Here is a 72,089-nt window from a genome sequence, read left to right as displayed (position 1 = left end):
GATTTGGAAAGGCACACACCTGTCTATATAAGGTCCCACTGTTAACAATGCACGTCAGAGCACAAACCAAGCCATGAAGTCCAAGGAATTGTCTGTAGACTTCCGAGACAGGATTGTATTGTGGCACAGATCTGGGGAAGGGTACAGAAACATTTCTGCAGCATTGAAGGTCCCAATGAGCACAGTGGCCTCCATCATCTGTAAATGGAAGAAGTCTGGAACCAGCAGGACTCTTCCTAGAGCTGGCCGCTCGGCCAAACTGAGCGATCGGGGGAGAAGGGCCTTAGGCAGGGAGGTGACCAAAAACCCAATGGTCACTCTGACAGAGCTCAGCGTGTCTCTGTGGAGAGAGGAGAAACTTCCAGAAGAACAACCATCTCTGCAGAACTCCATCAATCAGGCGCTTGTAATCCGGGCAGAATGTGGTTTGGCGTTGTCCTGCTCTGGATCGCAGCATGTGTTCCTCCAAAATGTGTACATATCTTTCTGCATTAATGATGCTCTCACAGATGTGCAAGTTACCCATGCCATGAGCACTGACACACCTCCATACCATGACAGACGCTGGCTTTTGGACCTGATGCTGATAACAGCTTGGATGGTCCTTTTCCTCTTTGGCCCGGAGAACACGACGGCTGTTTTGTCCAAAAACTATTTGAAATGTTGACTCGTTGGACCACAAAACACGATTCCACTGTGCTACTGTCCATCTCAGATGAGACTGAGCCCAGAGAAGTGGGCGGTGCTTCTGGACAGTGTTGATGTATGATTTCTGCTTTGCATAGTAAAGCCTTAACTTGCATCTGTGGATGCAGAGGCGAATGGTGTTGACTGACAAAGGTTTACCAAAGTATTCCCGAGCCATGTCAGGATCTCCATTACAGACTCATGACGGTTTTTAAGACAGTGGCGTCTGAGGGATCGGAGATCACTCCAATTCAGAAGTGGTTTTCGGCCTTGCCCTTTACGCACCGAGATTTGACCGGATTCCTTGAATCTTTTAATTATATTGTGCACTGTAGAAGGTGAAATTCCCAAAATCCTACCGATTTGTCTTTGGGGAATGTCGTTCTCAAAGTGTTGGATTATTCGCTGACGCATCTGTTGGCAGATTGGCGAGCCTCGACCCATCCTTGCTCTTGAAGGACTAGGCCTTTTTTGGAGGCTCCTTATATACTATGATTAGACGATTGCCTCACCTGTTTCACATCACCTTCTTATTTCAACTATTAGTGCTATTAGTCCTAAATTGCCCCTGTCCCAACTTTTCTGCAACATGTTGCATGCATCAATTTAAAAATACATGTTTACCTTCAAAAAACTATGCAGTTGATTAGGTTAAACATCAAATACCTTGTCTTTGTACGTTTCTTGTTTAAATACAAGTCAAAGTACATTTACAAATCACTCCTCTTTGTTTCTATTAGCATTTTCCATACTGTCCCAACTTTTTTCAGAATTGGGGTTGTACTACATTAGTAATAAATATTAATCATAAATTAATTTCTATAGTTGTAATGAATTGTTATACCCTGTGTACACCATTTCTGTTTTGTAATGCAGCTGGATCCACATTTCTACTACAGACGGCCTGTGAAAGGACTGCTCAGGCGAATAACAATATTTTAATGACTATAAATCTGACCATTTTTAGCTAAACCAACCAAATCTGTACATATACAGTGGTGGTCTAGCTGGGAGTGATGGTTTAAACAGTGGGCACAAAAACTGACAAAGATGCATTATCAATCCCCATGATCATGGTATGGTCATTCTCCTACATTATTGACGATAACAGGAATGGGTTATTAAATTATAACAGCAACATATATAACAGTATACTGTATATGTATTAGGCAATGCCAGACTAAATCCTTGGAGCAGAATAAAAAGTATTCTGTCAAGCTGAAAACGGACATCATGGTCACTTTATATGCTTTCTGTAGGCGGCACTTGCTTAGGAAACATTGTACAAAGCATCTCATAATAGCCACAAAATTATAATATGGTGAACTGTTATTACAGCCTGGTGCAGTAGAGATTTAGCACCATAGAATGTTTTCACTGGCGATTGGTGCCCAGCAGAGGGCAGTAGAATACTTTGTGTCAGTGCATAAACAGTTCTGAGCTTCTTGAAACATTCACAATAATACAGTATATTGTGTGTGTGTGTGTGTGTGTGTGTGTGTGTGTGTATTATACATACAGTGTTGTGAAAAAGTATTTGCTGATTTCTTCTGTTTTTGTGTATCTCATACTAATTTTTTTCAGAAATTAAAACAAGATCTAAGATAAAACAAAGGCAACCTGAGTAAACACAAAATACAGTTTTTAAATGATAATGTTATTTATGGAAGCATAAAAGTTATTCAATACCAACTGGGGTCTGTGTGAAAATGTATTTGCCCCCGTAGTTACTAATTTGTGAAATCTAGGAAACTGCATTCATAATGGAGTTCAGCTGGACTAGACAGAACCAGGCCTGATTACTGAAAACCCTGTTCAATCAAATCAGCACTTATATAGAACTTTTTCAACAGCAGAAAGTTGGTTAAAAGGTTTTATGCAGTAGCTCAGGAAGAAGGTGATTGAAATACATCAGTCTGGAAAGGGTTACAAAGCTATTCTAAAGTCTCTGGAACTCCAAAGAACCACAGTGAGAGCCATTATCTCCAAATGGAAAAAACTTGGCACAGTAGTGAACCTTCCCAGAAGTGGCCAACTTTCCAAATTTCCTCCAATCACTCATCCAGGAAGTCACAAAAAGCCAAGAACAACATCAGGGGACCTACAGGTCTCCTGTATGGCAAAATGGCATCCATGGAAGCGTGGAGTGATGAAAATTACTGCTAACCCAGAAGAACATTTAAGGCTACTCTGAATTTTTCCAAAACACACCTTGATGATCCTCAAACCTTTTGGGAGAATGTTCTGTGGATTAATGAGTTGAAAGTGGAACTGTTGATGACAGGGATCCCGTTACATCTGGCGTAAAGCAATCACCGAATTCCACAAAAAGGACATCATACCTACGATCAAGCATGGTGGTGGAAGTGTGATGGTGTGGGGATGATTTACTGCTTCAGCACCTGGGTAACTTGCAATAACTAAGAGAAACATGAATTCTACTCTCTACCAGAAAATCCTAAAAGAGAAGATCCGGCATTCAGTCCGGTCTTAAGTTGAAACTCGAGCACAACTGGATTATGCAGCAAGACAATGATCCAAAGCATAGGAGTAAGTCCTAGTCCTAGAAGTAAGTGAAAGACTGATCTCCTGTTATTGGAAGTGTTTGGTTGCAGTTATTGCTGCTAAAGGTGGCACAACCAGATTTAAACTTTAAGGGGGCAATAATTTTTTCACATTGGTGATAGGTGTTGGATAACTTTCTTTTGCTTCAATAAAAAAAATAATAAATAAAAACTGTATGGTGTGTTTACTCATGTTGCCTTTGTTTTATGATGTATTTCATTTGAAGATCTAAAACTAATTAGTATGAGAGATGCACAAGACCAGAAGAACTCAGGATGGGGCAAATACTTTTTGTATACATATATATGTGTGTGTGTGTGTGTGTGTGTGTGTGTGTGTGTGTGTGTGTGTGTATATATACATGTATATGTATATATGTGTATATATATATGCAGTGAGGGAAAAAAGTATTTGATCCCCTGCTGATTTTGTACGTTTGCCCACTTTCAAAGAAATGATCAGTCTATAATTTTAATGGTAGATTTATTTGAACAGTGAGAGACAGAATAACAACAAGAAAATCCAGAAAAACGCATGTCAAAAATGTTATAAATTGATTTGCATTTTAATGAGGGGAAATAAGTATTTGACCCCCTCTCAATCAGAAAGATTTCTGGCTCCCAGGTGTCTTTTATACAGGTAACGAGCTGAGATTAGGAGCACACTCTTAAAGGGAGTGCTCCTAATCTCAGCTTGTTACCTGTATAAAAGACACCTGTCCACAGAAGCAATCAATCAATCAGATTCCAAACTCTCCACCATGGCCAAGACCAAAGAGCTCTCCAAGGATGTCAGGGACAAGATTGTAGACCTACACAAATCTGGAATGGGCTACAAGACCATTGCCAAGCAGCTTGGTGAGAAGGTGACAACAGTTGGTGCGATTATTTGCAAATGGAAGAAACACAAAAGAACTGTCAATCTCCCTCGGCCTGGGGCTCCATGCAAGATCTCACCTCGTGGAGTTGCAATGATCATGAGAACAGTGAGGAATCAGCCCAGAACTACATGGGAGGATCTTGTCAATGATCTCAAGGCAGCTGGGACCATAGTCACCAAGAAAACAATTGGTAACACACTATGCCGTGAAGGACTGAAATCCTGCAGCGCCTGCAAGGTCCCCCTGCTCAAGAAAGCACATATACATGCCCGTCTGAAGTTTGCCAGTGAACATCTGAATGATTCACAGGACAACTGGGTGAAAGTGTTGTGGTCAGATGAGACCAAAATGGAGCTCTTTGGCATCAACTCAACTCGCCGTGTTTGGAGGAGGAGGAATGCTGCCTATGGCCCCAAGAACACCATCCCCACCGTCAAACATGGAGGTGGAAACATTATGCTTTGGGGGTGTTTTTCTGCTAAGGGGACAGGACAACTTCACCGCATCAAAGGGACGATACACGGGGCCATGTACCGTCAAATCTTGGGTGAGAACCTCCTTCCCTCATCCAGGGCATTGAAAATGGGTCATGGATGGGTATTCCAGCATGACAATGACCCAAAACACATGGCCAAGGCAACAAAGGAGTGGCTCAAGAAGAAGCACATTAAGGTCCTGGAGTGGCCTAGCCAGTCTCCAGACCTTAATCCCATAGAAAATCTGTGGAGGGAGCTGAAGGTTCGAGTTGCCAAACGTCAGCCTCGAAACCTTAATGACTTGGAGAAGATCTGCAAAGAGGAGTGGGACAAAATCCCTCCTGAGATGTGTGCAAACCTGGTGGCCAACTACAAGAAACGTCTGACCTGTGTGATTGCCAACAAGGGTTTTGCCACCAAGTACTAAGTCATGTTTTGCAGAGGGGTCAAATACATATTTCCCTCATTAAAATGCAAATCAATTTATAACATTTTTGACATGCGTTTTTCTGATTTTTTTTGTTGTTATTTTGTCTCTCACTGTTCAAATAAATCTACCATTAAAATTATAGAATGATCATTTCTTTGTCAGTGGGCAAACGTACAAAATCAGCAGGGGATCAAATAGTTTTTTCCCTCACTGTGTATATATATATATATATATATATATATATATATATATATATATATATATATATATATATATATATATATATATATATTTCACATAAAACACCTACATAAAACATCAGTATATGGTCATAAGTTTGTGCAAGGTGCATACCCATAAGAAAGTTATCACACAATCTCCTTGTCAGTGACCAAATTCAGACCCCCCACACTGCACAACACTTGATCTCTCTACCAAACACATATTCCAGTCACCTGATCTCACTTCTTTCTATTACTTTTGGGCTTAGCAGGGTGCCAATAGTTCACTGGCATGGTCTCCCGCTTTCACCCCAACCCCCATTTTGCCCTACATTATTCCCAGTGGAGCCCCACCAGATACCAGGTTTAGGACAAAAGGCACCACTGTGTACTCCTGGAGCCAAAATGTTAGGCCCCTGTGAGGTCCAGTAAAGGTAGCTGGGGAGTTTAGACACTGTTTCTGCACAGGATGTTAGAAATGTTTTAGCCGCTCCATAAAAAAAATTATGCATAAATACTTGTATATAATATAAACTTATATATTTATGTGTATATGCATGTATAACAGTTGTATTAATGTTAAGTTTTATACTGATGTTTATATTTGTAACACTCAGTTTGTGAATTTATTTATTTATTTTTTTATGAAAAAATGGTATTGAAAGTTTGTCCCCCCGATTAATCAATTATGAAAATAATCGTTAGTTGCGGCCCTACTATCCAGTAACTACTAAACTATGATGCGTCAGCATGCTGCTTGTGCAGCTCTGTTGAGCGAGTGGTCGAGCAAGCTGTCCATGGGGCTCAGTTTGTCTTTGAGGTTGATGATTGTGAGCTATCTGGCTCAAAGACAGTTGAAGGGGAACGTTTTTTTCTCTTATATTTGCTACACCTCTGTGTTATACCAGAAACTTGGGAATGTATCTTTGGCTGTACTACTTTCAGGCATGATGATGTATGAATATCTGAGCTAATGTTTAACTTGTGTATTTAAAATTTCCCACTAATTTGAACCCGGCAGCTCTGACTCGGAGTTAGTATTACAGCATTTTCATGGTGATGTCTAGCAGTTCAGGCATATCATGTGAGTCAATAAAGAAAAGAGCTTTAATGTAGATTTATTATTCAAATTATTATATTCAGATTATTTTTAAGATACTTATTATGATCATTTTTATTAATCGTTTTTGTTATTACGTGTTATTTGGTGTAATTTGTGATTTGCTTTGTGATTCTGGTACATAGAGTTCCCTCTGTACGTACTGGAATGGCAAGGAGAGTTGTTTCTATCCAAGAGTAATGTTCAGAGCTATTAATTCTTTAAACAATCAATTTAACAGGGCACACCTGGGCAACAAGAAACACCTATCAGTCATGTGTTCCAATATTTTTGATAACTTGAAAAAATGGGTGGGTTCAACCAAAAGGTGCAATGTTTTAAGTTGTTCAACACATCTAGATGTAAATATGAGGAAATGAAAGCTGATTTTGTGGTCAGTAAAGCATTTTTGTGTTGATTTTGATGTATGTTTTGGATCATTGTCTTGCTGGAAGATCCAACCACGGCTCATTTTAAACTTTCTGGCAGATGAAGTTGGCTTTTCATTTAATATCTATTGATGATGTCCATGATGGCATGTGTCCTAACAAAATGTCCAGGTCCTCTGGCAGAAAAACATCTCCAAAACACTAAAGAGCCACCACCATATTTAACCATGGGCACGAGGTACTTCTCCATATGGCTACCTCTCTGTGTGACAAAACCACCTCTGGTGTTATTGTCAAAAAGCTCTATTTGGGTTTCATCTAGAAGATGAAGAGAACCCGATCCCATTTGAAGTTCCAGTAGTGTCTGGCAAACTGAATATGCTTGAGTTTGTTTTTGGATGAGAGTAGAGGCTTTTTTTTTTCTTGAAACCCTTCCAAACAACTCGTGGTGATGTAGGTGACTTCAGATTGTAGTTTTGGAGACTTTCTGACCCCAAGACGCACCTAACTTCTGCAATTCTCCAGCTGTGATCCTTGGACATTGGGGGTTTTCCTGGGTTCGCCAGTTTCCTCCCCCAGTCCATAGACATGCATTGTAGGCTGATTGGCATTTACAAATTGTCCATGGTGTGTATGAATGGGTGTGTGAATGTGTGTGTGATTCTGCCCTGCGATGGGCTGGCTTGTGCCTCGAGTCTCCTGGGATAGGCTCCAGGCTTCCCACGACCCTGTGTAGGATAAGCGATACAGAAAATGGAAGGATATGTGTACCATAATGATGTACTGTATATACATAGTGAATGGGATTGTGACAGTTAGAAACCAAACACTAATACAGTGTTTCTCAATCCTGGTAGTAGTGAAAATCTTAAACCGTCATACATATTTCTCTGTATGATAGCTTGGAAAATATTAAGTAATTATAATAGATCATTGGATGTAAATCACACACAAGCAGAGCAGCATGCACAGAACAATCACTCATTTGACTTTTAATAGTCAGAAAGGCTCTGAAGTACGATTTAGTATAATTATAAGAGGTGCTACAACTGTACAGCAGGTCACACCCAAGCTTTCTCACAATCTTAAACAGAAACTCAGAACGCTATGCTAACAGTTAGTTTAGATCTAAGTGTACAAAACTGCACAGATTTTAGTTTCTTTACATGTAAACAAAAAATAATATTCGGAGCATGCGTCCGGTTTCAGGGTTTCTTTATTATTATTTATTTCCTGGCACAAAATGGGTTTTTTTCACAGACGTCTCCAGCAAGAGTGTCTGAATCCCACTATTTCTTTTCCAGATAGACATGAAGAAGTGACACACTATATATGCGCGTTTAGAGTAAGCAAGTGTGTTGCGATTCTGTCCTGCCCTCCTGTAACTCACCCAGTTCAACCCAGTTCGGGCTTGTTCATTAGTTGATGAATTAGGAGCAGAAATTGGGAAACATGAAAATGTACAGGACCAGGATTAAAGAAATACTCTACTAATACATTTTCTGCAGTGTGTACACATGTGCACATATGTACACTCAATGGGTGTCCTCAGGTGCTTGTTAAGGCCCAAGGCTGTAATGATATTCTGGGCAAAATGGAACTTCAGTAAAAGAAGCGGAGTATCTGCTCCGCTGTGGCTTTGTGTGACCTCACATGGTGAATAGTGGATAATGAGCAAAAATAGCCACCCTGTCAGACACGTTTGAAGTGCAAATTGTTGGCAGACAGCTTCTCTTTGAACCTTCGAAGTCACCTCACCAATTCTTTAATGGTTAGTACATACACGCTCGAAAACAACCCAAGGGCTTCATTTTGCTGTTAATATTTTATATGTTGGCTTCATGGTAATTATCATTTAATGATCTCTCTAATAACGATGCAGATGAAAGCTGGATGAAAGCAGTGTTGATTGAGGCAACCCGATTTTTTTATGATATATTTGAAGTCTTCCCTGTATTAACTTTATGGCCTAAAATGTCAGGTAAGGTAATGTTTTTTTTTTTTCCCTTTTTTTTTTTTTTTTTTTTTTGGGTGGAGCAGGTAAATCTGGCACGTCTTATGGGATTTAAAAAATCTGCTTGCAGATCTGTTCTGGTTGCTTTAAAAGATATGCAAACCCGGTGCAGGACTGTCTGGGATCTGTCATGCCCATTTGCAGGCCTGCACAGTTGTCCGTTCTGCTGTGTCTGAAAGAACACTGTTGTTTACTCTGCCTCTACTCGGCGTTTGCAGCTCTCTGTGGCACCCTGTCGTAGTCACTGTAGTGATCTGCTGTTTGAAGTTTCTCATTTCATCCTCTTCTCAGGACAGAGCTGCACAAACAAACACACACCTGTCTCGGTGGATCCGCACCAAATAACGCTGCTAAAAAAATAAAAAAAAAAGAGTATTTCTTACATCAGTCTTGAGCCAAATCGTGTGATGTGTCACACACCACTACTGAGGCAAGATGTATCGTTATAAAAAGGTTTTCTTGTCCAAATGTCATCAAAAGTCAGCTCTTCTCTTAGACGTGAATGAACTGGATAAAATGATTATATATTTATAATTAGTCCTTACCTTCTGGAGCATCGGTTTTCATTTATTTCTACCTGCAATGCTTTTAACCTAACATGTAAATTCAAACTGAGAGGTTTGACAAAGGGCGAGTGAATCAAGGAGGCTCTGTGCAGCAAATGGTGGATGGTGTCTGGAGTGTTTCAGACAGGCCTTGGGTCATTAATGTCCTTAGCCACGTTAAGCCCACTCTTTGGTTTGTGGTCTGAGTTCAGCCGCAGGTCGTGGAAACCAGGTGCCATTGGTTCATTTATACCTTCGCTGCATTGTTAAAGCCTTATGGCACGTCGTAGAGGCACTGCTAATCAGGCCACCAAATCAAAGGCATCAGCAGACACAACAATGAGCTCCCTAAAACAAGCGCTCTGTTTTACAGCTGCTACAGCAGATATGACTGAATGCAAATAACCAGCGAAGGAAACAATGACATCCTGGTTGAACGTTATTCAAATGGCTTTTCCATTACACTGAGCGGCTCATGTTGCAAATTCACTTTCCCAGCATGTTAATTAATGACAGAATTTGTTCATAGGCCTGCAAATAGCTTGGATTCCACTGGACTGACTTTGGAACTTTTAGTATAAGTTTAGATGTGAGTCATAGGCCTTGACTCTGTCATGCACTACATCTGTGTCCCATCCAATTCGGCTGTGTAGCCACATCATGACTGTGGCCTTATTCCCAAAAGAAAAAAGAAATGTCAAGAGGTCATTCTTCAGTGTCGCTGACCTCTGGCCTGGCAGGCTCCAACTGCAAGCATGAAAAGCCCAGGGCAAACTCCTAAAATAAACAGTTAAATTAAAAGTAAGGGTAAGATGCAGGGATTGTGTTCCTCATTGCCCCCTGCTTAACCTGAATTAGACCAAAGAGTAGCAGTGGCAGGGCCCTGATAAGTCTTTCAGGTCTCATTTGGAACTAGCAGCACTGGAGCTTTTTAATTAGTCCTGCCTTCTGTAAAAACACTATCAGATTGTAGAGCAGCAAAGTAATAGCCATAACAAAAATGGAAAAAATCAATGAAAAACAAATTTGTTTCCTTTTAGATAAAGGAGCCAAAGGTTGTTGCTTGAAATGATATTTATAAGGTCAATTCTAAGGGATGCCTTAATCAGTGTCTGATACAAGAAACTGACCTGATTCTGATGTCCTAACAGTAATTAAACCGACTCACTCTGCAAGTTATGCGCAACATCACATCACAAACTTTAGTGTCTTTTAATATCTTGCAATATCTTCGTTGTATCAGTAAACAAGCATTAAAATTTTTACCTGTCAGCGGTTCGGATTAAAAACTATGCCAAACCCAATCTGATATTCAATCTGTACAGGATTTCGTAGAATTTTTTTTTATTGTTGTGGCCAAAAATGTTTATTTTTGCTGTGGCTTTTTTAAAAAAATTGTAGAGTATTTTGTGCTTTATTTTTGCAGAAAACTACTTGAATTAACGAAATTGCAATTGCACGGAATTGTCTTTCACAGTGATGTTTGTTGGAAATGGAGACCTTTTAGCTGTACTCATGTTTGACGCATGTGAATTGAAAAAGGGCTTTGGCTGAATGCGCATTGTGATGACGTCACATAAGTTTTTAGAAATACACCACCGTAATATAACACTAGACTGGTATCCAGTCCCTCCAGGATTTTGCGATTACATGAACACAAAATCAAGCACACTCTGCAATATTCAGAAAATTAAGTGTGCTTGATTTTGTGTTCATGTAATCGCAAAATCCTGGAGGGACTGGATACCAGTCTAGTGTTATATTACGGTGGTGTATTTCTAAAAACTTTTGTGCAACCCTCTTTTACTTACCATGTTTATTAAAGATTTTTGATCATCTTGTATGTTGAAGCCTTAAAAATTCACCGATTCCCTCACAAATGTCTTTCCTGTAATTCCTGATTTTTAGGAGCAGTGACAGAGTCACCTCTCAACCCATTGACTGGGGTTAAAGGTTGCTCCCATACCGTTCACTCTCCAAGGCCATAACCCAGAGAGGAAATGACAGCATGATGCATACGGTTGTGGATCTGAGCATTCTTGCATAATGGCAGTGTTTGTTGATTTACCTTTTTTTTTTGTCAGATTAATTATAATAACTAATTAGTGAACTGTGTTTAACTTGCATTGTCATGATATAGGAAGAAACATGAAGGTACGAAGCGGAAAGCTCCATTTGTCCTCGTTCACGATCCTACCACAGTGCAGAATGAGGTGTCCTTCACCGCACGTACACATTACAGTCACAGACACTATCCTGACTGTGGCTAGACTAGTGCCAGCAAGTCTCAGAAGAGTTCCCTCAACCAAGGTCAGAGGTTTTTCACATTATCTAACTGTGTATGGCTCTCTGATTTTACATGAAGCAGAAGAAAACTGAACTAGCTCAAATAACAGGAGACTCATTGGGGGTTATAGTTTATATAAACTCAATTTGTTATTATTGAAATTTCTAACCCCATGGTTCACAAAGTGGGGTCCATGCCACATTGCCAAGGGGGTCTGTGTTTTTTAAAGGTAGAAATCACAATCTATAATTTTTTAAAAGTCAAAATTATATTCATTATTGAATTTTTATAGTTATTAGCTTGTTTGGTTGCTTGAAATTATAATGATCCAAATCTCAGGAAATGAGTAGGCCTATAAATTACTTGAAACTAATGACATGCATGGAAAATTCAGAGATAAAATGCTCTACGCCTCCAATAAATTTTCTATTTCTATCATTGTAAACATGTAAATAATGGGCCTAAGGTTTGAATAGGTGAATTAGGTTCATAAAAATAAATCTTTGCCAAGGAGGTCTGTGAAATTTTATAGTTAAAAGGGTCCCTTGTGACAAAAAGTTTGAGTACTCTGGTTCTAAGCCACTTTTCTTTTGGCTAATTTGCTTGGCCACATTGTAGTGAGTCTGTACAATATTTTCGAGGTTTTTTTTCATTGCTGCGGCCAAAAATGCTTGATTTTGCCATGGCTTTTTTTAAAAATTGCGATGTAATTTACTGAGTTATTTCTGCTTTTTCTTTTTCTTTTTCTTTTTTTTGCAATTGTACAAAATTGTCTTTCGCAGTGATGTTTGTTGGAAAATGTTGGAAACCTTTTAGCTGTACTCATGTTCGACGCACATGAATCAAAGAATGCGCATTGTGATAATGTCACATGACGCGTCTTGGCCCAAATCTGCGGAAAATCTGCAGTAATTGTTAAAAAATTGCAAGCTCCTCTGAATATTGCGGCGTTTGCTTGATTTTGCGTTCATTTCCGTGATCACAAAATCACGGCTTCCTGGAGGGACAGGGTAATATTTTCAAAGCTACTTTTCATTTTAGCGCCTCCATGGTATACTTATTTCCTAAGCAGGGTTATTAGCAAACCCTGTTTGTTGAATGGGATAGTGAAATTCCAGCGTTTGAATTAGCTTTGAGATCATTTTCATGTTGAGTGTCTGTGAAAATTACCAGCTGAAAAATTCATTCTTGTACAAATACTTAAACTACACAATGATTAACCAACATTCCATTGAACTCAAATCCCCATGTTCGTGTTCATTTCCACATAGCACTTTACAGCGAGTATCCATGTCGACATGCTCCAATTTAAAATTCGTGCATTAGTTAAATAAAAAAAAAAAAAGTGAAGTGAGGCAGCTTTTGTTTCTCAAAAAACCTCCTTCTCCTTCTGGCCTTAGTGATGAGGGGGAGCTACAGAGCTTTTGGAGTTGTGCATTTGGTTATGGCATCAGAAACCTGAGCAAGCATGTCTAATCTCTGTCCTGCAGCCCAGTCTGGCCTGATCGCCGCTTTTGAATTTTAAAAATAGGTTAAACTGTAAAGGCTGCAATATAGGACTATAATCTCATTCACATGCATCATTACTCTTTCAAATGTGTCTGATTTAATTATTTTTCCTGTTAATATGATTTAACATAGTGTTCACATTGATTCTGGACACACATTTACTGTGAACATAATATGTGTAGACGGTTGTGAGTGCTGATGAAGTGATTGCAGTATACCACTGCATAAAACCCAGACAGCAGCAGCAATGAAGAATTACATTTTGGAACGCCCCCCAAACCAGTGGAAAGAGCATCTGTTTCTCTCTCTCTTTCTCTCTCTCTCTCTGTGTGTGTGTGTGAGGAATGCTCAAGGCACTGTAAGACAGTAATCACTCAAAAGTGAGGCATGGTATGCTGAAGTGAACTTTCTATCCATTTCAAAGTTTGACCTTGTGTTTGTACTGTATATGCAGGTACATGCAAGTATTCCTGAGTGTTTCAGGAGCAGCATGTGTTCAAGTTTTGATAAATGTGTCTGTCTTCGAGCTCTTTAAATCACTCTGCTTGTGCTGAACTGAACATTTTTGTTTTTGTTTTCGATGTCAAAATATGTGGATACCTGATCATCACATCCATATGTGGGCCTTCCACACACTGTTTCCACAAAGTTGTAAACATACAATTGTATAGAATGTCTTTATATGCTGTAGATTTAATATTTCCCTTCACTGGAACTAAGAGGCCCAAACCTGTTCCAGCATGACGATGCCCCTGTGCACAAAGTGAGGTCCATGATGACATGGTTTGCCAAGGTTGGAGTGGAAGAACTCAAGTGTCCTACACAGAGCCCTGACCTCAACCCCACTGAAGACCCTGGGGACAAACTGGAATGCAGACTGTGTGCCAGACCTCCTCATCCAACATCACTACCTGAACACACTAATGCTCTTGTGGCTGAATGAACACTAATCCCCACAGCCACATTCCAAAATCTAGTGGAAAGCCTTCCCAGAAGAGTGGAGGTTATTATAACACCAAAGGGGGGACTTAATTTAGAACGAGACGTTCAACAAGCACACACGAGTGTTATCATCAGGTGTCCATAAACTTTTGACCGTATAGTCCCTAATATAAAATTTGAGTAAAGTTATTTCCATATTCGATAGTCAATGCCTGTTCACACTTCTGATACTAACAGAAAGCCTATGAGAGCTTTTCTCTACATAAACTTTAAAAAAACAAACAAACAAACACCATGTTCAGTGAAAGCTTCTTAGTTTAATGCTCACAAAGCATAGCATACATACACACAGGAAATATTGATAAAGAATGATAAAATGTCAATTGAAACAATTACTCTCTGTTACGTAGGTTCGGGTGATACAAGAACTAAAGACTATTCTGCCAGATAATAAGAAAAAGAGCAGAGAGAGATAAGGAGAAGGGCGGGGGCGATTAGGTGCTCGCAAAACATCACGTTCCAAGAACAGAAAACAATTCTATCTGTTCTGTACATCGTGACAAAAAACTAGAGACCTCAGGAATTGAGACCCCGAGATCATGCTATAAAAATGTATCAGTTATGCTTTGATGAACAAATTGTCGTTGTAGCTATTGAGAACAACTTGCACATGCACAAACCTCACTGAAGTATTGTTAGCTCCCGCTTCTTTGCATGAGACATCATAAAGGAAAAACACTGGCTGTTATGAAGTAGGGGACATTTCCTTGTCCCCAGTACATTTTGGCCTTTACAGACATGAAATCGTAACCTAACGGAACATCTGTGGGAGATTTTGAACGGATGGTCAGACAGCGCTCTTGACCACAGACATCAAAACACAAGTTGAGCGAATATCCTTTGGAAGAATGCTGTTCATCAAATTCTGTACTCGTAGAATCTATGCCATTGCACGCTGAAGCTCTTCTGGCAGCTCTTGGTTGTTTTTCCCCCAATTAATTTGCACTCGGGTAATTTAATCAACTGAAAAAGAAACCCAAAATGTAGTGCCTCAACTTGATTCATTGCAGTGTTCTTCCATTTTCATCACATGTAATACAATCACTCTTTCAAAGTCTTATACTTGACTACGTTTATTTGGCTAAAGTAAGAAGAGGTATACTTGTGTGGTATTAAGAGAGCTGCCTCATCTTTCAGTCTAGCAGCGTCACCCTGCAGTTTGGCAATAATTTGAACCTTTCTTTTGAAGAAGCAATAAAAGTACCAGCAAACAGACGTCGTTCTGTTCCCCTGCCTCCACACAGCCTGGCTTGCTAGCCTGCTAATTAAGCAACACATCAAAGTAGGCAGAAAATGCCCTAGGAGTTTAGGAAAACATGTAGACATGCACCTAGATTTGCTGCAGAACCACTAAAAAGTGAAAGGCTTGCTGATCATCTGTTTACAGCATCATTTCTGGCATGCTAAAACACGGATGTGCTTTTTATAAACAAGGAGACATGGTCTTACTCGCCCACACCATACTGTAAGCAGTGTAGTGGTATTTTCAAACCAAAATTGTACTGCTATTACCACCTAATGTGAGCCACTCTTAGCACAGTCGCCAGTGCAAAACAATATAAAATCTCTGGCCTTTGTGTTGTGAATTACGTTATCCAGCTGGTTATTTCTCAAATAAAAATGCAACGTGAAATCTAATTGTATATCATTACGAACATGGCAGTGCACTTAGCTTCCAGCTCAGAGCTATTCAGACTGTAGAAATGCAGGGTGGGGGGTGGGGGATGAGATGGAAAATACCAAAAAAATAACTATTGAAATGGATAGTGTGGATGTTCCTCTTTCGGATAGCCTAAAGATTGCAATTGCTAAGAACAGTTCACACTCAAGTCTCAATCATTGAACAGTTGAGAACGTCAGTTTGACATGATAAAGTTAAAACTCTAATGATGCTCACACTTAAGTTCCTTTTCACACAATTAGCATTGCTCGTACTTAATAGTGTACAGTTATAGAAGAGAAATGATTTCTAATCAGTCCGTGCAGGATTTTTTATTTTTTTTTTTATTGTTGCTGCCAAAAATGCTTGATTTTGCTTTGGCTTGTTTCAAAATTTGCAATGTAATTTGCAGCTTTTCTTGGGAAAACTTCTTAAATTGGCAAAATTGTAATTGCACAAAATTGTTTTACACGGTCTTTTTCAGTGATGTTTGTTGGCAAACTTTTATCAGTACTTATGTTCGTCACAGATGAACCGAAGCGGGCTTTGGCTGAATGCATGTTGTGATGATGTCACATGACGCATCTCAGCCCAAATCTGCAGAAAAACTGCGGTAATTTTGAAAAATTGTAAGCTCCTCCGAATATTGCGGAGTTTGCTTGATTTTGCATTCATTTCTACGATTGCAGAATCCTGAAGGGACTGATAATCGCACTATCCAGTATCACCCAAAAGAGGATGGGTTCCCTTTTGAGTCCCCTCAAGGATTCTTCCTCTTATTCTTGTTCTCCTTGCCACGGTCACCTCTGGCTTGCACATTAAGTGATGCATTTAAATTTTATATCCAGATTTCCATAAAACTGCTTTGTGACAATGTCCATTGTTATAAGTGCTATATAAATACCTGAGAGCCTTTTATGCATTTTGTGTAGAAGCTCCGCATTATAACATTGGAGTATGCTGGAACAAATTATCACTCAAAAATACACCAAAAGGGCATAGTGTCAGAAATCTTAGCTCAGGATTGAACCAGGGAGCTGTGAGGAATTTATACTACCCACTCGTGTTTCTACCTAAAAGTGCAAAATACAGAGTAGAGTCGATGCAAACAGATTAATGTCATACCCACGGTGTCATTAAATAGTCATGATTTCAGAAACAATGATGGTGTGCACAAATGATCATGACTAAAGGGCAGGTATTAAATTTGCACAAGCTTTTTTCTGTGAGCTGAATATAAAATACATTTTTAAAAAATAATAATAATTTTTATGCATGTGTGCCAAGTTTCAGTTTTTCTTTTCGTTGAAATCCAAACTCACTATAGGTAATGACAAAAATAAGAACATGCAAAACTTTATTAACATATTGCTTCCTCACCATACTTTGCACATGACATCATTGTAATTTTGTAAATTAGGGTGGTGGTAGTTCAGTGGTTAAGACGTTGGGCTACTGATTGGAAGGTCGTGAGATCAAGCCACCACCATTGGGCCCTTGAGCAAAGCCCTTAACCCTCAACTGCTCAGATGTATAAATGAAATAAATGTAAGTTGCTCTGGATAAGGGCACCTGCCAAATGCCATAAATGTAAATGTGATTTAGATTGTCATGTTGAATGGAAAATCATTGATGAAAGTGAACTTTTTTTCATGCTGATCTGTGTGTAAGTGTGTGTGAAGGGTAATGCCTTTTCTTGTGGAAATGCCAGATTTAGACTGCTGCCTTATTAGTCACAGTGCGAGTTGTTCACTGAGAAGGAGAATGATATCCACACACTGCACACCAGCTGGCTAGATAAAGCAGGAATCAATCAGGGTTTTACCTTGAGTACCATTCAGGCCCTGCAATCACACTGCAGAAAATGTGACAAAACCCTCTGTGTACAAAAAAATTCATTGTAACATTTGTTTTTAACCTTTGGTGGTTCGTGGAAACATTAACAGTTCTGCTGTGTTTATTTATAAAGACATGAAAGACTGAAGCTTTGAGAGCACAATATTTTAGAGTCTAGCTCTTTCCCTAACTACCACTGCCTCGATTAATAGCTCTCTTGCATTAGACTGAAGTTAGGTCATGCTCTTATCCTGACATGTTTTTCACAATTTAATTATCTGAAGGTGGTTTCAATATTCTCTTGGAATGCCTGCCTGAAATTGTGCTCTGTTCTGCATTTCAGAGTTGAAAAGATGAATTGCTTCTTCGAGTTTACACAAATCTTTTTCTCCTGCCTTCTCACACTCTGTGTAGGAAGAGAAAGACCACCCAGCTCCTGCTTTAGTGAATCTCAAGATGAATCCTCACATCCTTCAGTATCGGCTGCTAAGGTTTTTTTTTTTTTTTTTTTTTTTAACATTTACAGACTATTCCCACACTCATGTAGAACTTAATCTTGAACTGCAATCTATTTGAGGTGTTTTGGTATGTTAAACTTAAAGATGTTATGATATGTTAAGATTAGTTAATTAAAAAATTAATTGTGGCCTGAATATTTCATTACATTTTACATTTATGGCATTTGGCAGATGCCCTTATTCAGACCTACAGAAGAGCTTTGTAGTCTCCATCAATAAATACATCCTTAAGGCCCTTTCACACTGAGCGCGACGCAATAAAGCAAAGTGAATCACTGATGAGCGGTGCTTTCACATCGAACGCGAAACAATTGATCGCCTTCAGCTATTTCACACTTGTACCATTGGTGGCGCTGACTGAGAATGCATTTTTAAAATATAAAAGTATAAAATATAAGATGTATATACAGTGAAGGAAATACGTATTGGATGCGTCAACATTTTTTTCAGTAAATATATTTCCAATGAGGTTATTCACATGAAATTTTCACCAGACATCAGTATTAACTCAAGAAATCTGGAAATATAAAGAATTCACAACATTAAAATTCACAAATAAAGTTGTGTTATAAAGTGAAATGACACAGGAAAAAAGTATTGAACGCCATAAGATAAAGCAGTTCTCCAAGGCAAGGTAAAGCAAGGAACCAGCTGAAATCCGTAATTATACCCCCTATCTGTGCAAATTAATATCAGCTGGGTTAGTAAATTGATGGTCTATAAAAAGGCTTTTCATTACCAAGGTGTCACACAAGAAACATCTCATGATGGGTAAAAGCAAAGAGCTCTCCCAAGATATTCGCAACCTTATTGTTGTGAAACATATTGATGGAATCGGATACAGACGTATTTCAAAACTTCTGAATCTTCCAGTAAGCACCATTGGGGTCATTATCCGCAAGTGGAAGCAACATCACTCCGTCATCAACCGACCACACACATGAGCTCCTCGCAAGTTTTCTGACCAGGGAGTCAGAAGAGTAGCGCAAGAACCAAGGACCACTCGGAAAGAGCTCCAGAAACACTTGGAGGCAGCAGGTACCATCATCACAGAGAAAACAATAGGCAATGCACTCCACTGCTCATGCTCACCCTGCAAGACTCCATTACTAAAGAAAAGGCATGTCGAAGCTCGTTTAAAGATTGCTACAACTCATTTGGACAAGCCTATGAAATACTGGGAGAGTGTAGTCTGGTCAGATGAGAGCAAAATTGAACTTTTTGGCAGTCATACAACACAACATGTTTGGAGAAGAAATGTCACTGCACATCACCCTAAAAACACTATACCAACAGTGAAGTTTGGAGGTGGAAGCATCATGGTGTGGGGCTGTTTTTCATCACATGGTGCTGGCAGACTTCATATAATTGAAGGAACGATGAATGGAGCCCTTTACTGGGAGATTCTTGAGAAGAATCTGCTGCCATCCACCAGGATGAAGATGAGACGTGGGTGGACCTTCCAGCAGGACAGCAATTCAAAGCATACAGCAAAGGAAACTCTCAGTTGGTTTCAGAGAAAAAAATATAGTAAGAACAGCACACTTTTTTAAGTGCTAATTTAAGTACTTCAGGAAGAGGTATTTCATCTGTACGTGCATCCTTTTGTATCTATTCTTTGATATTTGAGTTCGAAGACCTTGTGTCTCATAACCTAGACTTCTGTTATTCCCTACAGAGTCTGGAATGTTTCATCAGCTACCATGGACAACAACCACCTACTTTCATAGAAAGAGGCCATTTAATTGCAGTTACAGAAGCCTGTGTAGCCTCTCAGCATTCCCAAGACGAACATGTTTACTAACCACTATCGGCTTCATGCAGAACCCTTTAATAACTTTTAAAGGGGTCATAACATGAGAAATCAAAGTTTTCTTGATCTTTTGACATATAAGAGGTCACTGTACCATTAAATGTCCTGCAAGTTTCATAGCTTAGTACGTCCTCCTCAGTACAAAAAGAGCATTTATTTAACCAAGCTCCAAAAACGGCTCGTTTGGATGTGGCGGGATTTGTGACATCACACAGACAAATACATTTGCATATCACTTGCCCTACAGCAAGACATTGACACCTGTTTTTACATCATCGCACCGTTGGCCCCGCCCTCTGGCGTTCAGTCTCTGAAAACAGTTCTGCACGTTTTATGGCAGGGGGTGTTGATAATTAACTCATAGGCAGAGATGTTAGCCAATCATAGCAGTGGATGGTTACATTGAAGTCTTAAAGCTAAAGGACACAAAAACCAATCTGTTCAGTCAGAGGCTGAGAGACAGGGTGGGAAAAGGTCATAAATTACAAAAAAAAATTATGTTTTTTGTGCAAAACAATTTACTAATATTATAATTACACCTCAGGGAAGATAATAAAATAAAATAAAAATAAACCATGGCATGACCCCTTTAAAGACAGCCCTGAACTTTTCAGTTCAGTGAAATATAAATATATATATATATATATATATATATATATATATATATATATATATATATATATATATATATCTTGCTCTGAGAAACCTCATACTGTCCTGATGTTTGTGTTCTTGTTAGAAACCGTCAACAGTCTGAAGCCTGTGAACAGAAAAGTGTACAAAATATATTAGACACTGTGTGGCCTGTGGGGGATTAGTGAGATCCTAAACAATGACTGCTAATTAGCATATTGTGTGTGCAGGTAAATTGTGTGTGCAGTTAATGGTCATGTTGTTGGTATTTAGTTATAATTAGGTGAGTGATGTCACATGCAAAGAAGGCGTTGGAAACAATATTTAAATGAGTTGTTGTTTGTTCTCAATAGTTATGATGAGTTATATACATATGCAAAGTCACAAGTCAAAAAATGTTTTAAATAAGCTGTGTGTAGACATGAGTGTGTTTTCCTGAAAGAAAACTTTTTACCAGATCCCTTTTTCAATGCTGTTGGCATCAGAGGTGTGAAGATGCAGTGAAGATCTAATATGAAACTAACTTTACACCATAGATTTAAATAAATATATTTTTTGAGATACTGAGACATAATATCAAGAAACACTAATAAGGTAATGAATTTATTTTGACTTCAGAAGGAACAAGCTTATGCAAATTTAATACCGGCCCTTCGGTTATATTAATCTGTGCATCACCGTTCCTCAATTCAGTTTCAGGTTTAGTGTATCCCACTGCAGACACCACACTCATCTTTGATTAAATTAATCTGGGCATTAAGACAAACAGGAAAAACTGTGATTTTGGTTCTTTAAAAGGTGCGGTTCTTTGTAGGTCCTATTAGTAAAGCTTGGACGATTTTGTGGGTGTTTTCAAGTCTTTTGTGCTCTGATGCTTTTGGAAAACAAAGCATTTGCTGGCTGTGTCGGAGTGAGTAACAGGATGAGATGGCTGTGTCGTAGTGAGTAACAGGATGAGATGACAGGGTTCACAGTGGAACAGCGAGAGGAGATGAAGATAGAGTGTCCTGGACAGCATGCAGAAGTGCATAAGGCTAATGCCATCGCGAACAAAGCTCTGGAGATGAAAAGGTAGCCGTTTTTGGCATTACACTGATTTGCTGGCAAAGAGTAGAGCCTTTATGAGAAATTGCCTTATCTTTGTGGAGAAGTGTCACATCATATCAGTTGTGTATATTATATATGATAGATATATGATATATGATATGATAGTGTCTGTAAATGCTCTCAACTATCTACTAGAAGTATTTTCAAAAAACAACAAAACAGAATGGCATCAAAATGGTTTTAAGCTAGTAATTAATTAAATAAATTAAATAAAGTATCTCATGCCCACGGTTAAATATGGTGGTGGCTCTTTAATGTTTTGGGATTGTTTTTCTGCCAGAGGACCTGGACAATTTGTTAAGATACATGGCATCATGGACTCTATCAAATATCAACAGATATTAAATGAAAACCTGACTGCCTCTGCCAGAAAGATTAAAATGGGCCGTGGCTGGATCTTCCAGCAGGACAATGATCCAAAACATACATCAATATCAACACAAAAATGGTTTACTGACCACAATATCAAGGTCCTGTCATGGCCATCCCAGTCCCCAACTTGAAACCCATAGAAAACCTGTGTGGTGAACTGAAGAGGAGAGTCCACGAGCGTGGACATCGAAATTTGAAGGATCTGGAGAGATTCTGTATGGAGGAATGATCTCAGATCCCTTACCATGTATTCTCCAACCTCATCAAGCATTATAGGAGAAGACTAAAAGGGTGCCAATAATTGTTGCACACCTATATTTAACATAATATTTTGGGGGGGATAAACCTCTGTTGTGTTTGCAATTGTTTGATATCCATGAGAGCAGAGTATTTCTGTGAATTGTTTGAACAAAAGATCAAAAGGTTGAACAATGAAGATAATTTTTCACAGCCTTCTTTGCTCATATTTACCAACGGTGCCAATATTAGTGGAGGGCACTGTATATTTGTATTCTGTGTCAGTAGTAGTCTGTAGTGAATGAGTGTGCTATCTGCTTTCCTCTGTGTGCATGTGTGTTTACTAATCTCAGGAGAGAGTCCTGATTGTAGGATGTGTGTGTCTTTCCTGCCCTAATAAAGATATGGATAATCTTAGATCACTGGGCAAACACAAACACAGGCACTACTCTTACATGAAATCTGTTCTTGGTTTTCTTAGACTCTCTGATTTGTTTTTTTCTTACATTTAGTATCACTGGATACTAAAATGGATCATTTTAATATGAAATCTTATTTGAAAGTTTGGTTTAGTAGAATATTCTGTTGATGATGGCTGGGAACAATTACCCATACTTTATTCATCATTTCAATCAGCCTAGACAAAATACATCCACTTACCCTATTATACTCTATTGAGAACTCTGTGTTTCAGCCTCAGTGATTAAGTACCTCTTAATATTCCCTAATGTGTACCAGCCCTCAAATAATTATCCCCACTTCCGTGATTACTCTGGACCCCTGCTTGCTTGGGCATTTGTTTGTACAGAACTGCCCTCCTCTGTGCAGTATTTTACAGACCAATCCCCTCCAACTCTTCCCCCAAAATTTGGGCCACATAGGGAGCTTTGCGTGTTCCAGTGGAACTCCTCATCGCAGATCCCAGCTTGTGTGGCCATGAGTTATCAGCTCTGGAGATCAGGTCTCGCTAGGTCTAGGTTTGGGAGTAGAAACGATGCATAACCCTGCCACACAAGAGCAGGGACATTAGTTTCCTGTTTGCTTAAGTAACAGTGGTAGGCTTTTAGCCTTTAGAGCAACTCACATTAAGATAAAACCTGAATATCACTGTTATCACCAAACAGACCACGCTGCTTCTTGATGAACTGTATGTCAATCACAGTTTTGATGCCAATAGGATGGCAAGGGAAATCATTCGAAATTGTGCTGATTGTTCATCGCCTTAAGCACGTTAAGACTTTCGAACAGCTTTGAAGTGCTAAGACGAGTTTATTTGGATGACGCAACATAACATGTAGGCCAGGAAAGAGAAAATGCAATCAGTATAAGCGGGGGAGCTTGTCCAAAAGGGATTAATTATGAAAACACGCAAACATAATCAGTTCTGACTGATCATTCGAAATATTTGCAGTCCACATTCCATTGTCTTGCACTACAAGTGTTACTTTGACATCTTGCAACCATTTTCCACATCTAAATAATAGCAAGCTGTCTTCACATCCCAGTGAGAGTAAGGAACACTGTTTATTCCAAGTGGAAGTGCATGGATGCTAGTATAATCACGTGTAATAGTTTTGATCTGCAACAGATAAATTCCCAGATATGTTTCTATGTTTCAGCATGACCTGGCAGAGAATAAAAAAAAAATGTGTCCTCTGTTTTGTACTGTTTTCCTGCTTCATTCCATCCACGTGTTTATTCTTTCTGTTTGAGAAGTATTTACACTATACTGGAACAGTCTGAAACTGTTAGTTCTGGGACATGAGTAGAGCTGTAACTGTTGTAGCTGGAGGCTCTTAGGAGAGTCCTCTAATTTAGTCTCACGTTATAATTCTCGCAGGGTGGGACACTGCTGTTGCTTCTCTTAGCATGATGAAAAGATGATGTGCAGACAAACTAAGCCGAGTCAAGGCTTCATTTTCCAAAATATCATTTCTCAGGCTTTTCGAGCAGTTTATTTGTTTCTAAAAGAACATTCTCTACCCAGTCTTCTTCTGTATTTATTCTCTCCCTGTCTGCAGGCTGAGCTGGGGAGTTCACCTTCCAGCCCTTTGTGATTAAACTAGGCCTTTCATGTTGGCCTCATTCTATCACGGTTCTGTATATTATCTGTGTATCTAAACAAATCTCCCAAATTCCATTCTTCCTGTGGTTAGCTAATGGGTCGCAGTCGTTCTGTCTTTCCTCTCTTCCTTTCTTCTCTTTCACTCGCATCTCAGAACGGCCTATTCTTCTGTCCCTCTGCGTACATTATTGTTCACTTTGTTCAACTCCGTTCTGCTCATTCCACCTCTGCCAATTATATGCAAGTAAATTCAATTTTGTTCCAAAGTACTTTGTCTTAGGTTTAATATTTCTAAAAGAATTTAATAGCCATTTTATGAGGAACCCCTGCTTATTTATGTATTTATCCAATCAACCGTTCATGTGGCAGCAGAATAATGCATAAAATCATGCAGATACAGCTCAAGAGCTTCAGTTAAAATTCACATCCAACAACAGAATGGGGAAATATGTGATCTCGGTTACTTTGTTGTTGGTGCCATCTCTCGAGTTTACACAGAATGGTGCAAAAAAAAAAACATAAAATGTCCAGTGAGAGGCAGTTCTGTGGATGGAAACACCTTGTTGATGAGAGAGATTAGAATGAGAGATGAGTGTTATCTCTGTTATAACTGTGATGAGCAGGAAAGCATCTCAGAACGCACAATACGTCCAACCTTGAGGTGGATGAGATACAACAGCAGAACACCACATCTGGTTTCACGCCTGTCAGAGAAGAACAGGAATCTGAGGTTACAGTGGGCACAGGGTCACAGACACTGGACAGATTGGAAAAAGACCAGGCGATGTTTGTGAAAATCTCAGGAGATCTTTTTAATTTTCTCCGTCGTCCACCAACAACCAGGCCAAAGTCACAGAGATCCCCCCCTCACCCCCCTCCTCCCATTCTGATGTTTGTTGTGAACATTATCTGAAGCTTATGACCTGTATCTGCATGATTATTTGCATTGTGCTGCCGCCACATGATTGGCTGATTGGATTGAAAGAATGAACACGGGTACAAGTGTTCCTATTAAAGTGACCCATAAGACCCATAAGTAGTAAGTCAAATACGTGCTTTGAAGATGTCTTTTCAAATATTCCTCAGTGTGTCCCCATGACGTCTTACAAACAAGTTGTTAGTGTCAGTATAATAATTTATTAATAACAATTTATTAAATTTGTGAGTGTAATGCAAAACCTAAGACACAAGGTGAATGCTGAATAAATTCTGAGGAGGAAATGTGACCACTATTAAGTCTTGTAATAATTCGGTATGTGCTAAAAGTTCACCAATATTTGGCTTTCCACACTGGCAATTTGACGATGTTGATCATTTGAACTAAAGACTTATTTCCCTAGATATCTTGATCAAAGAACATAGCTAATGTTAATCTCTCTTCTTAATCTCAGTTATTTAGGCAGGACTGTGAGACCTTTGGCCTTGTTGTTAAGATGCTAATTGCTAAAAGCAGGACAGCTTCATGCCGCACTAAAAGAAAACCTGATTGAGATTAAGAAGTTACGTCTGGACGACTTCTGGCATTTTAGATCTGAGGTGAATATAGAGTTTAAATCTGACCAAACATATTAATCTGGTCAAGTTTGGACAAAAAACTTTACCCTCCTTTCAAATAGTCAAGCTGAATAGTGCTGGGTTTTTATGCAACAGTTTACTAGTTTGGTTTTCCTTCGTTGTATTATTGCACTCTGAAAAAGATTTCTATATATAGTTTACAATGATGGATATAGCTGTGATGGAAGTACCTTTGTTAAACATTCCTCATGTGTCTAAAATCTTTTATCTTGTTTAAACTTAAATTAATTTTTTTGTTTTTGTTTCACAGACCAGTTCATGATTTTGCATTTTAAAACATTTCATATGATAAACATTTGTAATAAACATTCTGCATTTAAGAATGTGTTTTTGTTTCTAAATGAGTAGCATGTAAAAGAAACTTGCATTTGCTTTTATTGCCAAGCTCGTGTTTCACTGATTTCTTTACAACGGCCCATAAAAAAAAATCAAACCAATGGCGCACCACATAAAACAGAACGTAGGACGTCTTTTTCATTAGTTTGTTTTAATAAAAAGAAGCATGTGTACATGTGACCCTGAGATAACAAGGGTCTAACTGCATTGCATTTGGTGACATTTTTTATTTAAAATAAAAAAACAAAAAAACAACAACAACTAATTAACAAAAGTGAAGCTGCTGCAAATCACGTCAACTACTGCTATGTCAACTACCATAGTACTTTTGTCTTTGTTAAAAATTAAGGGATATAAAAATATCTGCTTTAAATCAGGACAGTTTTTTTGGGGTTTTTTTTTTTACAATATATACACACACACTTATATTTGCACAGTTAAATATTCACTCAATTATATATGGTACTTTTATAAATATAATCTTTCATTGTGTCAATGACCAAGTGACCAGTTATTTAATAAACAGAGCAGTTTGGTTTGGGGTTTTTTTTTTTTTTTTTTTTTTTGCACAATACATGGAATATTACTGAATTGCAAGACAACAATGTCTTTTCAAGAATGTGCCAGTCTTGTTCATCAAAAATACTGCAGAAATGTTTTGAGCTAGGGTCAATTTTGGCCTTTGGATGAAGGCAGATAAAATGCAGGAGCTAACTATTGTATTGCAACATATTGGTGACTAGTTTTGAATCTATAAAGTCTATGAAATTATACAATTTTTCCCCTTATGTCCTCGCTTCTTTTTGGAATTTTTCCTTGTGCCATAATGTGGGGATACTTGATTGGGGAGTTTGTCAGCATAATACTGATACCTAGGCTGCCTGGGTTGTGGGATCGGTTGACCCAAGAAGAAACCTTCTTCCTCCGATTCAGAGGAAGAAGATGAGCATGTAGAGCACCAATCGTCATCGTCTCCATAAAGACGATAGAATCTCTCAGCAGCCTGGTTCTGCAAGCCGTAATCAGAGTTCGCATGCGCGTGGGAGTGCTGTACATACTGAGATGCAGTTATAGGACCACGCTGGAGATAGTCCTCTCTGAAGCACATACGTGCTTGTTCTTTGGGTACAATGTGCAGCGCGTTGTCTGACCGAGACTTTCGGCTCCTTCGTCTGTGGTTACGATGATGCCGACGGTGTCGCTCGTCCTGTTCATCAAAATGGTACACCCTTCTCCGCGTGCGTTCACTCATTGGAGGTTGTCGCACCTCTACATCTTCGTAGTGCCCATTGTCCACAACATCATCTGAGAACTTGACCTGATGAGGCCTTGACTGAGATCTGGACCTCCGGAGAACAGGAGGAATGGGTCGTTCCTCTGGGAGGGGGATCACCTCTTCTGGTTCTTCCTCCTCTACCACTTCTACATGCTCCAGCTCAGACGTAAGGCTCTTGAGGGAGTTGGCACTCCTGTGCAGCATTGAAGAGTTGAGAGTTCCCATGTTGCTTGTTTTTTCGCAATCCTGATTCTCCAGCTTGAAGTTTTGTAATGAAAAGGGAATATGCTTGTCTTTAAAATCCCCATCCACTGACGCACCTGGAATAAAAAGGATTAGATCAGATCTCAGTAAGGATCATGTTTCATTCATGAACTGTATTTTCCAAACAAATTTCATCTTCATCTGTTTCTTTATTGGTTCATATACTCACCTGTGATATTAGATAGTGCTAGAGAGTCCATGGAGTCTCGAACACTCTGCTCTTGCTGTTTAAGTCCATCCGTGATGCATTCCAGTGAGTCATTATACCACTGCTTTTCCTCATGTTTAAAGTTGGCACCATGTTCCAGATCAAGCTCCTGGATTTTCCTGCTGCTTGCAGGTCCAGGGTGACTACCATATGCAGAGTCTCCCAGTCCATCTTGGGAATGTGTCCAGTACATGTCTGTCTTGTACTTTTTACTGGCCAGACTGCTACTGCCACCACTGCCTGAAATCTTTGACTCCGTCTTATTTTTTATCTCAGATTCCGTCATCCAAGGATCAGTTGGTCTGTTGTCCTCCGGTTGCTGGAAGATTCCATGCTCTCCAAACTTAAGAAGCAGCTGGGTCATATAATCTTCATGCTCAGCCCATTCTTCATGGTCCTCTGGTACTTCCTGTTCCTCCCTGTTCCTCCAGAAATGATCGTCGGTTAAGTTCAAATGGGACAGCTTGTTTGACAAAGTGTCTTCCGCATTGCCCGACAAACCAGGGAACTTGTAATTTCCAGCAGGTGTGAAGAGCAGAGACTGGCGACACTGGTCTGCAGAACGACTGCTCTTTCCTGTTCTGACACTGCGACGGGATTCGCGAGATCTGCCAGACTGAAAGGCAGAATCTGACGAGTCTGAGGCATGGACATCCTCCCCAAGACTACAAGCTTTGGAACAATAGATGCGGCCTTGTCTCGGCAGGAACGGGCAACCAAGCAAGGAGGTTTTACACTGGGCACAGCTGAAGCACTCATCTGTGGCATGCCAATGGAGACCATCATATGTCATCTGAGCATGGTCAACCCCTAAATGAAAGTAACCAGAATTAGATATGTGTAGATTTTTACCACAAAAGTAGAAGTTGATGTAAATCAGAAGAATCAAATAGGGTTTGATGATGATACCCGTGCAACCTTGATGGTAGGATGACATGGGTGATGAATATATTTACCCAAGAATGATGAAGATATGTTTATTTATTTATTTGCAAATTCGTGAATTATCCATTTTGTTTGGCAAATATGAGATAGAATTTGAAAATAAGTCGCATTGGCTTAACTTCTCACTGATCACCAATTACGCAATCAGTCTAATCACTGTATAATTCACCTATTTTTGAAATGTTCAAGAATGTTAATTTGGACTTGTGTAAGACAGGGAGATTTCAGATTTAATTTTGTAGTCACAGGAATATTGCCAATTGAAATTATGTAATGACCCTTATTCATGGGGAAAGTGTTTGCTTCAATAATAAACCATGGCTATTAACTATGAGTCAGCATGATCAAATTTTGTGCAAAAACACACTAAAGTTACTGCGTTTAATTTACAGCCCAAAGGACATGAAGGCACAAGATTGACTTTGGCTTACCAATGTGTTCTCCACAGGCCTCACAGTATTCAGCATACAGGGACTCGAAGCACCCACAACAGTAGGGCCGACCATCTTTCATGATGTACCGCTGACCACCCAAAATGATTTCACATTCAAAGCAGGAAAAGTGCTTCATGTGCCAGTGACGGCCCTCGGCCTCTGTGCACTCATCGTCGAAGATGATCTGAGAAACATACAGTGTTTTATCTCATTTTGTGAAAGCTGCAAACATCCAGATGTTGAATCAATTGATTATGAACTGATTGAATAAACCGATTACCTCATGTTTCATACATTTAAAATATAGTGTTTATATACTGTATGTTTGCACTTACCTCATCACAGGCTGAACAGCGAGGCTTTAGCAATTCGGCATGATGTCTCCCGCAGTGAATCTTCCCCTCATGATAGAAATAAATGAGATCCACTAGAAGCTCATTACATGTTGAGCATGCAAAACATGCTGGGTGCCAACACAGTTCAGGCCCTGCTCTTGAGGCGAACACTGCCATCTCTCCTCCACCAATGTTCTCCCCACACTGAAGTTTAAAACAAAACAAGTCAGTTACATTTGTGTGACTGCATTGTTTCTAAGAATAGTAATAATTGTGATTTGAAAAACTTACATGTTCACAGATCGCATGAAGCATAGCCCTAGGCAGTAACTTTAGAGTTCCGCGCCCCAGTGCCTCCTTTTTTCTCTGCACACTAAACATGTGTAGCTCCTTCTTTTCTTCCTCGCCAAGGGACTGACAGTAGCGCACCTAAGACAGGAATTGATAGCTGTTGTTAAACGATTTTATGATTGGGTTTGTCCAGTTCTCTTTAAACCATTCAGCGACCTCTGCTTCTTTAGGTTGGGTGTGAACTATCAGAGTGATTTTGTTTAACAACACTTAATGAAAAGGAGGGAAATATTCAGAGAAAGGAGTCAGACATCTGCAACAAACCTGAGACAAAGCATGCAACGCGATAGTACTCCAGAGCGATAATTGTGGTACACACAACATGCATCAGAGCAGTGTCCTTACACACTCCGGCCTCTGCTAGTAAACCACAGCAATGTGAGGAATCTCTGTGCCACATGTTGTGTCGAGTCCCCCAGCAACATCATAAAATCACCAGCTCAAATGTCTCATTGTACCGTCACCCACAGACGAACAAGGAAACAAAGATGTCCTCTGTGATGGCATGAGGAATCCAGTGTATGACACTAGGTATGAAAACGCATGAGGTTAACCAGCTCCCACACTGGTTCATCCTTATAAAGCAATTTGAGTGGGGACTGAAATGTGATGCAGAAGCACAGTTTCATTCAACAATGAGTAAAATAATAGAAGCTTTATTTTTTTTCGGATCCTGCTGGAGGTGGTGGTGCCCCTGTGGGTTATGGCTTCAAACCAGAGAACCAGAGTTGGAGGTTTCCTGGCTCTAGAGACAGCATGTTGACTTAGATCTGGTATCTGGGGACTAGAAGTCCTAACATCCTTCCTTTGATCAAAGCCATTATTGCCTTGAGCAAGGCACTTAACCCCAAACTGCTATAGGGCTCCTGCTACAAAGTAACTCTGTGCACCCTCTTCTAGCTTAGCTATAGGAACACTTGAAGTGTAATCATTTTCTACAAGTTTTAACCAGCTTTTAGATGAACAAGTTCCCTAGAAATTTACAATACGTATATGGAGTATGCAAAGCAGACAGGGTGTCAACACAGTCCAGATAAACACTGCCTTCCTTCTTGCACTGATGCTCTCCTTGTGTTGATGTTAAGGTTTTTTGGATAGCATGTTCATTAGTCTTAGTCAGTCTTACCTTCAGCAAAAAAAATAAAAAAAAAATAAAAATACAACAACAACTGATACCTTCTCTTGAGCACATACTAAGGTATATATTATGTTCTGTAAAAGACTTTTTTTTACTATTATTATTATTTTTATTAATACTCCATCACAGTATATAATATATCCATTAGTATTTTTTTATTCAGTTTAGCTTACCTCATTGTCATGGGGAGGCAGTTGATACAAGAGTTGTTTGATGCGGTATTTCTCTCCTGGGCTGTTAACATAGGGAACCTTATCCTCTGGCAAACATGAGAAGTACAGCTGGACCTGCAAAGCCGATAGGGAACGTTGAAACGTTACAAATGAACCACTGAACTCAGACAAAACTTTTGGAAGTACTTACACCAAGGTGAACCCCATTTTTGAAGGCTGGTAGCAAATCTAACTGAATACGGATACAGTAGGTTTCTATTACATCAGCTGTCTTTAACCATTGGAGACTGGCATTTTTGCTTGCTAACATAATTACTGTTGTAAAAATGTGTCTCATCACACCTTTAAAGCTAAAAATTTCCTACCAGGTCTTCGTCATCAACTCGGTAAATGTGAGGCAGTGAATCTGCCCTAAATGAACACCTATCATCCCACTCTCTCTTAATGTAGTTGGATTGACTGATTTATAAAATGCATGTGTCATGGAAATATTAGTCGGTCAGGCTGTCCTATTCTCAAGGTGAACAAGCTTGTCTTGGAATGACGTATTTCACTGGCCTGGACATGCTGTTCAGACATCATTGACTGGAAACGAATGAAGAGCACACCTGCAGATACGCAGATGTGTATATATACACCGTGCTTCAATCAAATAGTGAACTGATTACAGGATTGTGAAATGCTGTGTCATAAGTTAAGGCATACTCCGAGCCTTACACTCAACCAGGTGATAAAAACCTGGCGTGGATGGATTCAAACTCCAATTTGCTCATTTCAGTAGAAGACGTTTGTGATCTGGAACTGAGCAGTTTTTGCTTTCAGTTCCTATGCTTTGATGTTGTGGATTAGAGCTGGCCAAATATGGCCTGAGATATCTTCTAGGCTACAGCAAGTGCGACAGCAAGTAGCCATAGAACGTCTTGTGCCATGGAATGTAATAGATATTTTAGTGAATCAATTAAATTCCTCCATATTCGAGATAATCACAGAACATTAAATGAATTAAACACACGATATCTCATCTTGCTGCTTGCTGGTTATTACATCTAGGTAAAGATCCCTGTACAACACATTCGATGAGCTGCAGTCTGCTTAAAATATTGCAGTTTAGAAGACAATCACATTAAATAATGCTGCAGTGACATTGTTAAGCAAACAACAAGAACATTTTCTCAAAATCACTTGTTAGGAAAAAAAAAATCCCTTTTATCAGTAGATATTAATAATGCAATTTTCTGAAAGGTCTTGTCATCCTTTTTAACATCTTGGAAGTACATCTTAAAATATTTGCAGCATATAGTAACATTTTAATACTATTTTAAATTCACACTTTTTAGTCAAGACAGGTACACAGTCACGCACATAACACGTATATATTTTACTAAGTAATTGCCTCCAAACTATAACCTTTTGTAAATATTTTTTTTACTCTCATTATATAATGGCACCCTGCTATTTATTTTTGACAAACGACAATCTAACGTCTCTCATCAGAACAACTGGAGTTTACATCAGGTTTAAATGGATATTACATATCCATTAGATCATCATCTATGAACAGAAGTGCCTGCCACTTATCTATGATAAATTTATTACTGTTCCTGACATGCTGTGAGGGGTCTATCTATGCTACTATTTTTCGTTTTGTGCAAGCCAAAAATGCTTTCTTTACTGCGTTTTCCCCTCTAGCTGGTGACCTCGGTATGGGGCATCAGTTTATGAGTGCTGGTCGTAACATTCAGCAGATAAAGAGGATTGGGCTTGTCTCCTCCTGCTCAAGCAGCATCCTGCTGTTATTCAGGCTGCCATTTAAACCTGACAATGAGCAGTAACATAAATCATGCTCATTTCATGCTAATATTACCACCCACTCCTCTGCCTTGGGCAACTAGTTAACAGTGTTTTTGAGTATCTGTGTACTTCCCCGCAATGATCACCTATAACGTTTTCGGGGTAATTTACGGAACGGCAGCTGTAAAGACATTACAGTTGCTCCTTGCATTTAACACAAAGGCAGTGTTTGGATTTTAGTCTTATATTGCTTTAGACCCTTTTCTCGCCCCTCACCCCTGATTGCAGTCATATGTGCTTCTCAGACGAGTAGGGGGATTAGAAAGCCTCTGAGATAACCGTTAAGGCCTTCCCTGTTGACTTGGAAAAGCGCCACATCATCACATTTTCAGTCACGAGAAGCCTGCCTTTGCAGACAGGCTAGTACAGAAAACAGCCGTTGCCGCGAGTGTTCCTCATACTGTTCGCTTAGCTGGCAGTTAGTGTTGATTGCTTTAGGCCATTGTCTGCCAGCTTGCCATAATGACTTGCAGACTTTTCCATGAAACAGTTTGTAAATAAAAAACAGCATATCCTGTTTCCAAGTGCCTGTGGGGTGATGCCTACAAAATGCTCTGCTTCCCTAACAAATGAGTTGGCTGATCTAATTAGAATGAATTAGAACAAGCTTGCTCACCCGATGGAGTGATTAATCTTCCTTTGTGTATAAATCAAGATTGCTTAAGGATAGTTGCACTCTCTAATGTCTGTTCATCGGGTTGTCTAACCCAATGACAGGCTATGAACTCAAACACGTTCCTAATAACAGTACTGATGATGTGACATGTATCTGTTTGGCCGTCTTTCCTGCCAGTTGTGCCATTCATCTGTTTGGTGAGGTTGCTACAGACACTAAGAGCACTCAACAAAAGGCTCACCTGTTCTGGTCTTAGTCCAGGTGGAACCCAGGCATACTCCTCCAAAGCACATCCTGAATCATCGTCTGAGGTAGAGCTTCTCTGAAAGCCGAAAGTGAGCTTGCCGACCTTCTGATCCATGTCCAGATGCTTCCCGATCCTGTGAAAACCACCAGGATTCTCAATGTTCATCATGCAGACCTCCTAGAGATGAAAAGTAAAAGAGAGTTAGTCATGAAACTATATCCGCTGAGTCTGGCAACAGTCAGCGAAGCGCCAGTATTCATTGCGTAAAATACATTATGCTGATTTTTGGCTATCAAACCAGTTGTGATTCATAGTTTTCCCTTGATGGAGAAAACAGGCCTGTAAAAGATTCTGCCTAAAAGTCTAATGGCACTTTTCCACTGCACGGTACGGCTCGACTCTGCTCGCTTTTGGGGGGTTTTCCACTGTGGATAGTACCTGGCACTTTTTTAGTACCACCTCGGTCGAGGTTCCAACCGAGCCGAGCCGATCCCAAATGTGAGCCATGTACTGAGGGAATAATGATTCTCCTTAACGAGTGGTTCTGCATCATGCCTGAATAAACATGTCATTTAATACATACTTGGCGTATGCTAATAATCTATTAATTGAAAATTATGCATCATTTCTCTCATTGCAGATAAAATTACAACAAAGGTTACTGTCTTAGATTTTTACATCTTGCTTGTTACCGATTTCCAAACAGGCGTTTATCGCCGTCACTCCTGTCGCGGCTGAATCTAACTTAGTCGTATCGAGCACTACGTAGGGTCTAGGACGGCGTTATTTTACATCCTTAATACGGTCCGTGTTCAGTGAACAGGAAAGGCGTTTGGAATACGGCCTGATCGTGTATTTGTACAGGGCTTCGATAAAACTACATTATTCCTGCGTGAAGGCGAGTAGAAGATGACACCTGTGTTGAGGTGGCACAAAACTGCGATGGAAAAGCGAGCTCAGAACAGTAAAGCGAGTTGAGCTGTACCACGCAGTGGAAAAGTGGCTTAAGTGTTACTGCTGATAGGACTATGCAGCATTAGGAGCACTTGGGTGGTCACATGTACGCTACAAGTCCCAGGCTATTGTAGTAGGCAAATACTGACTTTGTACACATCATTTACATTTTATGACTATACTTGACCATGAACGTTCAAATGTTTCCATTTCTATAGGATTTAACAGATTTCCTCTGTTAAATGTTTTTTTTTTCTTCAGGAAACTGACTAATAGCCAGCATAGCTACATACAACCTGCTTGTTTTATAGAATTATAGCAATTATTATTAATAAGTTGGATACTACAGTAGAATATTGTAAAGTCTCCTTCTTCTTCTTCTTCTTATTATTATTATATTTCCTCTTTTTTCCTGATTTTTTTTAAAAGTTTGCTTTCACAAAAGGATTATGCAGTTATATGAGTGAGTGAGTGAAAATGCATCCTCATTTTTTAAGAAACTCCTCATTCTTCTCAATTTTGCTGTATGCAGATGTATTCTGTGCATTCTCTCATGATGTGTTGGAAAAATACTTTGTTCAAATGACTTTTCCAGACATGCCCATTGATCATAAATAGTTGTGTAGTCGTGGTCAGATTTCAGCTATACGGACTCATACTGCGTGACTTCAGTTAGCCCTAGTCACCACTTTAGCACCCCTCCTCCTCCTCCTCGTCTTCACTCCCTGCTGTGGTTAAGTGGACAGCTGAGAAAGCCAGGCACATTTGATTGTACCCTTTGAAGTGGCATGATGGTTTGGGTCCACATGCTGCATATTCATGACTGTTCAGAGTATCTGTCTTGCTACTATTTACACATTGAAGAAAGATTAACGTGTCCACTGTATGAAGTGCTTCTTGTACTGCATTGTGGTGGAATTCTCGCCGATTACGCTCATTGAGTGAAAGTCGCAATTCAATGCGACTATTGACTTTCCATAATCTGGGCAGTCCAGACTCGAGTCTAAGCCATTCACCTAAAATCACCAGTGACCTGCCCAAAGCTGTTGGTATAATGAACAAAAAAAAAAAAAGTAGAACATCAGAAGCACTTATTCGTAGCCTGTAGAACTGGTCAGGTTACCAGATTTGGGGTTTGTTTGTTTGTTTTTTCTTCTTCTTGTTAATCTAAGATCTTTCACATTTTGAGATGCTTATCTCCTCTTTGATTTCTTAACCTGCAAGACAAGATCATTTATTACCACCCAAAACTCACAGGAGACCAGAATAAACACACATATTCTCATTCCTTCAGATATTTAACCCCTTAAACGATCGGCTTGTTATTCTGTTATTCATCTTAAAGCATATTATTCAGTAACTACTATTAATCATTCAGTAACTACACTGAAACTGATAGGAAAGGTATGTAGTTACAAGACTTAGGAATGTGAGTCTGGACCCACGGACAGGTCTAGGGGAGTTTAAGAGTTTAACACAAACTTTAACAAACAAACAAAAAAAAAAACAGTTGAAAGGGATGCCCTTTAATCTTTTACGATCTCAAGTCATTCTCCTGTGTTTGAATTCAATTTGAATTCATTTACCAGCTGCATAATGTGCCAACACACCTTCAGCTGAACGTTGTACTTCAAAGAATTTTGCTCATTTTCACATCATCAGCCCTTCCCCTCGGACACCATGCTGGATTTCAGCGTTTAACTAACTCCATCCTGTTTCATGGACCACCGGGTAGCCTGAAAGCCACTTTTTTCCCCATGCATGTGAACGTGTGGCCATTTCCAAATGTATTCCTCTCCTAGCAGTAAGTGTTTAACATCCATTTCTTTTGTAGAAACCCTTGTTAACATGGCTTTGGGAGGCCAAGATGCATATCTTTTAGATCCACCCACGGAGAGCCTGAATCCCTCAGCCAGAGGCTGTGCACAGGGGGTCTGAGGGGGTTAGACTGTCACACATACTCATACAGTTGGGGACCAGTCACTGCAGTCACGTATTAACATTTGAGAAATCTGATCTAAACAGATATCAGCTGTAGAAGTTATGGGATGAAGGAAATGCTATGTGTGTCCTGAGGAGCTGAGGTCAAGCCCTAACAAATTGAAGTTTCCTGAATCACTAATAGCCATATCTTTGGAATTTAGTTCAGATAAAAGCTATCAGCATTAAGTTAATGTGGTTATCTAGGAAATCACACTAATAAGCAAGTCCCCCCCCCCCTCCGCCCATTACTTTCTGGATAACAAACAGGCTTACTTTCCTATGTGTGGTTATGATGAGTTCATGTTCATCCCAAACTGACAGACTGAACAAAAAGTTTTGCACAAGTGTACTGTCAGAGGCCAAGAAACTTAATATTCACTCCAAGCCTTGTTTGATTTGAAACAGTGCAAAATACTGTGAGTTCTGGGAACTTAGCTAAGGCTCGAATGTCAAGAACATGATCCTTGGCACCAGATCTAAGGTCTTAAAAGTCTCCGTGTTCCACAAATTAGAGTTTCTCTTCACTACAACAGTCAGGATTAGAGCATTAAGTCAACAAGTCTATATCCTTTTGTCTGTCAGAGATTAGATATATGCTCCAAAAAAGCACTTCGACTCATTCTTCTACACGCAGAGAAGGGAAGCTCGGAAGTATAAGTAGGACCATTTGTCCTGAACAACAGCGTGTCAACTTCTTGAACAATACACAGTCCATGTCCATTTCACTGTCCACTAATGTTGGCTTATATATTACAAAAATAACACTCGTTACAAATCCTTTAACTATGTGTTGAGATATGCCGGATTCTTCAGCATGTGAGAATGATAAAATCATAGGTTAGAGTCCTACAAAAGAGCACTATGCCATACAGCCAGTGTACTATTCCATGGCCAAATGGCTGAAAGGCTTGTCATTGTAGCTAGAAAAGGACCACCTGTACTCAGGCAGGCTTTCATCAGGCAGTTGACTAGAACTTGCTGGTATTTAGCCACAGTTTCTCTGCGGTCAGTCACACACTTTTCTACCTCTCTCACACCATGCTTTATTCAGCGAACCCAGCCTTTTAACAGATGCCTCTATGCCACACTTGCACTTAAGTATAGGGCAGAGTTTAAAATGTTTAGAGTTTAGAAAGTAGAGTGTTTCATGACATAATGAACTAGTTATTATTTCTTATAAAGCACAGAACTGTACATCAAAGTCAATCAAACTTTTATCATTTTTCCTTGATTTACCTTTCTTGACCTTACCTCTTAATACACAACTCTTGAAATAAGGGAACTCTCCAAAAGCTCCTTGTCTTTCTTATTGTAAACAGATCCCTGGATCACATGTCCTCAGGTGTAACATTTTCCAGTCTTTTCATATCTAAAATCCAGTTGGCTAGATCCTTAGGCCTCCTGTTGCATTTCCTTCCAGTAATATCAGTCTGACCGATGTGCACATCCAGCACACAGCTGGGGATGGGAGAGAGCGCGTGAGCGAGCGAGCGAGAGAAGAGCAGTTCAACCAGATGGCTCCTGCACTTACTGCACTCCTGTGGAGCTCTGAAGCCACTCCCTCATAACCCAGCCTCAGCCATTCAGCTTCAGCCCCCCCATATTACACTTCATAATACACCTCTATATATTTTTAGATTACATTTCAAACACTGAGTATTTTCCTCAGGAGTTTCTTTTTACCTCAGAATTTTCACACATTTAGGCTTTGCTAGCCTTCTTTAGGTCAACTGAGTCATGTGCTTTAATGAGCATGGTGTTGAAGCTGTTATTTCACAAGGGCAATGAGGCCCTGCTTGCTTCAGGATGCATCAGGAGATAAAAAATTGGTCTATGCTCAGATTCAGAGGCATAACTACACATTTAGTAGCATCCCATTACAAAGCATCTCCTAATTTACTCATTAGAAATATCCAGTGATATACTGTATGTCAACAAGCAACACACTAATGTAGGAAGGCCAACATCATAGTATGTCTTCCCTATCCATGACCTTTCCACTGAATGGCTAGTCAGCATCAGTGCGTGTGATAGGTAGCAGAAAGGACTTGTGTAGGTTTGTTATAACAATGCTTTAAAATCGAAAACTACTGTACTAATGTGTCAGTAATAGCACCCATAGGTTTCATTAACTCATGCATTTCAACTAACAAAACTAGCCAGAGGCAGTATCAGACAGCTTTCCTCCCTAACAAAGCTGAATGGGCCCAAGCTACAATCAATCTTTCACTTCCCAATCAACAATGACGTCAGCAGGTCCATGCCACTGTGCCTAAGAAAAGCTCTACATGCAACCCTGTGGGACTATTTCCATATGAATCAACAGACTAGTTCTTATCCAGATCAACCACTTCCACAAGGAAGTTTCATGATTAGTTGCAATATTCTTTAACATCTGCCATCTATTTCACTGGATTTTAGCAGGAAAAGTTGAATTAAATAGAATGAACAAAACCCTGATGTCTGAAGTGCATTTGTTGAATTGACTTTTAAACCCATCCCAGAATATGACGTAACCTCCCAAAATTAGACAACCTCAAGGTTCTAACTTAATGCACAGTTGACCTCATCATCTCTATAATTTCCTGAGGAATGTGCAAAAGTTGGAGGCCTTACTGTTGTTTCAATAAACAAAGCTTGAAGTTGAGTCCAAGGTGCTTGCTTCCTAAACGATGGAGGATGATGGAGGAGCACGAATTCACCCTTCCCAGGGTGGTCTCTGTGGGTAGTCCAAACCATTTCACTGCAAGCTAAGGCGTTTTCGTTCATGAAACCAAAGCTCCCTCTGAAGTCTGCAAAAGGTGTATGATTATACACCCTGACTAATTCAACCGTAATGCAGGTTCATCTTTGAAGTACAACCTCTGGTTTTGGGATGTTAGATAGAACTGATAGAAGTGTTCTGACTATCTTCCGTGCAATGATTGATAAATGACAATGTGGTTGTGTGGGGTGGGTTGTTTTTTTTTTTTTTTTGTGTGGACAAAGCCATTGTTGCAGTCAAGGACATAGACGCTCAATCCCAGCAGGTCTGAGCCCAAACTCCAGACCTTTGTGTTCAGAGTGAGAGGAAGAAAGAGTTCACACTCCCTTGCATTAGCAAGTCTTTGAGAGATAAACAACCCCACATCCTGCTGTGAAGGCATTCATGAGTCTTTGCTTGGAGTGTTGAAAATGCTGTGACCTCTGTCTTCAGTGGACAGGCAACCAAAACATTACTGTATTCACAGTGCAATTTTATTAAGCGAGCATGCAGCAATTACGGGGAATTATGAAACGTTCTCAGGTGCCTCGAGGCCCAGATGGCATAATGGCACAGCTTGCAATTAAAACCTAAAGCCCAGTAGTAGGGAGCACCTCTGCAATTTTTACAGAGGTTTTTACTAGGTGAAGACTCTGGCAACATGCATGAGTTTTTCACACCTCTTTAATTATGGAGGGAACAGTTCTCTGTTACTACTCCCTAATAAAAGTTCTTGTCATGCGCTATAAGTTGATGCCAGCTTTCCCATCTGAGAAGACGCCATGAGTCAACTTTCATTCTGTACATAGTGCACATGCCAATTATGTCATAGATGCAAAGTCTTGAGACAAAATTTTTCTTCTTCATACAAACCCCACTTCAGAACTCTGATCTTAGTTGATGATGCCTTACAACAAAGTACAAATAAGGTGAGCTATTATTTATAATTGCCTATGCATAAGCTACAAAATGTCAAAATATGTCAAAGTGATTTAGGTAGTGCCGCTAACACTTCTTGGTTCTATTGTTAGAGTACTAGCTCTTGTTTCACAGGTCAGGGTTGATCTGAAATACTTGTGAAATATAAAAGAACACAAGTCACACATCCCTGACCCCTAGTTGTTCCTTAGCTACATAGAGTCATAAATCTCCTGCCCCGTCTCTAACCCCCCCCCCCCCCCCCCACTTCTGCTCACTCGTGTTCAGAATGACCCAAACAGCAGCTCACACCTGGTTTTAACTTCTTTGAACTGTAAAACAGACGCTCTGACCTAACTTGTCCCAGCTCAATACACATCTCATAGTAGAAATACTACAGTGCAGGTTGGAACAAAACTGTGTCCTAAAGTCACAATCCTGATCCACCCAGTTTCTCAATCTCCAAGGACTTGGCTCTTTTCTCTAAGCATAGTCTTGGCTCTCAGAATAGTGTCCTATATTTGACAGTGTCCTAAATTCTACATAATGTGGGCCAATTGTCACATGGTCAGTTGCTTTGACTTTGGTCATACATCAGATTCACCAAGTGTACTCAAAGTCTTGTCTGGTTTCTGGTTGAAACTCAATCTTTCAAAGTCCTCATGGAATATATACTTTTGCATATCCTTGTTTTGTAATTTATTTTATAGCATCTTAAAAAAAAGAAAAGAAAAAAAAAGCACTGACTCTGAAAGGTCAGCTCTCACTCTGTAAGGAGTCACTTAGTTTTTCTGACCCTGTAAGGACATGCTAAGAGTTGCAATGATCCTCAGACAAGGTTATGTCCCGGCAATTTACTGCGGTTCACAGCCATTGTTTAAGATAGTGACTAGTTGTGTGCTAGCCATCTTATAAAAGTAAGGCTGTTTCAAGACTTTAATGACCTGCCAATGGCCATTATCAAGACACAAGCATAACAAAGAAAGAGCCATAAAGACCAATAAAGAACCATCACCCTACTGTAACAGCCCTTTGCTCCTGAGCAAGAGGAGGGAAAGGTCAACTGATGGAGTGTTGCTCTGATATGGACTACGCCACATTAGTGCTAACAGACCTGGGTCAATCAGTGGTCCTATAACCTTCAGATAACCCCTTTAATTGTATATAGTAGGACAGGTTAAGCCATCTTTTGTTCAGACATCATAGAAAGTTTACACCAATGTTACATATTGGCAGATCCTGAAAAATCTGAGAATTTCTGAATTTCAATGGCTGGGTGAACTAATCAATATTTTTAGCTTTAGTCCAATATTCAGTTACTTTTGTCATATATTCTTGCCTCTACCAAAATTGGGATAGATCTTATGTAGAATTTACTTTATTTCTAATGCTACAGTATCGTAGATATTAAGAACCCTACACTGCCAAAAGTGTCTTGTAATTGGAATTGTAAGTGGGACTGATAGTGTTGAATTTCATACAAATGCAATGGAATTTACCTCATCTGAGATCAACTCTACTGAGCTATATGATGGAACATTGTATTTCACCCTCTATTTGACTCTTTCTCACCTAGCTGTAAAGAGCAGAGCTCATTGTGAACAATGGGAAGTGGACTGACACATTCCTACACTGTTAAGGGTAGGAAGTCCTTTTATATTGTCACACTATACACAAAGACCATGTGGCAGTCAAACACATACACTTGGACAAAGGGAGTGTTTAGTCCAAACACGTATATTCTGATAGGAGAATCTGCCAACAAAGCAAGAAAAATGTCAAAAGTTGATTGGTGTTATAGAGTAGTCACATTATGGCGGATTAAATTTCTGGATATAAAACTAACGAAATCATCAAACACATCATTGTGTTTGTTTTACTTATGGGTCGGCTCACATCCATTTCAAATTTACATGTACCTGACTGTAGCCTTAGAGAAGGTGATTTAAATAACAGCACTTTTAACAGCACTAATTAAGCGCTTTGGAATATAAAAAAAAAAAAAAAAAAAAAAAAGTGAATCACCAGTGAGTTCACATAAATTATAACTTGGAATTGACCTGAAAAAGTGTTTCCAGTTCTCACACATCATGTGAATATCTCCCAGGCTGTCTAACACTTCGAAAGGAATAATCTAATGGCCCAACATTCGACAATACTCAGGAACAGTTGACAACGGTTTCCAGCCCGCAATCCTTCAAATCATTAACATTCCTCAGAGAAGCGCTCCGTTACAGTTTTTTTTTTTTAATTTTTTTTTTATAACCAGCTAATTGAACACATGCCTCAGTGGCGCTGCACAGGGAGAAGCCTCACTGTGCATGTCTGTCTGGTGGATGCTTCACTTTAGACCTGACTTAATTGGGCACAATTTAAATCATTAAAGAAGTAGGGAAGCTGAAATGATAAAAGATGGCGAAAGACGGTTGAGTTCTACTGTAACCCTTAGACAATACAGATGTACAGTGGGGTCCAAACGTCTGAGAGCACTACTGAAAATGCTTCTATTTTGCAACAATTTTCATTAAAAATTATATTATTCACAACAATTTGAGGGAAAAGTAATAGCTTTGAAATATTTACATGTATTTCAGAGCTTCTTAGTGTTTGGTACGTCACTTTTTTTGCTTTAATGACAGTGTGTACTCGAGTGGGCATGGACTCCACAAGATTGTACAAAACCTTATGATCCATTTGAGATCAAATGCATTGGAGTGTCATCTGAAAACGTGCTTCAATAGAACTGATTAGGCGTGAGGAAAATCTGACCTTTCATACAAAGCAGTTAACATGGTCAATATCAAACGCCATAAATGTAATATATTTGCTTACGTTTAAATAGGGACCTAGAAATAAATATTTCAGAATAACAAAACCTTGTGTTTACTTCCTATTTTAAACGAAAAAGAAAAAAACTGATGTTCAGTGTGGTCTCAGGCTTTCGGACCACACTATATATCATTATTTGGTTGTTGCTCCTTGGTCTCTACTCTCCATGTAGTCATAGATAAGTCTAGATATGGCAGTCTGCTTAAAAAAAAATACATTGGAAGGTCAGATGTCTGGGTTCCTTAGTAAAGCACACAAACCTGTGCCCTGTTAAACCACTGTCAGCGTTATACTGATGGTGTTGATGGATTTGACCTGTGACGCTAGGACGGTCGGATGTTTTTTGTCTACTATGTTGACAGGCTGCCTGACCATGGCAATGGTCTAGCGTGACCTCGGTAATATCACCCATCCAATGCTGACTCAGGGTTGCACCGTCACCCAATAAAAGAGTTTCATTGACTCTTATAAACCACATGTGGCTGTTGCCTCTCTGTCTGTCTATTGTGAGCACTAAATTGCGTTTTATTCTTCCTCCAAAGGTCAACCCTCTACAAACTTTTACTCCAGTTTCCTGTTGTTCTTCCCGAAGCAAATCAAACATTGCAGACTGCTGACCTGAAGAGACTGAGGTTACAGTTTATGGTGGAGGTCACCAATCTTTTCCATTAAGCATATTATTAAACATATTTTCTAGGTGCAGAGAGTGTGTTCCTAACTATTTTCTTCACTTTCTCCAGACTGTTATGGCTTTCTTTGTGTATCAATCCAATTGTTGGACATCACAGCCATCAGGCTTTACTGGTCACAAGCTGTTTGTTGGAATTGTGTTTGTTTCTAAAAGTAAAAAGTGGAAAATTATGGTTATGTGAAAAGGCATGAAATAAATATAGACACTTTTTTTTTTTTTGACGTGGTGACAAGCAAAAACGCAGTTAAATCACTTGAATGTCATTGTTGGGTGTCAGTTAAAGCATATAAGTTGGGTAGAAAATAACGGGTGTGTCGATTTATAGTGTGTAAGCTGTGTGTGTGTGTGTGTGTGTGTGTGTGTGTGTGTGTGTCATCCCATACACATCTGGTTGGCTGCCATTCCAATGTTTTCATTCACCCTCAAACAGGAAGACAGTGTGAGCATTCCAAACAAACTCAGCACTCTTTGAACCCCCATCATGTGTGCTGGAGGCAAGACACTCGTCTTTGTCACCCCCTCCCTCTGCACCATTGTGGGCTGGAGGATGACACTGGGAGGTATGTCCTCATCCTGCTTTAGTCAATATTGACCCACCTGTATGTTGACCCCAGATCCTACTGATGCTCACGTCTGTCATAAAACTGTAGGAACCTCACTGACTTAGCAACCTGTGTACAGGATACAACACAGCAACTTCAGTTTTAAAAATGATTTACAGACAAACCTATCTTGTTGGTACACCTTGTGGTACTGTAGTATATATTTTTCTATGTGCAGATTGTGTTCATCTTCCTCTAACCCTTTATCAGTGTCAGTTTCTAATCACACGTTGTTGTTGGCTGGATATTTTTGGTTGCTGAACTGTTCCCACCGAGAGTGTTTACATACCTGCTAATAATCAGATCATTATCGAATGTCGGTATTTATCTGATTACTCAAGTGCCCATGTCAACAGCATACGCTGAGATCTTAAACCAGATTAAGACTTATTGGATTTCAAAAATCTGAATAAGCCACACAGATTTTACTCACCAGCACTCGGGTTACTGTGCTGTTTGGAAATCCCAGCTATGCTGTTGCACCTAATGTACTCAAAACCCACACCCATTCTCATATCACTACCATGAGAAATAATATGTAATGAGCAGTGGTGCCTTTTCATTGATGGAGGAGAGCTGACAAATGGGCTATAGACAGTAACTGTATACCGACACGGTGCACCTGAAAAACTGGAGCACATACAGTGGTGAGCTCCCACATACAGGGAGCTAGTTTAAACAGACTGGTTTAGAAAGTAAAGAAACCAAATTGGCTCAAAGTGTTGTGTGTCAGTGTATGTGGAGATCAGATAGATTTCCTCCATCTGATTATTTTCCCAGGCAGCAGCACTAGTGACAGTTTAAAACCGTGTGCAGTGGATTCCACTGGTGACATGCCATAATCAAATGGCACAGGATCTCTAGCCTGTTTTGTCTATCAGATTGTCTCTAAAAGACACCCTCCAAGACTCTTTTTGAAGTATTCCAAGGGTGACACGTCTTAACCAGCTCGCCAAGTAACTTGCAAAGTAAATTTAAAAAAAAATAAACCGTAATTCATATGCTTCTCATAATAATCTGCTGTCAATCCATTCTGTTGAGTGTTGCGTCAGTCTTATGGCATAGCATGCAGATTTGAAATTCCACTCCTAATGCAAGTAATCAGCATTAGTTATATGACACATAAGCCCTTATTAGTGGTCAGTAACATGAGCATGTGCTCTTCACATAACTTTATATGATCAGTAAGATCAAATGAGCTGCTGTTTTCCCAGATGGTACCACAGACAGACTTTGTCTGGCTTCCTTCTCTGTCCATTACCAAAAATTCAGACTTATATATGTATGTATACACACACACACACACAGACACACACAGACAGAATGGAAAGCTGTAGGAGCATGGTGTACTTCTGTTTGGATGCCGAATAGAAATATGGGTGTTCATAAGTCCTACCTTGAAACTATATAATCATTTCTAGCATGATTACCATGAGTAAGCCAATTAACAGCGCACTAACAGAAAGTACTATATCATAAGCCACCGAAGCTAAATCTACAAAAGCTAAAGCTCCAAAGCTAAATCTCTTTAATCTCCAAAGCAGTGTTGATTAAAACCACTTTCAGCCGAAGCCTTCGTTAGAGTCAGCAATTATAAAGTGTAAGATGATAAAAATGCTATTAAAAGCTCCACTAGTGCGTCTCTTTACCGTGGTTCAGTTTTAATTCAGTTCATCTAATATATTTAAGCGAGTATACTTCTTGTTACTGATGGGACTAGTGACTAGGAGGATTGAGGTTCAAATCCCACCACTGCCACAAAGGCACTGTTGGGCCTTTAATGTGTTATCTTACTATTCCTATTCGTGTCTTTGCTGAGTGTTTCTGAAACACATTTGAATTGATTTTAACTCTAAAACTGTGTGTTTTAATAATCTGCATCTCCAACTCTCATGCTGTTTTTGCTAAAAACCCATCAGTCATCAGTATTCATTAGCGGAATCCTAATGTTCATTAATGTTCACAAATTGACTCACACAAGTACCAAAATATGGCTGCTGCTCAACGTCTGAACTCATATAAGCCTGAATCTGTCACAGAATATCAGCAAAATACTCGGTACAGTTTATCAGGATTAGGTCAGTTATAGTGCTTCTACACAGAACAGCGCAGCTTGCCACGGCTCAGCAACATATCCCAGCCGACTGTGTGTTGCTTTGCCATCGTGTAACTCTACCCATGAAATGAAGAGTTTCTCTAAAGGTTATCAAGTGACAGGCACGAGTACTAAAATACTACTCTGAATAAAAATGCTTTTAAAATCAAAGCGAACATCTCTCAGTTGACGGTACAGTGTGTATGGTGCTGCCACGTTTCTCTCTCATAAAGTAAACTACTAAGCACAAGATACAGCTTGTTTCTACCATGCACGAAATCAAAGCCACGTCTCAAATGAATTTTTAGTGAAAAGACAGACATTTAAAACACACTCGAGTAGCGCAGAATCTTAAATGTATTTCTACACCATGCGTAAGGGCACTAGGTAAGCCGTTCGGCTTCATTATATTTATCCAGTATGTAGGGTGCAAACAAAGCTGTTTGGGATTTGCCTTAACTAAAAGATGGTGGCTTTTACTTGGATCACAGGAAAGAAATGTAAAATGAAGTTACATTGTGATGATGAAAAATATTGCTGCGTGTCAATAAATAAAAATGAGTCTGAAAGCTGAAACTTTTGCTTAAGCCTATGACGTGACTTCTTAAATCATGCAGAGAAAGTACTCTTGAAAAGATGTAGAACCTTTAGTAGACAGTCTACACTACTGATGATTTTTGATGAGTTTAGAGAAGTGACTGCTGCCAGAGACATTAATGTAGGTGCTTCTGTGACCATTGTGTTTGACCAATCAATGGTCTGAACTATTTATTTATTTATTTTTATTTTTTTTTTAACTCCACGTAGGTCACATTTACATTCATGGAATTTGGCAGATGGCATTATCCAGTGCTACTTACAGAAGTGCTTTGAAGTCTCTACCAATAAGTACATCTTAATACTGGTTCACTAGGTCAGTCTACAAATCCTTTTGGGAAGGTTAGTTGGGGATGTCACAGCTCGCCTCGAATAGGACCTGGACCAAGGCTGAATTTGAATATCTCTACTACCCTACTATTCAGTAGGTGAAAAGCAGTACTCCAAAGGAGTAGTTTGTCCGAATTCTCAGTATTCATAAAACAGTAGGCGAGAAATACCCGGATGACCTACTGCTACCGCTGAGATTCTGCAGTATGGAACCAGCGGACACTGTGGACGCTGCGCTATCCCAGAAGACAATTGGGACAAGTGAGGAAGAGCTTTCAGAATAAAAAAAAATGGCGGAAGGCAGCGTGTCGGCTCCTTTGAAGTTATAGTTCACATGACCGTGCCAACATGGTGGATGTGGTATGCCCGCATTGTATTCATACTACATATACCGAACAGTACGTACTGCATCAACGTCCGAGCAGTAGGTATTGAATTGAATGCAGTACGTACTGTCACAGTATGTGATTTCGAACACAGGGCAAGTCTTGTTTTACAATGGAAATAACAGCAACATGGAGGAATATGGGTAATCTACAGAGCCCAGCTGATCCATGCTACCAAGTGGAAAAGTAGTAGAAAAGTGCTAGCGCTGCATTCGATTCAACTCAAGTCTGTGATTCTGAGTGGTTTGTGCAATATGTGCTTATTTTGTCACAGCTAAATTGAAGAGACTACAGTAGGTACTTTCTCAGTGTGGGTGTAACTGAAGAGTTTAAAAACATCTAAAATACAGGATAAGACAATTTTCACAATATATCCCCTTTAGTGAGCGGACAGTATTCTGTCTCACTTGTAATTTGCAAGACAGCAACTGTTTACTACTCTTTCTTTCTGTTTGTATCAAGACTCGCAGTCACCTTAGACACACACACACATCTAGCACGTGTGTGTGTGTGTGTGTGTGTGTGTGTGTGTTTGTCTAAGGCGACTGCGAGTCTTGATACAAACAGAAAGAAAGGGTAGTAAACAGTTGCTGTCTTTCATTGCAGCTAATGTTTATTTTTCTTCCTGGTTGACCATCCACACTGTGATAATGTCTGTCTGATCCAAGAGCAATTCAAATGGCACTAAGCGGCCGCATACGCATAGACCACCATCAACTCAACAAGCCGCATATTCTAGAGCAAACAGCAACCAGAAGGCCAAAACCCTTTTTTGGGTAGCCGGAGCCTCTGCCCCGCAGTCTGTCTGCAGCAGGAAAGCCCAATCACTGCTTCTTGTCTCAGCTATGAAAGACAGTGTTATTCTGTCATGAGTGCCATGAGTTTATTCACCCACTTTTCTTCTCCCCTTTCCTCTCCTTTCTCCCCTAGATGGACCATGTGAAAGACTGCCAGAGGGTCTGGGTTTGGAGCAGTTAGCACACGAGTAGGCAAACGGTGATTAATTTGGGCTCACACAAACGCCTCTCTGTGTACGTTGCACCAGCCCAGGCATTAAATCAACAGAGAGACGTACACATGCTGGCACTAGGGATTAACTGTCGACTTCTATGGCACATACATACACACACCATGTTCCATCCGTTTACACTGCAATGTAGACATGTCCTTGTTATCTCGCTCCAATCTAGCACCTTGCTGAAACACACTTATATTAATGTCCTCCTGTGTGAGGGTCTAAGCCTTGAGCTGTAATGGTAAAGCACTCATATGGAGTCAGAGACTTCATGGAGTCTCTCCTGCCATTTGGCACAGACACAAGGAGCCAGTCAGTCAGAAGGAGTGAGAGAGAGAGAGAGAGAGAGAGAGAGAGAGAGAGAGTGAGTGAGTGAGTGAGTGAGTGAGTGAGTGAGTGAGTGAGTGAGTGAGTGAGTGAGTGAGTGAGTGAGTGAGTGAGTGAGTGAGTGAGTGAGTGAGTGTTGGGGTTATGGCTATTAGAAAGATGACCCTGTTTTTCATTTATGAAGCTTGGGAAATTTAAACAGCAAAATGACTCATTAAAAAATCGAATAAAAATGGAGATGGAAAATAGATTAATACTGAGATTTGGTGTATTTTTTCCCCGCAGAAGTGTGATATGAACCGGTTTTTAAAGTGTTGCCTATTTAGAAGAAATGAGCCTATGGCATTTGGTTTTGCTTTACCGGTATCTAGAGCTTCCTAACAAGTCAAATTACAAATTTAAGCCAAGGTTTTTTTTTTCTTTCACAGCAATACTAGTATCACATTCTATTCTTGGAGAAGCATGCTCAATTTGTCTTCAATAAACTTTATTTACAATAACTAGTGACCACTTTGTACATTGTTACCCAATACACTACCAGAGGCTTTGCTCTGTCAATAGCAAGCTTCCTCAGTGCCAAATTTTATTGAATGCAGCGGGCATGTAATACCCAATATAACCACTAGAGGGTGATACAGTGTTTCTATACATAAAAATACATGTACATTTTGGTATTTCTTATTTCTAAAGGAAAGAGAATAATCTATAAAACATTTAAATTACATTAGTATTACTCACAGGATGAGGTGAATTTAGACCATACTGTAATATTCAGTTTAAATGTCTGCCATGCGCATGGTCTGAGATTATGTAGTCCATTGAATGTAATCTGCTTTCAAGTTGTAAATAGGGGTGTACATTCTCAGAATTAAGGTACCAAACTATAGCTAAATTACCCTCGTCACTGCTCTTGTACAATCAGTGGTATCTTTAGTAGCTTTCGCCGGATATGTGAAATAGAGTAACTTTAAAATAATAATACAGTACGTAATTGGACTTTAGGGCTAACTGATGTACTTTGTACCCTAAAAGCTAGTTAAAGGTACACCGCAGGCACCTTCTCAGGTAAAAGATATGTACAAAAATACAAAATATTTTCCTTTCATGGTACCACCCCACAGACAAGGACAAGTACAGTTTGGTACTTTATTTAAGAGTATACAAACTACAAAATGACATAGGACAAGTACAGTTTGGTACTTTATTTATGAGTGTGTACAAACTACAAAATGGTGTAGGACAAGTACAGTTTGGTACTTTATTTATGAGTGTGTAGAAACTACAAAATGGTTTAGGACAAGTACAGTTTGGTACTTTATTTATGAGTGTACAAACTACAAAATGGTGTAGGACAAGTACAGTTTGGTACTTTATTTATGAGTGTACAAACTACAAAATGGTGTAGGACAAGAGCAGTTTGGTACTGTATTTATGAGTGTGTACAAACTACAAAATGGTGTAGGTCAAGTACAGTTTGGTACTTTATTTATGAGTGTGTACAAACTACAAAATAGTGTAGGTCAAGTACAGTTTGGTACTTTATTTATGAGTGTGTACAAACTACAAAATGGTGTAGGACAAGTACAGTTTGGTACTTTAATTATGAGTGTGTACAAATTACAAAATGGTGTAGGTCAAGTACAGTTTGGTACTTTATTTATGCGTGTTTACAAACTACAAAATGGTGTAGGACAAGTACAGTTTGTACTTTATTTATGAGTGTTTACAAACTACAAAATGGTGTAGGACAAGTACAGTTTGGTACTTTATTTATGAGTGTGTACAAACTACAAAATGGTGTGTGTCAAGTGTAGTTTGTAACTTTATTTATGCGTGTGTACAAACTACAAAATGGTGTAGGACAAGTACAGTTTGGTACTTTATTTATGAGTGTTTACAAACTACAAAATGGTGTGTGTCAAGTGTAGTTTGTAACTTTATTTATGATTGCACAAACTACAATATAGTGTAGGACAAGTACAGTTTGGTACTTTATTTATGAGTGTGCACAAACTACAATATAGTGTAGGACAAGTACAGTTTGGTACTTTATTTATGAGTGTGTAGAAACTACAAAATGGTGTAGGACAAGTACAGTTTGTAACTATTTATGAGTGTGTACAAACTACAAAATGGTGTAGGACAAGTACAGTTTGTAACTTTATTTATGTGTGTGTACAAACTACAAAATAGTGTAGCTCCACTCAGTGACTGGATTCTTGCAGTAATATGAATAAACCTGAGCTCAGAATGTCACATTTCACACTCGTTAACATTATTTTTCAGATGAGAACACGGATAAGGCTGAGGCTAAGCTTTAAAATGGCTAATGGTTACGGCACCCTGTGAAGAGCAGTTGGCACCAAAGTGACAGGCAACAGCTGAGCCTCAGGCACAAGGCCACTGTACGCTCGGCTTTTTTCAACACGCGCTCTCCTAACGACTTGCCTACACACGCAAAAAATCCCCCACCACACCAAATACACTGGCTAGACAATCTGCAGCCATGCCTTCATTATTCCGTTCAAAGCACACTTTGATTACAGGCAAAAGTTAAAGATAAATGTTACAGCTGTGATCATTAATTACACTACCTGAGAGTAATAACCTCGCGCGCGCGCATGAAAAGTATTAACAACACAACACAACACAGTCACGTGCGCGCCTCGGTGTAATTTACTGATAGACTTGGCTTTTGATTTCCCTTTCTGTGCAGCTGCGTTAAAAAATAATGACAACTGAGAAAAAGAGACTTACGTGAAAGTTTATCCACGGACACACTAATGACCTCGAGCCCAATAGTCCTTTATCTGAGTGCGCAGTTGTGCTTGGGTGTCATTGGTGTTAAAGCTGTCCCTCGTGCGTGAATCAGACCGCGTCCAGACAAACGCATATAGTCCTGTGAAGAGCACAAGTCTGCATGTCCGAGCTTCAGCTAATACTGATAGAAACTCAATCCTCTTGATATCAAGTCGTGCTAACTGTGTGCTACCTCTGCAGCAGAGTGTACTTCTCTCTCCTGAATCAGGAGCACAGAGTAAATGACATGAGCTCTGCTGCTCTGAGCCTATTGGTTTAGATCCACCCTCCTCCCTTCAGAGAGAAACACATTCTTGGCTGTCTGGAGTGGAGCAAGCCTGAAGTGTGTTAGACTCAGGCAAAATAACAGCAGCATATTCATATTCATATTCATATATATATATATATATATATATATATATATATATATATATATATATATATATATATATAACACCATCTAAACATGTTAAATGTACTGTAAATGTTAATGTGTATCTTTATCATACTGGAATGCAGAATGTGTACTTTTATTTCAAAGATATGCACATAGGGGAGAAAAAAACACACACAAACAAGTACCTTTCCTTGTCACTGGTGGTACAGAGTACCAAAAGTACCACTATTGTGTATCTTTTCAGTGGTAATGTGAACGTAGTGTACTTTAAAATGGTTTAAGCTGCGTAATCGGACCTCGAGGACCACACTTGAATTACCTTGAATTAGCTTTTATATTAATACTTTAAAGGTACACTATATGTGGATTTGTGGTTAGTACGTTTGCCTCGCACTTCCGGGGTTGGGGGTTCGATTCCTGCCTCCGCCTTGTGTGTGTGGAGTTTGCATGTTCTTTCTGTGCTTCGTGGGTTTCCTCCCCAGTCCAAAGACAAGGGTTGTAGGCTGTAGTGTGTGAGTGTGTGTGATTGTGGCCTGCAATGGGTTGGCACCCTGTCCAGGGTGTCTTGTGCCCTGCCCCGAAATCTCTGGGATAGGTTCCAGGCTCCTCGTGACCCTGTGTAGGATAAGCGGTATGGAAAATGGATGGATGGAGGTTCACTACATGTACATTTCCTGGAACAGTACATACTAAAGGTTCAGCAATGTAGTGCCCTTTTTCCTGAGAGTGTATCCTGTTAGAACACTTCAAACAGTTGCAGCAATGCAAAATGGAGCCAAGGGTCATTTACATTGTTTTTGTCAGCCTATATGAATTTTCTGACAGTATGCAAAACATTTACAGCACAGCTCTCACGATTTAGGGCCTCCCCTATCTCTCGTTCTCTGCCTCTGCCTCACATTCCTAAATTGCGTGGGCTTATCTCAACAGTGGCTGGCCTCCTGTGGTGTTCTTTCCCAGCAATGGCCAGCTGTAGGCGTGTGGAAATCTGATCAGCTTTTAAAGGCCTTTCACACTGCTCACTGTGCTTCGACTTATCCAAAAAGAGTCGAAAAAATTCACTGCAACCTAATTCCAACCACTATGGTCAGAACGGTAAACAAACATGGAAATGGCACGACTGTACACAAACACAGCAGCCAAGTAGGATACAATATCTACGAGTCTGGATTTGATTTTTTCGGTCATAGTCAATAGTCAATTAAAACATATTTAATCAGTCAAATTGTATAACCGGCTCAGCAGTTGAATAGGTGACCAGTTGACAGTCATGGTACGTACGTACCAGTCCCATACTATATTTGTTGCTTTTGTGCTGATAAACATACAGCCGTAATCAAATAAAACAGCTCATGTGTGAGTCTGCTGACCCGCGAGTCAGTTCAGGCTCTGGGACTGAGGTTGGCTGAGGTTATGACCTGCTGACCAGTGTGTGTCAGACCATGTCAGAGGAGGCTAAGTGGGACCAGGTTCCATCCAAAACATGTCAATCACATTGTGCACAATTGCTAATTTACAGCACAACAAGCAGACAGATTGTTGTTAAGTGATTCATATGGATCAGATAGAGCCAATATTTTATTTTATTTTTTTTAAAAATGCAAAGCTCCTTCTGTCTCTTCTGTGAGAATAAAAAATAGTCTAAAACATCCAACTCTACTATCAGTCACTATAATGCAAATCTTGACCCAAAGACACCAATGGTGAAAATGTACACCAGGTGTAAGAGCAGCTGCAGGGAAAACTTTTTATCAGTGCAATCTTCAGAGCACATTTATCTCTGTCAGCTTTAATAAGTTTTTTTTTGATGGATCAACTGTTTGTGACAGATCATCTGCTAGGTTACTTAGAAAGCACAGCTTAAACAATTAGAAATGGACAAATATCATGTCTGATATGGCAGCTTCACTGTAACACATTACAGGAACATACTGACTAACCAATCAAATGTTTAAAAGCATTAAAATGTGAGGCATCCACGCTATGTTTTCCTAGCCAGAACCCTTGTGGCTATTTTCTGCTGTAAATGAAGAGTGCTTAATGGCATTGAGTGAGTCAGCCTTTCTCTCAGCAATAGCCACAGTAACAGATATCATATCTGCTAAGCTGAGTGATTTAAGTGAGCCAGTGCGCCTGAAGACATGCTAACGCATTAGCCTAAAACATAGCCTCTTTCACTCGCTCTTATCTGCTCTTTGTCTTGAGCTTACCTCCATTTTATCTCACTCAATATTTATGGCGGAGGGTTGTAAAAATGCTTTCAACAACAAGATTGAGCTATAAGCTAAAGATGGCCTCATATAGGTCTTCTTCATCCTACAATGACCTTACCTTGTCATGTTATAAGTTATCTGCAGTTTTATGGCATGCAGTAGCAAGAGCTGTTCTCCAACACGTTTATTACAGGATCCGCACTGCATTTCAAATATTTTCATTTCTAAATTCTTGGATGTGTGACATAGTGTTTACTCTTGGTCAGACTGTGCATTCGCACAAATGTCTAATGGGGTGAATATAACTAAACCCCATAAAGTCTCCGGACTTGAGTCAGATTTACATTCCTCACTCTCATAAATGCATACTTTTCCCATTAGTTTCACTGTAGTTGCTGAATAATCATTTATAGCAATTGCTGAATAATGTGGTTTAAGCAGGACTGACTGATAGAAATGGTCTAAAACCCTCTTTCTTTTTCAAGTAAAAAAGAAAACAGATATCAAAATAAGGTGGAATTTTCCTCAGTTGGTTTGTTGTTAGCCCTGGGGCTGGTTATTTTGATTATTTGTAGAATCAAGATCAAAACACCAATGTTTGTAGTAAAAATACATTGAATGGTTTGAAGTAGTGAGACAAAGGCTGATTTCTTTCTAGCCCAGGGTGTAGATTCATGCAGCTTGTTGACAATATGGTCAGGTGAACGATTTTTTTATGCATGTTTTCCATCCACTTATAGCGTATCGTCAGCAAATGAGAAGGCACATGCGAAATACAATAGCAGGTGAATTACTTACTCGAGTATCCATGTTTAAAAAGAATAAACTTGAAGTAAATTAACTAAAAAGTGCATGTTGTCCAATCGAAGTATGATTAAAGAGGGAAAATGACAAGACTATGAGTTTTGTTCCTTGGTTTGAGAGAAAAGGCTGGATAATGTTAACATAGCCAAGAACTTTTATATTTATCTTGCCTTCTATTCAGAAGAGACTCATCATAAGCCTTATAGGACATTCAGACGATTTTCTGAAAATCTAGGAAGCACAAATGCAGCTTCCATATATTTCTGTGAGTATGTGCATGTTCCTATGAATAAGCATAGGTTTACATCATCGTCACAAAGAAAGTGTTGCAAGGACATGAGAATGATCTAATCTGATCTTGGTCATGAGAGAAAATATATATAAAAAAATAGTTCTTAGTGAAAATCAAGTGTAATTGTGGCATTCACTGTGGTTCACTTTTCATGAGAGATAACGTCCAATCACTGTACAATGCAGTCATGACACAGTGATGGTAATTATGTTTGTGATGAAGATGCTCAATGTATAATTAATGTGGGATTTATTGGGTTTTCACACATGTTGGTTAAAGAATAATTCCAAACTACTGACACGCTGCCTGACCAGAGCAACAAAAAGTCCCTCCAGGATTTTGTGATCAGAGAAATGAATACAAAATCAAGCAAACTGCAATATTTGAAGGAGCTTGCAATAAAAAATAAAAATCACCACATATTTGGGACAAGATGCATCATCCCAACGTGCATTCACCTAAAGCCTTCTTCGAATCACATTCATAAGTACAGCTAAAAGATCTCATTTACCAACAAACCACTGCGAATGAGTGTGCAAAACAATTTCATGCTATTGCACTTTCACCAATTCAAGTAGTTTTCAGCAAAAAAAAAAAAAGCACAAAAAACTCCACAAGCTGCATCACAAAATTTGAAAATAGCTGCAGCAAAATCAAGCATTTTTGGCTGCAACAATCACAAAAAAAAAAACTCCACGAAATCCTGTATGGATGGAACAAATATCCAAAATTGTACACCTTACATTGGGATTAGAGATAATTTATCACTCTGTGCCACCAAACGACTTCAGAAATTACAAACCCCAGATTGTGGTCCTCATCCTTGCTATTTTGTGGGTGACTTCCGCTTCAGGGTAAATAAGAACTAAAATTATTCAGCATTATTATTTCAGGATAATTGCAGCCAGAGTCTAAATTATATGACAGTTTTGTCTTCTGCAAACATTTGCTTTGGGGGTAGGGGGGGAGGAGGAGTTAATCAGTATCTTCAAGGACCAGACAGCAGGAAGAAGAAACTGTTAAAGACGGCTTTTCATAATGGCACATTTTTGTTTGTATTCAGAACCATGAATGTGCGCTTCCGTTGCTCCCAAGCCAGGACACAAGAGTAAATGTGCTGGATAAATCTTTAATCCTCTTAATAAGGTTGGAAACTCCTGCGGAGCCAGTGCTCCAACAAACTATCGGTAATTAGGCAAAGGTGCCATTTGGCTGTAGAAAACCTTATTTACTTCTCCTTGCATATAGGTGCCTGCCTTTGCCCTAGTTTCTTTCTTTCTTACATATTTACATACCTGCTTATTCCTTAAAGATTCACACAGGAACACAGCAGTTTAAGATCATACATACTGTATATACAGAAGGGTTGAGCCTCAAACAGCCAAAAGACACAATGATTTTCCTGCAAAAACCTTCTTTGCTGTATAGCACAGGAACTGGTTTTGGTACTGATACTGATATGGTATTTGCACAGACAGATTCAAATGATACTATAGTACATTATTAATTTATATTAAACTTAGTGAGGCAGACAATCTCCTTTGGTGCACATGATCCAGTTCCTTTCCTGGAAAAACAATAAACTGCTCTTGATTAACTGCAGTAATTCCAGAAGTAGGCTTTGCTTTGGAGTAAATACTGATCTGAAATTGGTCCAAAAATAGCAGCATTTTAATGCCAGAAGATAGAAAAAGAAAACAAATTTTCCATCCAGTCCAGTGAAAGTGATAAAATAAACAGGTCAGCCGATTTGATGCAATTGACAGAATTTTCATCTGTAAAAGAGCGATCTTGTTGTTCAGTGTTTACACAGGAAATCACTAAAACACACAAAAGCAGGAAGACAAACAGAGCAGGCTGGGCAGCTGGGCTTCTACTGTGGTCACCTGGCTTCAGTCCATGATGAAACAGCCCAATTACACCCAACTGCCCAAAGCAAAGCCCTGAAAGGCCCAAGCTTTCTCTCTGTTTACTCAACTTGTTAGTACAGAGCTTGTCACAGAATGACAAATGAGTTAGCATTACTAAAGCAAACTCACTAATGCAGTTGTTTAATAACAACCACAACGTTAGCTACTCTCAATTGAAACACTTAGTCACCCTAGACTGCAAATGAATATATGTGTGTGTGCCTAGCTACAATATTAGCCCAACTACTAGCTTTACATGAGTCAACACCTTTCGACTGGGGCTAGTAAAGAATTCTCAGGTTCATACTGACGCTGTCTCCATCAGATTATGGACTCCCTCCGTGGCAGGGGTGAGCTGTTGGGAAATGATGTGGTGCTCCACATTACTTAGAATGTTGAACTGAAGGTCAGCTGGCCAGAAGGGAAAACAGTTACCTTAATAACATGTTTAATAACATTTTCCTGCATTTTTACTGGTTTGTAAATAAACGTTAGGCAGTCATTCCTGCAAATTGCAATGTTCTTGACACATCAATACACAAAATACTTTATCTGTCCAAAGTTAAGGCCTGTATCAGGAGATCCCTCCTGTCTTCAATCATTCCTGATCCTAATGCAAGCTGGAGTGCTGTACTACAGCAGCACTGTTGAACAGCTGTCAGAAAGGTGAAACATCAGAATTAAAATTCACCATGCTGTTTGTTAGTAGGAGTCTGGTTTATAAGAAATAATCAGTCACACAGATATGCTTCCAGTGCACAACTGCTAGAGCCTCTCGTTAAGTATGAAATGTGTGTTACTCAACCTCCAAAGCAAATCTGACCATTTCATGGAGATCAGATCAGACTGTGGAACTACTTGACTTCTATTTGATCCATAGCACCTCTTTAAAAACTATTTTTTTTGCCAGCATGCAACATGTGGCCTGGGTTGCTGAAGGTGTGGAGGAGTGATAGGGAGGAGTGCAGTCTAGACTGGAGGAGATACAATGCTCCCCCTATATACCGGGCAGACATGGGCTCAGAAGGCCTTCAGAGAAGAGGGGGGACGAAGACAAATTAACACTGTTCTACTCTGACAGCCCAGTCTGTTACCATTGAAAGCTATTCCCACTGGACTTACCTGTCCATGTATCTATCACACCATTGTTGATAGCTTCTAAATGCAGCAGTACAATGAAAGCAGCTTTTAAGATTTTAATTTAAGATGTTCGTGTTCTGAAAAGTGAATAAACTCTGCCGATGAGATGTCGATAATGAACTGAGCAGCTTTGACTCCACCCTGTAATGCATTGACGATGTTGTTAATTCATAGATTCACTGTGTCATTCATAGTTTGGCTGAATCTTTTTAGCACTCCTGATTGGTCCAACCATTGCATTAGTTTTGTCCCTCTCTATATATCTTTGTATGATTGTTTTAAGTTGTGTCTCTCTCTCTGTCCTTCCTACAGATATCTTCCAGTTGTCTCTGCTTAGTTAATAGACACTTGTGATGCTTTTATATCACGCCATGCTGTACAGCACAATGACAAATCCATGATGCTGTTTTATCATTATTTCCATACCCACGTGAGCCGGGTATCCAAACTGTTATAGCTATAAATAGATCAGACCACTGACTGGTCAAACACAGTTATCACAGATCCATTTTAGACCATTTTCAGATCTAAATTTATTTACATCTAGCATTCATACATGATTTCTTATCGCTCATATTTAGCTTGATTTTAAATTTCATGCACTGAGATTCAAATTTAAGTAAGGCCTAGTCCAAAGTGGCTTCCTATTCAACATTGATGCTTATTATAACTTAATGGCTTTGTAGAACACTGTAGTAGAAGTAGTAGTGCACTGTATGTATAACAGAACAAAAAGTTGGCGCTCAACATCCTGTCTATTTCTATTTAATCATCACCATGCTTTGTTTGTGTTGCTCACTGCCATTAATGCAGGCCAACAAACTCTTGAACCGCGTATATGAGGTGACAGTTTAGATGATGCAGCACTGTCTAGTTTAAAAGTGTGTTTGCGTCCCATTTCCAAATATACAAATATTATCCAGAACATTATCCAGATTACGCATAGCTATTTAAAAAAAAAAAAGACTTCTTGGACTGTACTTTTTTAAAACAAAGAAGCATAATAAAAACACCACCAACATCTACAGTTTACTTTACTACCACATCTCAACAAAATGTCTTGTGTTGTCACAACAAATCTCCTGTGTTGTGGTCTATTCAGTGTGAAAATATTGCCTGGTATGTTAGACTTCACTTCAGCAGTTACTTTCCGTCTCAGTGGCTTCTCTTGTCTTTCATGTCTATCCCAGCCTCGGCTGTATTTCCGCTCTTAATCCTGATTGCTGTGCTGAGACGCTCCCTATTTCCTACTCTTCAGGGCAGCACTGAAACTTTGCAGCCAGTTAAGATTCTTCACCTTGGCTACATTTCGCATTTAAGAAGCATAGTGTCTGGCTTCAGTCAGGTCTGCTCGAATGTCTTTCATTCTCTTGGTAAAGTAAAAGTAAAACCATGTGTCAGACATGTCAATAGTTCCTCATGAATACGTAGCTTGTGGTGCATCTATTACTTTATTTCTAAAAGAAAAGAACAAGTTGTACCCCATTGAAGTAGTGGCTTACGCATGGCTACAAATCTTTGGAAGACCAAACGTGTGTATTTAATCTAATAAATATGTCACATACTGGTGGAAAGGTTATGAATATATTAAGAAGAGAAATATACAGTGTATATGTTATACACCATAGACTTCTAGAATTCTATTTTATAGTCCCAAATGTGAAAAGGTTGAAATAATTCATCGAATATCATTCTGGCCTTGACAATGAAAAAATAAACCACCTTTCTTTTTACCATGTAGCTTTTTCTTTGCCTGTCTCATAAAATTGCCTAGATACCTTGGATACTTGAAATTATGTACAGCTCTGTAATTTAGTATGTGCCTCTGGAATGATGGACTGAATCAAACTTTTACAGAATATACCATCAACAGATTTTTTTCCAGCGTAGTAAAACGTCCTGTATCAAATGGGGACACAGGACCCTGTTTCACGCAGCAGAAGCATTACATTAACTGCTCTTTGTTGGTAAAGCTGAATAACTGGATTTATTCCAGGGCATTTTTTTTTTTTTATAAATTGTGGCACAAAATATTGTACGTTTCTAAATTTCTAATATCATGGCAGCTTTTGCTTATGGGATTGTGGATAGTAAAATAAATCCATGTTTCAAAGCTATCAGCTTGGCTTCATGCCATAAAGGCTCTATCTGCACCTCACATATTGGGCAAGTGAGGATGAAAGAAATGCCACAGATGTATCTACATGGTCCTGATGTTCCAGCTAATGCGCTCCAAGGCCAACAACATGGGCCATGCAGTTCCTTGAACTCACTGCTGGTGTCCCACAGTAATATAATCATTCAGCCATAATGGACATGCTATCTTTTAAATAGATGCATTCAGGTTTGGTCAATTTCAATATACAATGAGCAGAAAATGAGGAGTTTGATTTGCTTGATGAGCCATTCAGATATCAAACTATTTGCCGTCTATGATATTCAAAAGCATTTGCATTTTCTTCTTGTACTCAAGATGACTCATAATTTCAGAGGGCAATAGTTGAGGATTAAGGGTCTTGCTCAAGGACCCAACAGTGGCAGTGTGGCCGAGTTGGGTTTGAACTCACACCAATTATTAGCCCAAAGCCTTAACCACTGAGCAACTGCTTCCTGTTTTTTGTAATATGCCAATTAATGTTATACAGCATTCCATAACGGTACAGAGGGGAAAGTATGTCAGGGACACATAAAACATGTTCACTGGAGATCCCATGTGCCTAGCAGTGCATCACACATGTTCATAAATATGGCAAGGAAGACAGATATCAGTTTATAAATGGTATTTTTAAATATCCTCTGGCAAACTTTCTGATCATGATTTAGGTGAAATATAATTGATGCCAAAATTAGCTTGAGTTCAAGGTTATGGAACAAGCATGTACTTCAAAGGCATACTAGTGCTCTTTGTTGACTTCATGTCTCTAATGTTTGGGCTAGCTCATAAGAGTGCTATGTGAGCCTTTCACTTAGGGAATTACACATGCTATTCTCCAGCTCACCAGCTGAAGACTAATGAGCAGATGTGACTCGGTACAGCACACCGCAGGACCTGAGTTGGGGGGGCAGGTTGTACATCTTTCACTGCCTCCCAAACTGAGAACCATCTGCCCAATGCTGGGTGTGACACTAGGATGCCTCCTAATCCCTTAACAACCAGAGGTGGCAACTGTATCAGTTTCACCCTACTGAAGAGTGAACAGGAATACCAAAGATATATCGCTGTAACCCCTTAATCACTTATTATTCAGTTATTCATATTAAAGCCTATTATTGTGTAATTATAGTGAAACTAACAGGAATTATATATATAATTATATATATATAGTTGTGACAGTGACAAATTTGGATTTGCAGATTGGGTTCCTGGGAATTTAAGGGGTTAAATTTGACATGAGAAATCATATCTGGCAATGTGATTATGTTTTGTTAAGTCTTATGGGGTTTTTGTAGGATGATGAGCTTTGACTATAGCAGTTTTTATTTGTCTGACTTGAATGTCAAACAGTTGTTTTAATTAAAGTCTTCCTAGACATATTCATTCAATAAGATCTTGTTTCTTTGCATATCTTCTCAGATATTAGTCGCTGCTGAAATTTCTTTCAAAACAACTGGATAATTGCCATGCTGGAGCTGAATTGGTTTATCATATCATAGCCTTTAGAAAGACACCTCTTAAGACACACGGCTGCACTGTAGCACTAGAGTACTACTGTGCATCCATTTGCTTTCAGGGTTGATTTTGTTTTGTCCATGTTTTCTTAGAAACACAATCACACAGACGAACCAAATATGACTTTCAGGCTGATAGCATGCCACTACAGTATGTGGTCATTTGACTTTATTAGGCTCCTTACAACAAATATGCTAAATGACAACCAGACTATATAATCTAGTTTTACAACCCCAATTCCAAAAAAAGTTGGGATGCTGTGTAAAATGTAAATATGTAGATAAAAACAGAATGCATTGATTTGCAAATCTCATAAACCCATATGCTATTCACAATAGAACATAGAAAACATATCAAATGTTTAAACAGAGGAAATGTACCATTTTAAGGATTTTTGATGGCCACAACACGTCTCAAAAAAGTTGGGATGGGGGCAACAAAAGGCTGGAAAAGTAAGTGTTACTAAAAAGAAACAGCTGGAGGTTAATTGGTTAATCAACATGATTGGGTATAAAAAGAGTATCTTTTTAGAGTCTTTCAGAAGTACAGATGGGCAGAGATTCACCAATTTAAACATTTGATATGGTTTCTATGTTCTATTGTGAATAGCATATGGGTTTATGAGATTTGAAAATGATTGCATTCTGTTTTTATTGACATTTTACACAGCGTCCCAACTTTTTTGGAATTAGGGTTGTATTTAATGGCCATCATTAATAAATTCTAACATCCTTTTCTTGACCCGTGACCCTGTGAAGGATAAGCGGTACCGAAAATGGATTGATGGATGGATCCTTTTCTGGATGTGACTCAGTCTCCAGAGGCCATATAAGTATTTAGATGCTAATATGGGGATGTGTTTTGCCACAGCTGTCTCCTTTCTTTGACCAGATCATGGGTAGAAGGAGCAGCCTTTTATCTTGACTGTTTAGTCACTGCTGAAGCACTAAACATTATTGTTTATGCGTTATCTGGATGAGTGGAATTCTGTAATTAAAACAACCCATAAACAAATACTTCAGCATTTTTAATTTTAGCTCTATGACAGAGGTCCACAACCAAGATTCTTTGGCTGTTTTTACTCTTAAAAAGTCATCATTGGCATTCATTTAGGCTTAAAGCACTCATAAGGCTTATATATAGACATTTTGACGTTGCAGCAAAGTCACAAAGTGACTGTATGATATAGCATTTGATATAAATACTGTTGTCATAGAGCCATTGTGTCCCTGGAACCTTCTTGCTGAGTTCCCGCTGCATTGGCACTGGTTCCAAATAACAACGAGCCAAGGAGTTATCTTGCGTTCATAGAACCACAGTTACATACATAACTAGCGTTTTGTGAAAACCAAATTACCGCCACGCTTCTGAACAACAGGGAACCATGTTTTGTTATCTAGTGTTCTTATAAACACATTTCTATCTTACCCCCTTAACCACCAGGGATTGGTGAATATTACCAGAATAATGATAGCACACTATCATTAGAAACACACACCTTGGGGCTGATTATAAAGGTGAACACCACACTCACGCCACTGGCAGGGTCAATGTTAACCCTGAATATCCTTCACAGAATGCTGCAAGGTCACTTGATTAGCTGCAAAATTGGGTCATATGTCCTTGGGCAGAAAACCTGGGTTTAGCCACATACTCAAATGAGTCACCTGGCCACCAATGCATACAATGTGAGCTTATCACCAAATCATGCAGATCTCCTACTCTTTTTGCTGAGGTGGTTGCTAGCAAAAAGACAGTTTTAGAGACACTCATTTCAGTTCAATATCCTGCATGGGTTCATAAGGAGAGTCCTTGAGGGACTCCAGGGCAAGGGAGAGAACCCACACCAGCTCTATGGGACATGTAGTGGACAGAGGAACCATGTCTTTTCAGAACAGTTATAAGTACTAATTTATGAACCCCTAGTGCAAGGCCATCCAGGTTGCAACTTTAGCATAGATAGGGACTTGCCCTTACAGTCGACAGAGAACCAGTCACTGGGCAGTGCGTTCTATCCCAGCTGGCTGTCAGGTTCAGCCAGGGAGAACCACATTGAACAAAAAGTTGACTATTTAGTCTTATTCAGGCTGTTACCTTTTAGAAGGTGTATGTAATGGCTACTTTAGGGCCTGATGGATCCAGACTTTTTCCAGACACTACTGGAGATGAAATGTTTAGTAATTCACTGTCAGCTTGGAAAAATCAATCTCCCAGATGTAGCCATAGACTTTGCATGCTTACGCTCCTCAGGTGAGGAACAGGAAGGAAGACCAGACCATGGGCTATAGGAAGGGCTCTACTATAAACACTGCCTCAGTGTACATGTTTACATGCTCAACAACGCTATATCAATGCACCTCTTTATATAACGAATGTCTTAATATAGCTAATGTTTTTATGCTGATATGAACCGAAATGGTCATTCAGTGGGTGAATGAAGTGATTTCATGTGCAGTCAGTATAGTGTAGAGGTATCCCATGAAGTCCTGTGAATTCTTTTTGAAGTAATCGCCAAAGGAGTGATGACTACTACTAATGGTGTGACTATGGTTGTATATATGTATAGTTGTATTGTATAATTTCCCAAAGGGCTCATAAATTAGAAATGTAACACTATTTTTTGTACACCTGGTACTTTTGACTTTAGTGTCTACAGACAGCCATTTAAAATGTGTTACAGGAACCCTGGGACCTGCCAAGGAGCACAAAAGGTGTTATAGCTTTGATGGTGTAGCATAACATTCGTGTATATGATCCTGTCAACTGATGTCTTTCTCTTCTTAAACTGTACATCCGTCATCTGAGACATGCCATCTTATTCTCTACTAGACCTTGTAAGCGGGATGTCCCTGAACCTGCTATAATAGATGGTGGCATTAGTGTGGATGACTGGCTGAGGGATGGATGCGTATTGTAGGAGACAGTTGGACATTGCATCCCTTTGGGGGACAAATACTTGAGACACTCAGCTGGGTCTGACCCAGCTTACCCTCCTCCTGTCCTTTTGGGATCAAAACATCAGTCACCAAAACTCTTTTAAGAGGGGGTTCCATCATGTGGGATAGAGTCTGTCAGTTGAATAATGGGCTGGCGATTAGAACTGTGGCCTTAGTGGAAATACCACACAGAAAGGGCTGGTCTGACTAAACTGTGTCTGTTTTTCATGCTGCATTTGTTTTAATGTGGTCTTCTCTTCGTCCTGCATTAAAGGCCAGAATGGACAGGAACAATAGGGATAATATATTACACACTGTATAGGGGTGCGCTGGAAATATTATTCAGTGTCAGGATGTGGTTAATGTGTGAGCCTCTTTTGCATGCTGTTTTATTCAACCAGTCAATCACACAACAAACCAATGCCTTAGGAGAACATAGACAGGTTGTCCATCAAAACAAAGATGGATGACAGTCATTTTGGAAATGTAGAAAAGCAATACCTTCTGCCATTGGGCACTGCTCAACTACTGATCAGTTTGTCAATTAGTTGACCAATAATCAAAGTATTTTTATTTGTAGTTTATAAAAAGTTCAATCAAATGCTTTTTCTCTATATCAGACAAAATCATTTTGCACTAAAACGTCATTGTTACATGTACAAAACATGCATTAAACCAGCTGGAGCTGCCTGAGAGAAGCAGACTATACTAAACAGACGAGGTACGCTTTACTATACATAGTTCCTGCACTGTACAAAAATGTGACCTAATTTAAGTCATTTCTGTTACCCAGTGCTAACATATAAGACAACACAAATTGGGTTTATTTGATCTTATACTTTTGGGTTATGTGTAAAACCCCCATGTGCCGAGTTGCATGAACTACCCCAAATTGCTTCTTGAAAATTGGCTTTAGACTTATTTGTGGGTTGTTCACTAGGTTCATGATCATTTATGATCCAGATTTGACATTTTGATTACAAAATGAAAAAAAAAAGACTGCAAAAAATACTTTTAGTTGTTTGCCACATATTTGTTTCTATTTATAATTTATAAATTAGTTTGCTATTTTATGTCATTTAGGGTCATTTGGGTCATTTTGGACAAGGGATGTTTTGTAAGGGTGTTATTGTATGATATGTTGGAACATTTCCACAGCAGAATTTCACACTGGTTAGCATGGCATATAGCATAAATTTGAGTTAGCATAATGCAAAGTCATCAACACTTTATCAGATTTGTTTCAATTAAAACAATTTATTGCCTGGAAAAGTATTACATCTTTCCTTTCCTCTATACAAATAACTTTTATGTTAAGAATGTTCAGGCTGTCCGGGTGTTGAAAGTTTTATATTTGAAAATCATGATTTTCAAATCATGAAAATGCTTGTATCATTGTAGCTTGCATGTAAGCAAATGACCTTTGCTTGTATCTTTCTCATTTGTAAGTCGCTTTGGATAAAAGCGTCTGCTAAGTGAATAAATGTAAATGTAATGTAAATGATACTGGTGATGACATCAATGCTGTCGAAGAGAGAGAGAAAAAACCCCAAAGAAACAAATGTTCTAGCATTGTAAGACTCAAGCCAAACATTTTAAACCAAATGGCTTATCACAGCTCCTTGCAGAGACACGGAGGATCTCATGTGCTAAAAACAACACCCCCCCCACCCCCCACCCCCCCACCCCTGAAGACAGATCTGCTGAATCTGAATAGGGGCAGCTGTGGGTATTACTACATGGATGAGAACGTGATGATGACAAATTGAATGTCACCTCTGAGTAATGACAAGGAGCTTTTTCATGCTCTTAGTGTGTCATGCAGGCTAATAAGCAGTTGTGTCCCTGAAGCATTCAAGCATGTACATGTCTTTTTGAGTGGTTGTGTGCACATAAGCATATCTATACTTAAAATAACACAAATCCATAAAGGCCACCAAAACTTTGCTATAAAAACTATGTACATATAGCACAGACTTAACATTTTTGTCAGTCCATGTTTTGATAAATCCAACATTTAGTACTACTATACAATCCACTTAGAAGGAATATATTAATACTTAACTAATATTTAGCACATCAAGAAATAATGCAGTATATACTGTACATTAATAGCCAAATTAGTCATACTATATGAATAGTCATTAATAAATGTTAATAGCTTAGTATTAACATTCTGTTAACTCTGTTAATTAATATTATGACCTGCAGTTTATTTGCAGACTGTTATGGTAAAAGTGTTCCCAAATTTTTTTAATAAAAATTACATTGTGTTGTTCTGGCAGAAATTAGCATCAGTTAGCAATATTCCACACTATACCTACATACTTCACTCAAAAGATCCTCAACTATAACATATGTAAGGAATAATTGAGAACGGGCCACCCAAGGTGGTACTGCACCTTGGTTACACCTCGGGTGTGCATTATTTTATAATAATTCAACGGACCGGAGTCGGTCATTCCGCTTGTACCATAGTTATCACAGCTCAAGACATTGTTCAGATATTTTATTTAATTTGTTAGGTTTTTATACTTAAAACGCTCTTGTGTGTGGAGCTAATAGATTAGCATCTCAAGCCTCTGTTGCTAATTCCAAAACATAATTTTAGAACTAGTAACAAAGGCTTGAGCCAATGATATGCAGTTATTGGAGAGAGAGAGAGAGAGAGCAAGAGAGAGAGAGAGAGAGAGATCGATCGAGAACGATCACAGGTTTTTTTGTTTCATGCTGATAATGTACAAATAGAACAAATAAATATATATCGATAGGCCTACTTGTTCACAGGGGTTTTTCTATTCAATTTTATTTGTATAGTGCTTTTTTACAATAGACATTGTCTCAAAGCAGCTTTACAGAAACACATTTTTATTTTTTTATTACTGTAGAAAATACAATGAATAAATAAATAAATATTGATACTTGCTCACTGGATTTTCTGTCTCATTACTGCAATCGCATATGCTTTCTCATGCTCTCTCTTTCGTTTTTCTTCTTCTCTCTCTCTCTCCAATAACTGTCCATCAATGACCCAAGCCTCTGCTTCATATCATGACCACATTACCACCTCGGGTGCACATTATTTTTCTAATAATTCAATGGCCCGTCATCAATTAATACATATTTATCACTGGAAAACCGAAAGTTTCTGTCGTTTCATTTGTTGTTAGCTCTGTGGTGGACAGTAGGCTAACTTTTCCATTATTTCAGCTAACCTGGCGAAGTGATATGGAACGGTAATGCGGTCAAGACCTGACTGGATCTACTTTAACTGTGCATTTACTGAAAAATAATTGCACACCTCAGAACGTCTGTCAGCCAATCAGAATCGAGAATTCAACAGCGCTGTGGTATAAGCATGTTATAAAACAGAGGGGTCACAGTAGCTTATTGGTTAGCCCATTTGCCTCGCACCTCCAGGGTTGGGGCTTAGAATCCCTCTTCTGGAGTTCGTATGTGCTCCCTGCGCTTTGAGGGTTTCCTCCAAGTACTCCGGTTAACTCCCCCAGTCCAAAGACATGCATTGTATGTGTGTGTGTGATTGACGGGAGGTGTCCCCACGTCTTGCGCACTGAGTTCCCTGGGATAGGCTCCAGGCTCCCCCGCAGCCCTGTGTATGATAAGTAGTACGGAAAATGGATGGATGGATATTATAAAACATATATAATAGATAGCCTAGAGACAGTTCTCAGCAACCTCAAAACAATTATCAGTGACTCTGTTAGGTAACTAGGTTCGCTCTCTATGTCTAAGTAGTAATTTACAATGTAAATACCATGGACATCAGTGGGCATCATAATGTTAAATAAGGTGGCTTACATATTGACAGTAAGTATGTATGTGTTGCTCCAACTGTTTTTCCTTCTCTTTCTTCATTCTAGTGTTCATTAGGCTCCTGCTTTCAAAATCATTATAATAAAATATACTATAGAGACATGTTATGCACATCATATATTTTATAAATGGTCATGGAATAATCTGCAAAAAGACAAAACTGAGATCTATAACAGCCCTGCACATGTACATTTGAAATTATGCTCCTCCAGCAATGCTGTATAAAAGCCTCTAGGGGATTGGCAGGCATCTCAGGGTTTCATGGAAGCATACAGGTCTCAGTTCCTGAAGACAAGCTGCAGCCATGCCAAAAAAGCTGCTTTACTCCCAGATCTTCTGACGGGAATCTGTCAGTGGCTTCACAAGTATGTAAACAGAGCAGAAGTCTGTGGTCTGTCTCCCCACTGAAGTGGATACCTCACATTAAAATACCACCAAGTATATGTACTGCACGGCTTCTTTCAAACATGCTAAACGTCAAAACAGGAACTCGTACGATGGTGTAAAATATCTGATTGATCTGTTCATTATGCATGTTAGCCTACACATTTTTGTGTATATATAGTATAAAAAATCTCTAAACTTCTTGCTGGTAAATAACTCTTCTGTAAGTCAAAAACGGACTCTGCAATCCTGTGCTCTTAATATCTGTTTTTACAATTTGGTTTCATGCAGATGTCTGGCTGCAGACAGCACGAGGTATGACTGAGATTCAAACCCGAGTCCCAGCGCTACAGATTGCATCTATTTTATGAGTTGTGTGGAACACAGTTAAGTTTGATCTTACTGCTGAAAGAGGCAGGCTCATATGGTTCCACTAAGCTCACATGTTGTGCAGAAATGCGCTTTGAGGAGCTCTTGTTTCTAGCATGCGTAGGTGCGGCCATGTATTTAGGTCATGGCAGAGAGGAGCAGCAGCGCTCTGTTGCTCAGAATCCAAGAGCGACTTTATGAGCTGCACTCTCGATGGCTGCGATGAGCCATGTCAGCTTGCATTTGCATTAAAGTTCCTCACTGAACAGACTCTCATGAGAACTGGATAAGGCCTCTGGGACGTAATCAAGTGTGAAAATCACATGAGGTCATTGTACTCGAGTGTATCAGTGAATTAATTCCTATAGTATAATCAGGAAAATATATTACCACAATTTGAGATGCATCTCTTTTGTTGTCAGCTTTACTGAGAGAGAATCCATGTGTTAGACAATGGAAGTCATTTGTGGAGTTAAATGTCTAGTAAATGAAGCTCAATAACACATTCTTGATTACACAGCAGTGCTTTGAAAACCCGCATAGACATCCAGTTTGTGTGTGTGTGTTCTTGAGGCTCTGTGGATTAGACCTAGCCTCTGGCTCGGCTCTCTTCACGCTGGTCTCTAAAGCACACCATTCATTCCGTGTTGTTTTCATTCCCCCCTCTTCCACTATATGCACGGAAAAAGTGTTTTCCCAAGCAGTGGCGTTCCACCAAAAAAAAAAAAAAAAAACAGTCTCTCTCCCTTTCTGTCTCCTTCATATACACACCTGGATGAAATATGGTCATTTGATACCCTGAGTTGTGGGTTTTTACTCCAAATTATACTGTTAGATGTCAAAGAAAATACCCTTTCTTTGTGGCAATGTAAAGGCAGAACAAATGACATATTTGGATCAGTGAATGCAAGCAAATACTGTTAGCTGAACTTGTCTTCTGTGTCCTGAGCTTATTTAAGCAATGTATGTTTGACAAGGTCAGGGATATTTGAGTTTTGTCCAGGTACAGTACCAAGATCTTAATCCTGCTGTAAAATTAGTGCCGTGTGGTACAGGAAGCATCATTTCTTTCTCTAATGGAAGAAAAATAAATATTCTAATTGAGGAAGTCTGTTTTTTTAGTTTTCTTCTAGGCGAAACACACTGGACGCAGTCAGACCAGTATTATACCCTGGATACACTGAAAGTCTACATTTCAAAATCTCAGACGTCTGCTTATTCTAAATCTACAACAGTTCATGAGAGAGAATACACCAGATGGGATTATCTTGTCATTTGCAAATCAGAGCATTTCATGGTGGTTCTGCAGTGTTTTATTGCATATAGGTTTCCTACCAATGGTAACAGTGCAGTATGTGAACTGCTGTCCTGTTAGCCACGATTTTTGTGCTATGGACATCTGATAGCTGTGCTCTGAGTATGGGGAAACTCGAGGCCATGACCTGTGCTGTGCTGATCATGATCTCCAGACCAGCATGAGAACATGTGGTGGCCCAGTCTCTGCCCGTATGGAGAGAACGTTCCAGCAGCACGCACCATTCCACAGAGATGAGTTGTAGCTAGTCGAATGAGGTCACCCAGTTAGGCTCGCTCTCACTGCTAAAACTCATGGTGCAGGCCTGTTCACTCAATAAAGATGTGTTTGAGCATTTACATAGATACTTTCACAACATTCGTGTGATTAGTACAAGGTTAAAACTTTAAAAATAAATAAATAAATAAAATAAATTGTTTCGTGCTTATTATTTATGTACAAATTTATACTAGCACTCTGCCA

General features: G+C 39.3%; 1 protein-coding gene across 2 annotated transcripts; it reads right to left on the bottom strand.

The window, feature by feature from the left end:
• Positions 1-25,700: 25,700 nt before the first annotated feature.
• Positions 25,701-52,593, bottom strand: prickle1a (prickle homolog 1a). Of its 2 annotated transcripts, none has more exons than XM_053641543.1 (8): positions 38,283-39,393; positions 34,089-34,271; positions 31,381-31,494; positions 30,010-30,147; positions 29,719-29,922; positions 29,381-29,567; positions 27,966-28,814; positions 25,701-27,852 (listed from the first exon to the last, which is right to left on the bottom strand). In XM_053641543.1, exons 2-8 carry the CDS (start codon positions 34,260-34,262, stop codon positions 27,017-27,019), a joined length of 2,502 nt encoding a protein of 833 aa, XP_053497518.1. In that variant the 5' UTR covers positions 34,263-34,271; positions 38,283-39,393; the 3' UTR covers positions 25,701-27,016. The 2 variants fall into 2 exon arrangements, with proteins under 2 accessions (XP_053497518.1, XP_053497517.1); XM_053641542.1 differs by lacking the exon at positions 38,283-39,393 and adding an exon at positions 52,322-52,593 and having other exon boundaries at positions 25,703-27,852.
• Between the last annotated feature and the right edge of the window lie 19,496 nt (positions 52,594-72,089).

The sequence above is a fragment of the Ictalurus furcatus genome, chromosome 14 (assembly GCF_023375685.1).
Source record: "Ictalurus furcatus strain D&B chromosome 14, Billie_1.0, whole genome shotgun sequence".
NCBI classification, from domain to species: Eukaryota; Metazoa; Chordata; class Actinopteri; order Siluriformes; family Ictaluridae; genus Ictalurus; species Ictalurus furcatus.
This window is presented reverse-complemented; position numbering and strand designations above follow the sequence as displayed.

What these genes read in the sequence shown, in the direction of transcription:
- prickle1a (XM_053641542.1), bottom strand. Translation starts at nt 34,262, where the DNA reads ATGATGAACATTGAGAATCCTGGTGGTTTTCACAGGATCGGGAAGCAT. An exon ending in TTCATGCGATCTGTGAACAT is followed by an intron (nt 29,923 to 30,009) that starts GTAAGTTTTTCA and finishes TTTAAACTTCAG; the next exon opens with TGTGGGGAGAACATTGGTGG. An exon ending in GGCCTGTGGAGAACACATTG is followed by an intron (nt 28,815 to 29,380) that starts GTAAGCCAAAGT and finishes ACTTTCATTTAG; the next exon opens with GGGTTGACCATGCTCAGATG.